The sequence below is a fragment of the Scleropages formosus genome, chromosome 9 (genome assembly GCF_900964775.1).
Source record: "Scleropages formosus chromosome 9, fSclFor1.1, whole genome shotgun sequence".
Lineage (NCBI taxonomy): Eukaryota > Metazoa > Chordata > Actinopteri > Osteoglossiformes > Osteoglossidae > Scleropages > Scleropages formosus.
The window spans coordinates 22,766,927-22,839,015 of NC_041814.1; the positions used below are offsets into that span (position 1 = coordinate 22,766,927).

General features: G+C 39.2%; 2 protein-coding genes across 3 annotated transcripts; one reads left to right on the forward strand and one right to left on the reverse strand.

Moving 5' to 3' along the window:
* Positions 1–13,393: 13,393 nt before the first annotated feature.
* Positions 13,394–20,572, reverse strand: fbxo15 (F-box protein 15). 2 transcript variants are annotated; one of them, XM_029255018.1, is made up of 11 exons: positions 20,542–20,572; positions 20,011–20,159; positions 19,442–19,540; positions 19,100–19,204; positions 17,956–18,192; positions 17,122–17,322; positions 16,892–17,021; positions 16,491–16,573; positions 15,541–15,686; positions 14,321–14,445; positions 13,394–13,783 (listed from the first exon to the last, which is right to left on the reverse strand). In XM_029255018.1, the coding sequence occupies exons 2-11, from the start codon at positions 20,124–20,126 to the stop codon at positions 13,514–13,516; spliced, it is 1,512 nt and encodes a 503-aa protein (XP_029110851.1). In that variant the 5' UTR covers positions 20,127–20,159; positions 20,542–20,572; the 3' UTR covers positions 13,394–13,513. The 2 variants fall into 2 exon arrangements, with proteins under 2 accessions (XP_029110851.1, XP_018609553.1); XM_018754037.2 differs by lacking the exon at positions 20,542–20,572 and adding an exon at positions 20,268–20,516.
* A 9,636-nt stretch (positions 20,573–30,208) lies between these two features.
* Positions 30,209–33,288, forward strand: LOC108935442 (cerebellin-1-like). The gene is made up of 3 exons (XM_018754028.2): positions 30,209–30,645; positions 31,828–31,947; positions 32,169–33,288. The coding sequence occupies exons 1-3, from the start codon at positions 30,247–30,249 to the stop codon at positions 32,364–32,366; spliced, it is 717 nt and encodes a 238-aa protein (XP_018609544.1). The 5' UTR covers positions 30,209–30,246; the 3' UTR covers positions 32,367–33,288.
* The last annotated feature ends 38,801 nt before the right edge of the window (positions 33,289–72,089 follow it).

Below are 72,089 nucleotides of genomic sequence, written 5' to 3' on the forward strand. Positions count from 1 at the left end.
ATTGTAATTACCTGTGAGGTTTATTGAGGCAATACTGTATTTGGATGATTTTGCATTTTTATTGAAAGTGATGCATCATCAGTAATAGGGGTGCGGTGGTGCAGCGGGTTTGGTTCGGGCCTGCTGTGTGGTGGGTGTGAGGTTCGATTCATGCTTAGGGTGCCCCGCAACGCACTGACATCCCGTCCTGGGTGTGTCCCCTCCTGGGTGTGTCCTCTCCCCCTCCAGCCTTGTGTCCTGTGTTGCTTGGTTAGGCTCCAGTTTGCCGCGACCCTGATCAGGACAAGCGGTTGCACACATTGTGTTTGTATCATCTCTAATGTAAATCCTGTTTTAAAAAAAGTTAAAGTTTTGTGTTTGCAAGATATGACAGCTTAAAAACTGTTTTTGGTACAATTATTTTTTTTACAGTGCTTTTATATTCCTTTTTTGTTTTACCTGTATATATATATCTCCTAAATTCATTCACAAAAATCTGTGTGCTTGAAAAAGACACTGCACTGATTATATGACCAACACAATAAACACACTCTGGGGGGGACTGACATCAAACCACAAGCACTCCGTGTCACACCTACATATGCTAAAATGTTGCTAAATCCTTGTATTGTTCACGGTATTTATACAGTAATTAGTGCTTAAATAAGGGACATAAGTACATGGAATAATGACCCATTTCAGATTATATAAACAGTCTGGAGATGGAGAACACATATCTCTGGAGTCCTTAATCCATTAATCCACAGTGCTGTCCAAAACGTCCCAATGAGGTCTGACCTCAGTTGACTGGATTTAGCCGCAGTTGACTGGATTTAAGCCATTACACAATAATATTTAAGATTACACATAAGAGGTTAATACTGAAAATTACATCTAGTTTGGGTCTCAGAGAGTTCAAATGAAACACACACACACACACTTTCTGAACCGCTTGTCCCATACGGGGTCACAGGGAGCCGGAGTCTAACCCAGCAACACAGGGCGAAAGGCTGGAGGGGGAGGGGACACACACCCAGGATGGGACGCCAGTCTATCACAAGGCACCCCAAGTAGGACTCGAACCCCAGACCCACCGGAGAGCAGGACCCGGTCCAACCCACTGTGCCACCGCGCCCCCCTCAAATGAAATAGAACTGGTAAAATAAAATTTCTTTTCTTTTTAATGAGAATTTTTTTTTTTCCACAAATAGAAATTATTATTGCTTAGAAACTAAAGCTGCTGCTTCTTTAAAATCTAACAGATGCAGGTACGTTGAAATATTGAATAAGATACTATTTACATTTTCTAAGCATCCTTTACATTTATCCAATAACAGTTAACCTTACAGGAATGAATGATTTATAATTTTGCTTGCAATTAAATAATCAGGAAATCGCTAGGTACGAATTCATTAAATAAACTGTGTTAATACCAGTGGAAAATTTATTTAAAAGTTTTTTCGGGTGCATTTCTAGGATTTTGTCCTATAGAGAAGACAAAATGAACAGATAAGTATTGGGGGGTTATATGGGCATAAACAGAGTGTAAATAATCTATCTCCCCTAGATACATGTGAAAAAAGTAGAGTCATGCAATTAATTTACACCAGATTAACTAAATATTTGAGTTGAAAAATTTATGAACTGTAACTTTACAGGGTTTTAAGGTGTGTGCCCTAATGGACCAGTTCTCATTTAGCTGATGGAAGCATCAATGGCATTTGAAATGAAAGGAAATGGAAGGAAATTATGGCTCAGTTTGATGGATGGTGTTACGCTGATGCTCCGGTTCACTCTTAGTGCTCATGAAACAGGACATCAGCTGGGGTCTTGGCATTACAATGAGTTCTTGGAAACTTTGGAGGCCTTTTTTTCTTTGGTATTGATCACAAAACAAGAGTTTCTTTGCCCGATTCAACCGTTGTGCTTCTGGTATAACCTCAGTAGTGGTTAGATCTGACATATTGCACTGAAAACATCAGGATTTGAAACCCACCTTGCGCTAGTACTGTAGTGTAAGGTACTCATCTTTACATTTACATTTATATATTTATCAGATGCTTTTCTCCAAAGCAACTTCCAATGAACTCTATGTAGTGTTATGAGCCCACACACCTTATTCACCGCGGTGACTTACACTGCTAGATACACTACTTATAATGGGTCACTCATCCATACATCAGGGGAACACTCTCTCTCTGTCACTTACATCATTATGTATGAACCTGAACAGCATATCTTTGGACTGTGGGAGGAAACCAAAGCACCCAGAGGAAACCCACACAGATATGGGGAGAACATGCAAACTCCATACAGACCGCCACCTACCACCCAGACGCTGAGACAGCAGAGCTCTAATTCTTTTGTTAAAAATTACTCTGCTGAATAAGTAAATAAAGCATTGTAAGTAAAAAATAAAAATTTAAAATTTAAATTAAATTAAAATTAAAATTGTAAGTCACTTTGGAAGAGAGCATCGGCAAATCAATAAATACTTCGTAAAATCCATGTACGGGGGGTGCGGTGGTGCAGTGGGTTTGACCGGGTCCTGCTCTCCGGTGGGTCTGGGGTTCACTTAGGATGCCTTGCAATGGACTGGCGTCCCATCCTGGGTGTGTCCCCTTCCCCTCCAGCCGGCTCCGGCTCCCCATGACCCCGTATGGGACAAGCGGTTTCAGATGGTGTTTGTGTGTAAAATCCATGTCTTGGAAAAAAAGTTATAACTCAACATCAAGCTTCTCTCCTTCAGTGACCAATACTTTTCCACACCAGAAGCACTTCTAGGGTTTAGAGTAACCACTAAAATAATTCAAAACAATTCACTCAACACATAGCAATGAGCTGAGGTCATTAGTAGGTTTTTGGAAAGGGGATGTAAGAAATGTGTATAAAGAAATATTAAGTGTGGTTCTTGTGAACATTTAATTAACGTATTGGGACTATCGACTCGGTGATGATGACGTTGACGTGATACAAATGTATCTAATGTGACATTTCTATTCAGAAGCAGACTGCTCTTCTTAACGTACGTCCCCACAAATGGGAGCAGCGCGAAGACTGCGCCTCCAAACGCGACTGTTGCCCCCGTTCGCTCCCCGTCTGCACGCAGATCAATAGAGTGAGCCTAAGGCACAAATCCTCCCACCAGAGCAATCGCCTCAGAAGTGTGAGCTGGTGGTGCCTGTTTCTACTGTAAGGTTTTATTTCCTCTCAGAAAGAGCTGAAGGCTGCAGCCAATATTCTTAAAGCGTGCTTACTGCAATCTGCTGAAATTAAAAAGGAGCAAAAAAAAATGTTAAAAGCATAAGAGAACAAGCAAAGTCAATTAGCAAGGAAAAACAAGCAAACAGGGAAATGACAGGGGAATTATTTAGGTAATGGACTGATACGAGGGCCCGGTAAACTGGAGATATGAAATGAGGCATAAGAGGTAGGGAAGCGAAGAGCTTGGAAAACGCAGATGCGTTGCTCGCTGTTCACCATCGGCGTGAGAGAGGAGCTGGGAAAGTCAAATAAGGAAAACAAACAAAAAAGACGGCGCGGCTGAAATTTTAAGTTTGAGCGGATTCGGAGCGGGGAGCCACTCGGATAGGTGACTTTGAGGAGGAAGGATATGCACTGCAGCGTCTCCTCCTGCTCAGACCCCAATGGTCGGTGGAGATGCCAAGGTACAGATGGCAGGTGCTGGTGGAGATGGCCACGCCGAGAACCCACTGCAAACAAAACACGTTCAAATGCGAAACGCTTTTGCTAGATGTTTTAGGGACATTTGGGTGTTTTGGCATTGTGTGCTGCAGGCTGTGCCCTCAGGCGGAGGCATGGATAGCTACTAATGGGACATCAGTTGAAGATGAAGCAGATCCCAGGGCGTCTGCCGGGTGGCAGAATGCGGCTGCTGTCACGGTCGCTGTCAGATGGGACCATTAAGCTGATGCCTGAAGGGGAACGACGACGACGTGACACGCCGAGCGTCTGAGGACAACCTAGGCAGGTTAATTACGCGTACCGATTCGTTCAGCCCCTCGGCTTGAGTACTTTGACAACAAGCCTCCGCATGGCGCGTTTCACTCTCTGCAATACTTACACATCCTGGAAATAAGTAGAAGCCAAGGGCGTTGCAAAAACACAGTTTAGTATGGAAATAGAAAGGGCTACTTTTCATCCAGTGAAAAGCAGTCAGCAGCGCACTGCCGGCTACGCTCCGCAGGTGACACGTTTTGAAGAATTACATTTTCTCGGAATGAATTGGTTTGGGGTTTGATTTAGGAGAACGAGTCTGGTTAGTGGACACCGGTGATTGTTAGAAGACAACCCCTTAAGGTGAGGGATGCTGCCGTCACAGATACTCACAGGAAGGGAGATAAGAACACAGCCAAGTGATATCTGCACTGGAAATGCACAACTGTGTTCCTACCGCTCGCAAAGCATAGTCTTTCTGAGAAGTAAATGTAAACAAAACTTTTTTCCGGAATTTTCTGAAAGAAAGCACCCTACCAGCAGCGCCACTGGTGTTTCCTTTATACCAATTAATTTTTATGTTAAAAGAAGAAAAAAGTTTTGTTTTCCTCATACCCAAAGGTTTATGGTGGTACAATTATTTTATTTTTGGTTAATATAGATGTTGGCCAATCCTTTTTTTTGGGGGGGGGTGGGGGCATGTGGTTGCTAATGTGCACCCGCACATCTTGTAGAACAGAAAATATTGAGGCTGCGATTCGAGCTATGCTGCACTGCCACACTCAATGGTATAATGAGATTTGTGCCCAGCGAATTGCATCCGAGCCCAACTGAAGTTCAAAGTGGGACGACAGAGCAGCGCTCGCATTGTGCATAATCAGCTCCGCACAATAATGTAGCCCCGTAGGGTCCCAGAGCGGCCGGGCCCTTCCAAAACCTCAGAGCCGAGCTCTTCCAGCAGCACGGCTGGTGCTCCTCACTTGAAAAGCTCACAGAGAAACAGCCTGGACATGTGCCCCCCAGCGAAGGTTCAAACCCAGGCCAGATGGGATGAACCTCATATCTCATCCAAATTGTAGGTCACCAAGCTCTCCATTTAACTGTTTTTCTAACCCGCCACACACACTTTAAAAATTTTACTATTACAGCCTCTCTGGATATGAATGTGGTTCTATGAGATTTACACTGAGGAATACAGATAACAAATGATGAAATGCATGTCCGTAATGCAAGTCCACGATCAAAGTCTTCGAGTTGTTTAGTTTCCATCTGGTAAGGTTCATTAGTGGGTTGCAGCTTCATGCAATTATAATAATTTCTGTTATGCATTTCCTTCTATGCAGGACAAACAAGTATGAGACAGAAATACTGAGACATTTCTGTCTGATTTTTCTTAATGTTACTATAGGACTGCATCAGTGTCATATATGATTAATTTCAAGGATCCCCCTCCCAAGCTGAATTCGCCACCTAACGAAAAAATGTAACCATATGGGATTTGAAGAAAATCACTGCTGAGAACTTATTTTAATTTCACTGGAAAGTCAGTCAATAACTGAAAAAAATGGTTGCCCAAAATAAATCGTTGAAAAAAATAAAAAAATCAATTTCCTAGAAAGTTCTGCATTCAAAAAGATCAAAAAAATCAGTGTAGCAGCACTCTCTTCATTCTCTTAACAGTCTTGTCTTACAAAGGCAACTTTTTTACAGCGCAGAAAGGGGTTCTGCATGGTTCTCCATGGTTCTCCACCAAGCCATTGATCGTAAAGCTCTTTACCACAGGGACCAATTGGGTCCTCATTGGGAGATTATGACCTTTGCATAACACCTGACTCGGTTTAATCCAAAATTGCATTTAAACACTGCTACTGTTCTCCATTACAACTATTTAATTCTGTATTACTTCTGTAGATGTACAGTGTAACGAGAATATAAAACAAGGAATGTCAGTTAATAACAAAAATTAATGGCTCTAGCTGCAGACATCATCTTTATTCTGTATTTTCTTTCCACAGACATGGATCTAGCTGCAGCAACGTACTTTGCCATTTCTGTGAATGAGTTTGGGGGGGGAATAATAATAATAATAAATTATATATATATTATATATATTTTAAAAATACATGCACACAGACAGAAGGGTAAATCAAATGTATGCAATTGTAATGTTAAATATGTAGTGTATAAAAAAAGGTTAAAATTATTATTGCAGATACTTCTTGAATTACCCTTCTGTGTATTATATGTGCTTACTTTGTGTGCTCTATACTTGCTCCTAAAGTTAGCATTTTACACTACAGGATTGTGATCCAGTCCATACATAGTTCAGTCTTGATCTCATGCTGTTTTGTTTTGATTGAAAAAGGCTGGAAAATACTAGAAGCACTATTAGCAGTTTGCACTGAGACCTCAGAGATGTCACCAATAACGACCCATGGTGGGAGGGGAAGAAAAAAAAAAATCTTTTCAATAAGTGCAACATCCATGTCCTTTCACAGTTGCTGCCCATTAGAATTGTTTTAATGAGTTCTTCCGAAGTGATTGTAACATATCGTAATGATCTATTAAAAAATAACTATCAAGCTCTAAACTCTCACATCTCTAAACTGTGCCACCTGCTGTATTGCAGAATGAGTGTTACTCATTATTATTTAGCTGCAGTGGTCATTAGCTTTGGACCTTAACCCTAGCAAGGCAATTAGCATGCAGTAATAGTGAAAAGTATTGGAGTCACAATAAAAAAAAAAAAAAAAAAAGAACCACAGCAAGACCTGCCTCTTTTTTTTCTTATTTGCTTGCAACTGATCCAAGTCAGTTATTACCTAGAAAAGATACCGGGGAAGGAAGGCTTTGGGCTCTAGTCCCGCACGTGATTCTGCTACAGTTACATGATTGATAGTCCAACATTACAACAGGCACAAAGAAGCCATTAAAAATTGCAAAGACTGACAGCAATTTTCCACTCAGATATATGACCGATATAAACGAGCCTCTTATGGAAAAATCATTGAACGTAATTAAACACTTAATACTTCAGAGGACATTTTGTCAGTCACACAGAGCGCTGATTTTTTTTTTTAAGTATTATTTAAATGTAGAAATGATTGTGGGCATATGATGAAGTCAAAGAAAATAGAACACATCTTGGGAATGCTACATATTCATTGATGAGCTGAAAACAAGTAGGTGGTTTTTGACCAATAAGCAGGCAACACCAAATAACTGACGGAGAACAGTTTAACAGCTATTGTTTCAGTCACCGAGGAAGTCATTAACATCTAAAATAGAAGTAATTTTCATGCAGAATGGCTCTATGGAGTGAACGCAGGACAGTCTGAATTAATTTTGAAACGTCTGAATTCATACCTCGGAGGGCGCAGCTTTGGAGCGACTTTCCTCACCAGAAGGTGCCTGATACAAATGGTATCATTGTTCTCTATTTAACCTCAATTAGACAGTAAAAAAGACATTTGCATTTAATTAATCTACCTGTTTGGATTTGCTGTGAAGCTGTGCGATTAGTCCCAAGTGCTTTTTCTGCAAAAGAGGAAGACCGACAACTGAAATGTTTCATTAATCGTTATTATTTTTTAGAAAATTACATTTTAGGCTTTGATTAATTTTTTTTTTTTTATTTTAAATAGCACAATGAAGTTTTTGACCATAACATATCAACACATAGAATGCCTTGATAGTGATTTAGTTCAGTTCTACATACACTGAACCAAAAGGGGATGGAATTACAGAATTAAGACACAGCATGTGGTAAACGTGCACATTCTATGTAAATTCTATATATTCCTGCAGAGAAAAGATAAAATGATCCACTGTGTTATACTAATTATGTTTATGGAAATTACATTCTGAAGAACATTTTGGTTTTGACATCAAATCCTTCATTTTCCTACATAGTCTGGAAATAGAACTGAAAAGGTACAATGGAAAGAAGCGACATTTACGCAAATTTAACATTTTATGCATATTTAAATCTATTTATCCAAAACTATTATTTCTGGGATGGGGGGGGTGGGGGTGTTCCTCCAGCCCTGTGCCCTGTGTTGCTCCGGTTCGCCATGACCCCACTTGGGACAAAGCAGTTTCAGCCAATGTGTGTATCATTTGCAAAGACAGTTGAAGCTCCAGACTCCGCTGTGACTGCGGTTGGAGTAAAATGCAAGTGTTCCACAACCACATGGTCTCCATGCGTCTGAGACCATGAAGGTCACACTACGGTGACAGCTAAGGGTTTCCATAAACAAATGTGCAATCCAACGGAACGGGAAGGCCATCATAGTGCCATGGCAGGCCTTTCCAAGATCAGGAAGATTCACTTTCAAAGAGCAAATGACACCAGAAAAAATGTCAGGCTACAACAGTGGAAAATTAAGTCATGAACCAATATATCGCTTAATGTCATACAAGACGAAATCCTGATCCCTGAACTGCGTTTCTGACCCAGTTTCCCGTAATCAGGTTCTAAACCCCAAGATATTCGTGCTGAACCTTTTCAGCTTCTTCTATAAATTACTCATAAGTGAATATGCGTTATACACACAAATGTTTTCCACCTGGAAAATTGAGGTAAGAGTTTCATGCTCCACTGATGTGATGTCTTGTCATCTCCAGTGGGAACTAGGATGTTTTTTTGTAATAAAAGTGGAGAATACAGACATTTAAGGGATCAGGTACCTTTTCGTGTAAAGCAAAGCTGTTGTTTGGTGGTTATTACTACTACGATGAGCGACATGGTGGTGCTGTGGGCAGTGCTGGTGCCTTGCGGCTCCTGGGCTATAATTTTAGAGCAGGGTTCAAATTTGGCTCAGTCTGTGTGGAGTTTGCACATTTTCAACATTTGTGTGGGTTTCCTCCTGGTGTTCTGGTTTGTTGGGTCAACATGCATTAAGAGAAAGTGCTTTTTGTACTGTAATGTAAACAGTGGTATTAGTGGAGTAAGTGACCATACTTTGAGAATCGAATGTCTGAAGCATATGTATCTGTCCTTTGGTGAAATACACGACTTCTTTGGGAAAAGTCTCTGATATATTGAGAATTTTTTTAAAAAAAAAAACAACCCATTTTAAAAAAGCAGACTCCCTTAGTTACCACTTACACCATAAGTGGTAATACACCATAGGCTAATTTGAAGAACAGACAACACTCAGAATAATAATGAAGCAAACCGCATTAAGCTCCATATCAACAAGTAACTGGCTTAGCATCAGGTAATTTCTAAAAGCTAATGCTGCATCAAAATCAAAATAATGAGAGTCAGGATCTAGAGCAATATCAAGAAAGCTCAAAGGGCACAACTGATCGGTAATAGGTCAAAATCTCCAGTACTCAGTTCCCTCATTGCTCAAGAGCACCTAGCAAGAAAACAACTGTTAAAAGGTAAGGCAAAAACAACCGAACACAGAGCTCTGAAAATAGAAATCAGAAATTGCTCACCAGTCAGTCAGTTACCGCTAGAATGGAAAACACTGTCACGGTTTCAACCAAATCACCATCCATCCTCTACAACTTGCCACTCCAGTCACCGTTACGAAGGCTATACGACCAAAGTTACTCCAACACGTCTAGGCAGTCTAAAGGCATCACAAGAGTTGGTCACTGGTGGAAATTTTTTTCTAAATCCATAAAGAAACGTGAGCCGAGCATAGAAAGAACACATTCATAGACGGAATTGCAGCTGGACTCGAACCCAGAGCCCTAGAGCAATACAACAACACTGCTACCAAATGCGTCACCATATCACTTTAAATACCGAACTTGATACATAAAGACTCATGGCTAACCATAAATGCAGCCGTTAACAATGCTTAGCCATGACTTCACACAATTATCCACCCAATTTAATATTTTAAGGAATCCTAGTGAATCAGTATAGCAACCTGAAATGGTCTTTCTACAACAAGGACCACAGTCATCACTATAGCAAAGAACAGCAACAGGATTACACAAGGAAGTTTGGATTTCATTATCAATTAAATGCAGTGTGAGATGCTGCTGTGGCGCAAAGAATTTTGCTTGAGACATGGAGCCATCTGCTGGAGGGACTTTTCTCTTGGTCCATGGATGCAAGTTGCATGTGGTTTCAAAGACAATCTATCACAATTTAAAAGCTACATTGATTGTGGGGCTTTGTGTTGAAATTTATACCCCATTATTAAAATTGTGTATTCCACTCTGTCATTTCCTCTTCTTCATAGCCTTAATCAGGTCTGAGCTTCTATCTGGATTAATGATGACAGTGTCTGAAAACAGAAATAAGAAGATAATGATAATTAGTGGCACAGATGGGTAAACACAGGAGAGATTGGATGGCTTCGCCAAATAAAAGGCTAATGTAGCTCTTATGGCATTTTTGATTTGATCAAGTACGTCCTTTTCAGACAGAACAGCCACAGGAGTGGATTTTGCACGCCCTGTGTCTTAATGGTGCTGGTGATGTTTTCCATTAACTGTCACACATTGCAAGCATCTGCACAGCCTGTTGTCTTTTGTCAAATTTTCATAAAGGCTCCCTGCATTCACTTTTGGGGAGTACAATTGTAACAGTAACAAAAATATTTAACAGATTAATTCCTTCCATGTTTTAATTATTTTTTTCTATTATTCCATGGTATAAAAGAACCCTGTAGGATGGGCTCATTTCCATTGCTCCCAATATTAAAAAAAAAAAAAACACACCCCCCCCCCAATTCCTTAATTGAAATCTTCCCCCAGACTGGGCCACAGCAGCATATTTGAAAGAAAAATTACCTGAATTATGATTCAGTAGTTTACCTCAAGGTGGCTTACTGTGTTTGTACACTAAGCTAATCAGTTATTTACTCATTCATACAGCAGGGCAATTTTTACTGCTATTTGAGATGCTTTAGCATCATTGGGAGTGGATGCTGGGCCCTTGGAGTGTAAGGTGATGGCTCTAGCCACTAGACTAACTGCTGACCTAATTTTTATTTATTTCTTTAAATAAAAATGGAAGCGAGTATAACGGTCAATGGAACTTTGCAATCGAGCAGCTAAATGATCTGGAAAAGCTCCTATTTCAGAGTGCCCTTGAGGTCAGAGTTCCTTATTAAATGGGGGGGGGGGGGAAAAAAATAAACATTTTAGGAACCCCGGAGGCCATCTACTGCAATGAACGAGCAGCCGACTGGTGAAGGTCATCATGGTGGTGTACACGTTTAACCACTTGCATTGAGGGAGCCGCGTCCCGCGGGGAGCTCCGATGACAAACTGCATCCCGGCCATGGTGAAACGGTCAAGGAACCGTGCCAATAAAAACGACCCGCTGTAACAGCAAAGATGGTGTCTAGAGAATTTAACCTTCAGGCTCTCCTGCGTTGCACAGCTACAGCTTCTATCATGTCACTTGTGACAGGAACTGTATCACAGGATAAAAATTCATGTTGAACCAACAGCGTTGATATAGATGCAAACACATACACACCAAAAAGCAAGGATTTTCAAGATCAGACTGACTTTGGAGAGTAAATAGCTTGCAAGATGAGGGACACTGACAGTTTCCCCATCTATAGCTGGCAAACCAGAGAAAAACTTCATGTCTCAAACAGAAAGTATTGTCATTAATCACATTCCAGACTTGCGTTTCATTATTCTCTAATAGTTAGTCATTCTTGTTTTTACAATGAGGCCTTAAAAATAAATCTGCAGCACTGATACATAAGCACTCTTCAGCCAACAAACCAAATCTTAAATGTGACTGCTTAACCAGCAACACAGGACATTTTCAGCTGGTGATCTTTCAAGATACTCCAGACATAATCTAAATAAAGCAATTCACCATCAAAAGAACCAAACTCTTACAAAAGTCATGGGTCTCTATAGCATATGAGAATGAGGACTACATATACTGGACAGTTCTAATTTGTTGCACAGCTGATGCATTTATTAGAATGCATTTATATACCCAGGTACTTCAACTGGAGCAGTTCAGGGCAAGTGCTGTGCTCAAGGGTGCTGCGGCAGAAAGAAGGCGTGAGCTTTGGGGACCCACAGATTACAAGCCCATATCCTTAACCGCTCCTCCTCCTTATCATAGGGTAAGTGTGCGCCCTCCAAATAAGCGCAATTTGAAGCAAGAGTAATTATTTTGGACAAGTAGAGGAGATGCTAGAAATGCCTGAGAGATCTTAGAATGAATGTGTACACCATCATAAGTCAAAAGCTAAAACAGCCAATTAAGTGAAGTAGTGATACTTGCAGAGTCAGTAATTAACTGCCCACATGTTTTGCATAAAAAGGCAAAGACCTACTTTTATAAATGTTTACACTGCAAAACAAGAACTTAATGAACAAAGCCTGACAAATGATGCATATTTTGAACCATGGAGCCATTTGTCATTTTAAACTGCAAAATTCATACTATAAACAAGATCCTCGTATCAGCAGAGCGCACGACACACATTAGACCGGCACTTTCGCTTGTTTGTGATGGTAAATTTTCCCCCTCACTGATCATACAGTTCATCCATTATTAATAACCACTTGTCCAATTTAGGGTCATTGGGTTCAGGAGTCTATCCAGGAAACATAGGGTGTGATACAGGTTATACCTTGGACAGAATACCAATCTGTCACAAGGCAATTCAGAGTCAATTTGCCTGAAACATATCTGGACTGTGTGAGGAAATGAGAGCACCTGTAGGAAACCCACACAAACAGGAAGAACATGTATACTCCACAGACTAAGATGATTCAACCCACAGCCCAGGAGCTGAGACCCCAGCACTATCCACTACACCACTGTGCCACTCTGACCATATAAACCTTGTAATAATTTTTGCTTTATTAAATGTTCTGCCCCTTAGGGTTACTGTTATTAGGAGTGATAATACAATGCTGCATAGCACAAAAACACTGCTGATGTCACAGAACTGTTGTGTGGTTGGGGGGGGTTAAAAAAAAAAAAAAAAGCTGATTTATACTCAATGGTTTTGAAGGGCTCTCAGTGCAAAGATGTTAACAAAGCAGTATTTTCTAGAATGCTGTGTACAGGAAAAGCAGGATGTGGCATTTGTAGAAGAGCACTTGACACAACTTCACACTGAAAATATGTAATTTAATTTTCCTTTCAATCACAACCCATCACACTGATGTTGTTCAGTGCTTGCTGTTGCAATATGCATTAGTTTCGCAGTGATGGCTAAAGAACAAATGCCAAATACTAACACACAACACTATCCCCCAACACAACACCCATGTACTTCATAAACTACACAAGGTAACAGCAATGCAAAGGAAGTAATCTACAAACTAAGTTTACTTTAATACATCAGTATCAGAACCAATGAAATCTTAAATCCAAAAAAAATAAGAAAAATGGATGAACTTCCATATGCGTCTGTCTAGACACATGGCATATGCCTCAGTTTGTACATTTAACAAAAATTTAAATGTAAAGACAAACCATGCTAGAATCACACCTGGCTTTCCAATTAAGTTTAAAAAAAAATATATGAAACCCCATAGGTACATATATTTACAGCAACATGTGCTATAACAATGCTAAAATAAAACATCTGCATCCCAGAATCCAAGAGCCTGGCTTTCAGTATGATCTTCTGAAGTGATTATTGACTTTAGCTGTTGTAAGGTAAACTGCAAGGTTAATTATAAAGAACTGATTGTGCTCCTTCAACCACACAAAGTTCATTTTGACCTTTCCCTCTGCGTCCTGGTACCGGGTGTAGTAGTGATCCCCATCGTAGTCGTACGACACCCATTCTGGTCTGCACACGGTCATGGACACAGGTGAGCTCACGCACCAGAACGGAGTCTGAGCATCATCCAGAAGGGTCAGACTCATCATGAATGTGTTCTGTGAAACATGCATAAAGCAATATTATCAGACAGTGCAACAGTTAAGGTTTTTTTTTTTTCTTTTTTAAATAATTTTACAAAACCCCCCACGTTTTTGTGGTTTTTCCCAGATGCATTTCAGTCAGTTTGGCAATTAAAGATTCAATTTCAAAATCAATGAGTAGTAAAGATTTAAAAGGCCTTTACAATACATTTACACAAATATCACTGCATTTTAAACGTATGTCAAATTTAAACCAATCGTCTAGCTGACACCTCTGTCCAAGCAGACATATTTGCATGTCAGGCTCCATAAAAAGTTAAACTAGGTTTCTTTATTGGAGTGATTCTGGGCAAGTGCCTGTCTCAAAGGCAGGAGTAGGAATCTGAGCACTGGTTCCAACTATGACAGCGCATATTGTCTCCATAACATACGACAATGCACAGAAAACATCATTCCACACAGACAATTTTGAAAGAGGGAACTTATTCTTCCCAGGAATGGCCATTAAGCATGAAATGGAAGGGTGTGAAAGTGCAAAGGGAAACATGGTACCTCAACGCTCCCGTTCAAAAACTCAGAGCGCCACGGCAGGTGGAACTTGCCAGAGAGAGGAGAGTGCTGGGACAGTTTCTCCCTGCTGATGGCTGTCAGCTTGATGAACCCTTTTTGGATCTCATCTAGGTAAGACATTTCACAAACAAGGTGAAGTTACATCCACAGGTTAGTACCGTGTTACTTTATAGTCAATTCACAGGTTAAACCTCAAACGTAACTCTAATATGTACAACTGTGTGACATGCACATGCTAAAAGCAGTAAGTTTAAGGCATAAGTACACGACCACGATCATATTTACAAAATCTCTAGCGCCATCTACTGTTGCATCACTTTTGGATCTGACACGGTTCCATAAATTCTACACATTTGTCAAAAACCACCAGTATAACTGCATTTGCCATATACTCAGTGAGATGGCCCAACATCTGCTTATGAATCTGACAGTAAACTGGAGTTCAGAAGTCAATATAAAAGACAGGCAGTCATTAATAAAGCACTACGTGTTTCATAGCTGTGTGACATTTGGGACTCGTCTGTTCCGTGACCCAATCTGCAACACTACGTTCACGTCTAATTTCCCATGCTAGGTAACATCCTTCTGGCGATTACCCTAGTGCAGAGGTCTCGCCCCCCGGAGCATGAGAACTCCATTTCCCTCCTTTCATATTCATGAGGTTCATGCAGGAAGGTATGGGCACCTCTGTGGAGCAAAGAAACTATGGTGTTTTCAGCTGTTATCAGAAGGCTGGCTGGGATACTACATCTGCAAGATGTGCCCCTTTCCCCCCCTATGATTGGATTAGAAACGATAGATACTGTTCATGATGTTTGTATGTTGGATCTGCTCCACCTGAAGACCATCTGAAAGATGCCATAACAACAACCCCTTAAGTCCTTTCCATTTTAAGGTACTCACAATTAGGTAAGTATACATGCCCTTTCTCAAACATTTACACTGATGTTTCCACGTATTTGTAGTGTGCAACATTTATCATCAGGTCAGTTTGCCCCATTATCGATCCACTGAAAAATTCACACACTCCAAAACACGATCTGTCAATACAGCACCAGTACCACCTGCTCACCCCAATGGATTGTCAACAAGTCTTTTTTTCAAGTCCACAGGAACGAACAACGAATAAATCTGTTAGCTCAGCATGAAGCTGAACCGTGTACATTTGTAAAGAAACTCCGAGGCGCTGCGCCTCAGTTTACCTTTCTTGCACCTCAGCTGAGAGAAACGGCCTGACATGATGTTCTCCACTGTGTTGTGCAGTAAAATGTGCAACGTGTATCCATGGAGACCGTACTCTGGGTCCACATCATCAAAGACTGCCTTCTTCTCTGGCAGTGCATAGGGGCTAACAGGGATTTACAGGGGAAACAAGAGCTACATTCAGCCACTGTTATGGGAAACGTATGTGTGTGTGAGCATGTGCTAAACATGTTTTAATCTTGAAAGTTCAACATGTCAACTTTTCTTTCCAACAGTCCTATATGACCAAGGAAAGATTCACATCACTGCTGCAGGCGAAAGATGATATTCTGAGAGTAACATACCTCCACTTAATTTTCAAACATTTTGATTCTCAAAGTATAATAGCTCACCAGGAGGTGGAGTTGTCAGACCATCTCTGTTGTAACACAAACCCATCTAATAATTCCCAATTATGAACACACTTCAAATTTCATTAAAATTTTTTCCAGTCTATATAAATATAAAAATAGGTGCACACTTCAACACACACAAAAAAAAAAACCCCAAAGACCACTAGTTTTTCCCAACTTAGTTATTTACAGGTATTTTCATGCCTTAAAATATTTTCCATAGAATTAATTTTGTTAGCGCTATTGAAGAAACTATTAGCAGTCACATTAACATTATGGGACAATAGTTCCAAAAATATGATATACTGTCATGTAAGTTAAGGTCAGCAATTATATGTGCATATATTCATTTCATAATTTATAAACCATCCCCTCCCCATGGCCCAGCAAAATTGGCATCTGGTCCAGACCGCTTTGTTTTTTTTTTTTTTTTATGCCTTTGGCTGCAACCTCACCATCTGCTAAAGACTGTAAAAGCACAAAATTTTTTTTTTTTTTTTTTTTTTTTTTTTTTAAATAAAAATGCTAGCCTTTCACAGAGCAAAAATAAAGCATACCATAAGGATGACCCAAGGAGACTTCTTTCCACTAATTGCTGGAAGTGCAAGTTCACCATGATGAAGGCCATCGACCACTGGTCCTGAAGAATAATGCAAACATCTTCATAGAGCACTTACAGTAAAGTGTAAGTTAAGTAAAGATAGGAAAAATGTAGTAAAATTCACACAAACAGTAAATACTCTTCATCCAGTAACCACAGGTCCAAAAAGTACTATTTGCCGTTTGGTTCGCGATTGTGGATGTTACTGAACTCCTGTGCACAGTATGGGTACTGTACTCCCTAAAGAATCCTGACCACACTATGCGGTAAGACTAACTCGTGCAAGATGTGGCCATACTTATATTTTGATCAAGCAGAAACTGTCCACAAGCAAATGAACTCAGAATGGAACCAGACCTGCCATATTCCAATGACACATCCCGGGTCCAAGTACAATAGCTTTATGAAATTGTCAGAGCCAAGGAATCTCGCACTCTTCTGGATACTCTCCCCACTGAACTCTGCCATGAGGGATCTCCATCCAGGCCTGTGGAGAAAACACAAGGTACAGCTCCTTGCTCAACAGGAGAATGAATGAATATATATATAAAAAAAATACACATGAATGATGACAGTCTTTCACTTACTTGCTCACACCGGAGCAACCCAGTGGTGCCCTCATCACTCCATGCAACTTCAGTGAGGAAACACTGTACAGTATGGGCAGACTGCCACTGCTCCAGCACACGGTGACCGACGACCCAGAGAAGTAGGCACGGGACTGCTGAAGAGAGCTCTCTTTCCCCCCTTTCTCCGTTATTGTGATCTCCCACTTGACATGGAGACTCCTGAAATGCATTTAACTTTGTAATTCTCAGCAACTCCATCCCACCTGTAAATTGCCAACTCAGACCCTGCTGAAATACTGAAAAAACACAAATACAGCTTACAAATTTACTTTACACACTGGCAGTAGGAAGCTTGAATAGAATAAGCATAACTATTGATGAACACACATGGTACACTGGGTTTTCAACTTAAAATGGGTATCAGAAATATGTTCATAAATTATACCACATCACCAAAAAAACCTTAGCAATACAGAAGCCCCTTGATTTATTCCTGAGTTACGTTCACTTAAAAACTCAGATAAAGCTATAATTATGGATTTATTCAAATTTCAACCATTTGCAATACACAAGGTTCATCTGCAGTCTGTTGGAGGCTAAATTTAACAACTGATTTAACCCATGAACACTGCAACATCGGTCATCTTGTTACTGGTCACCGATAATCAAACACCAGGCATGAAGAGTTGAAATATGATAATCCCATCCTACATTTCTACTCCGTTTGGTTGCAGTTTACAGCCAACTAATGTCTTTATCCAGAAATCCCATCCAGGGTGTTCCCTGTGCCAAAAGCAGGTGGGGTGGGGGTATTGGTGGATGGAAGCAGTGGATAACAAATATGCATCTAACCTGAGCACTTGTTCCGTTAGTATAGGCAATCCTGTGTAAGGGCTGATGTCCTTCAGCTGTCTCTTCCACTTACTCTCATCATATCCAGACAGCTTTCTGAAATACAGCTTCTTCCAGTACCCTGTCGGCTTCTCTTGAATAGATGTAAAATTCATTCCTTCCACCACGGTATTCATCCGTTTAGACCTGAACCCTTTTCCTTGAAATTCACGTGCGTACATCCTGTACCACAGAGCACTGCAAGACAAGCAGTATGAGACTTCATAGCAATTCAAGACTCGTTATAGGTCTATTGACAGAGTTTAAATAAAAATGCATAGGTTACTGTAACCATACTGGCACTGCATACATAATATATTAAACTGACAATTAACATTTTACCAATACTGGCTAAGATTCAGCAACTTTTACACAAGTCAAGAAACGTTACCTAACCTAAAGTAACCTTAACATTATAAGTTGCTTTGGACAGAAGCATCAGCTAATTGAATAAATGTAAACGTTACAAATCACATGTGTTTAATTTTAGGCATAAAATGTGACAGCCATGTTATTCGAATTCTTTAATTCCCCCCTCTAGCATGACATGAAAACCATGCTTTTTCATAATTAATATAAATCCCTACTGCTTGGGATTGATAAATCACAGAAAAAACACCAATTTATCATGCAAGAGATTTAAGAAGAATTGCACAGCAGCCATTTTTTCTCTACAAATTTATCCAGCTAGGACACAGACATCCTGACACATTATTTAAACGCTCCATAAAACTTCCAGTAAACTTATCACATATGGTGGCGATGAACATGTACCTGGTGAGCAAGATTATGTGCAGATGCACCTGATCAATAATGCACTGGACTTGTTACTGTAACAGAACTACTTTTGCTTTCAGTGACAATGGATAAGTGCATGAAAGTACAAAAACTACAAATTAGGACTGCACCTTTAGCATGTGAGAACCAAGCAGCCGCGAAAACTACGAGCACTGAGGAAAAAGAACATCAATTCTATTCCCCGCTGATGCAATACAAGTCAAATTATTTATTTTTTAAAAAGTCTGGCATGACTGGGGCAAATGCCACTCATCTAAAAGCTCAGGGACGGTTCTACATACAGGCTGTGTTGCGAAGAAGAGCTTACTTATCATTTGCTAGTTCACTGAATTTCTTGCTGACATGGCCGATGCAGAAGATGGAGGCGGCATCCAAGTACGCCAGAATCTTCCGGAGTATTTCAGTTGGCATTCTGATAAATTAAATTTAATTAATATGAATTACAATATGATTTGTAGTTACAAGTACTCATCACCAGTGTTATTCCTAGATTAAAGCAAAACTTGCCAAGTAAACTGGAGAAAAATACCACAGTATTCAGATACTGTGCCAAAAAAAGTTCTGAGGTTAAAGTTTAAAAGTTCTGGTGATCCTGAATTTGATTCCTTATAATAAACACAAAATTAAAGCTGAGAATGCTCTAATTCACCTCTCAAACCAGTTTTCAGCAGACCTGGCGTCAGTTCTGCACGATAACGTTGAAGTGGAGAACGACCGTCTTTGTGACGTTTTCCTCCATGGGTCCCGCCTGAAGGAAGCAAACCCATTCGTTACTTCTGCCACACGTGTAAAACTGCAGCGACATACCTTCAGTTAAAAGTCAGACAACTCATTTTTAAATACAGCGGTAACGTAAATTTATTGAGATCCAGAGCAGAGAGTCTCATGTGTGGAGACCCCTCTTGAATGTTGGGACCAACTCAGCAATGTGATATGGAGATTATTGGAACCAGAACTGAGAGCCTTCAGACTTTTGATTTTGGACCTCTCTTATGCCCAACAAATGCACTAGGTGGGTAAGGAACTGGGAATATAACCATAAGGTCACAGACATCTATGAGGAAGTAATCTGATGTTCTACTCATAAAGCTAAGTGTGTTGGCGTCACATCAAGTCTACATATGGCTTATACAGAATCCAGAGCTTATAATGCATGTCATTCATTTAATCAACAAAACCCTTCACTGTGACATACATTTAACACATCTCATGTTCTACCTTTCAGTATTTCTGGCTTTCACGCACTGGCTGCTGGGATGCCGCTGAGGACGGCTGCTGCACGCGCATGTCACGGCCTTCACTCCCCACACGTGCTGCGCGTGACCTGTTGCCATGGCAACCTCACGTGCGACGAGCTTAGTTCGGCTCTGCGGGGATAAAGTGGAGGAGAAAACAGTTTTATTATATATATATAGAAAATATATTTTTTTCCAAAAAACATTCTGGACCATAACTATAAAAATTTTCCCCGGTACCGTAGTCTACGGCGTAGATCGTACTTCAAGTTGTATTTTGCACTGCAGCAGCATCTGATTTTCAAAACATTGCCTCAAGTAACCACCGTTGTCTAGGTAACATCAAACACAAATAACGCATACATTCCTCGTAAGCTGCCAAATTTCAGGTTTTCACAACAAACAAGTATGCTCGCAAAGCAACTCTTAAGTTTCACAAACCAAACCTAAGTTTCTCAGAAAGCGCAACTTTGTCAGGGGTGTTAACTTCACAGCCTACAGCCAGTTCACGCACCTATCGTACGTCAATTCGCGTCATACATACGTCATCACGGTCACCCAATAGAGCGGCGCCTGAGGTCAGTATTTATAAGAGGTTTTCACCGGCCTATCATTGGTAACTGGGCACGTACGTCATAAACGATCAAAAGTAATCAAGTAAAAATACGAAATACTGTATGTCGCGCCCATCGCCGCAAATATTTCTAATAAAACAAAAATACATGGAAATTCTTCGTTTTAAATATTTAAAAGTGAACAAAGTTTAAGTGACAAAAATAATTTAAAATATACGTTACTTATCATCATCATGGTGTGAAGATAAAGTAAATTGACATTTAATTACTTTTAAAATTCACATTTGATTTATGCATTAGCAGACACCTTTGGCTTTGTCCAAAGCGACGTACACGTCAGCAAACGTACAATTTATGCATTACATTAATAGAAAGAGACGTAGCTGCAGACATGTGACTCAAGTAAACCTAGTTTGTTAACCTACGACTTACTGCACCGGGGTTCATCGTAGGTGCATAAAATTTTACGTTGGTAAAATGTGTGCTACTGACCTCTGACATATAATGTAAGCTCCCCTGCTTTGGGCAAACATAACTGCTTGGGGAAAGTCTAAAAGTTGTTTATTATTGCCTTCTGACATTAACATTTACATTTATTTATTAGCGGACGCTTTTCTCCAAAGTGACTTCCAATGAACTCTATGTAGTCTTCTTACACGCACATTTTTGGATTAAGAATGAATCTGGAAGAAAGCATCTAATCCCGGGCTGTAAATTGATTGCCGTAGTGCTTTAAAAGAAGTCTTCTGTAGTGTATGAATATCACTGGGTTCACATTTATTCATTTGGCAGTTTTCTCCAAAGCAGCATACATCTCACCACATTACTGGTGTTCGAGCGGGAAATGTGTTTGATGTAAATAGTTGCATTATGGGAAAAATGTGAAATGTAAGTGTGCAACCACTGAGGGCACTTCTGGTGGAAATGATGGGGTGACCGTGTAGGGCTGTAGGAGAAGGAGAAAGTCTGGGGGTGCTAAAAACAGGCTGGGAAGGCTGAGCAGAATTGGAGGTTCTGGAGGAAACAGAATCCTTAGATGAGAGTATTATTTCCCTGTGTGCTGTTGTACATTCAGCTATTTGACATGAGCACTGCTTCTCTGTTGTTCTTCCAGACTCCCTGCGCTCCACCCCACAATACACTTTATGCCTCACCTCATTTACTTTTCTCCGAAGCAACTGTCATGTTAAGATTAGAGTTATTCACCCATTTATCCACCAGGTTAATTTTACCTGCACAACCTAGGGTAAGTACCTTGCTCAGGGGTACTATAGCCAGAGGTAGGGATCAAACCAGCAACTTCTGGAAGCAAAGGAAGCAGCTGTAGCCACTACACTACCACCTATTTACACACGTAACTCTTTAGTGAAAGTGGCCCAGTCAGTGGTGCTGAGCAGGGAACAGCTGCCCAGTATTGTGACCCCTCACTGGTCCTCAACTCAGGGCTCCAGCTATTCCTGCAGATAACAGCACCACATGACTTAATTTCTTCTTCTGCCAAGAGTATTTATTACGTTTACTGGATGGGGATGAAGAGGTACTTGAGGGTTCAGATGTCATCCAGCATACGCATATGTAACTTTCAAGCCAGAATTTTTACTGAGGCTTTTAAATTGAGAAAATATATCTTATGTCAGAGATATTTCAACAAACAGTTACATTTGTGACCGTGTTTTGTCTTCCCTCCCTTGTTTTTCCTGAGTTTCTTACAAAGGCAGGTGTAAATATATCCCGGGAGAACAATATAAAGCATTTTAAACTGCTTTTTTGTAGGATGCATTTTTATTAAGCAGGAGAAACATCAAAGATGATAGTCTTTTCAAGTTTTAAAACAATATAATTTATTTATTAGCAGACATTTTTACTTCCTTGTCTTTCTATTTCAGACATACATTAATTTGCATCTTATTAGTATTCTCTCTGGCAGGCAATTGCAGTAATTTAAGGAGATCACTGGGGGGATAGATGATATTAAAAAAAGGGTTAGTTAAAATGTAATTGTAAATACAGGTTTTATAGTGTAAAAATCTATAAATATGTATGATGTGTTTGCAGGCTAACAGAACATTATGTAATTCAATTAAAATGGACCATCCCTCTAATAGTTCATATTTTATCAGCTTTGATGAAATGGTTTGACACCTCAATAAAGCAGTCCCAATGAAATGAAATATTCAGTTCAGGGTGTCTTTCTGTGTTATCATCATCAGTTAACTAGGAATTACTTCAAACAGAGCACTTCTTTCCCTTTCCTGTCTAGGCTGAGCAGGATGGTGACCACATGGTCCCGTGAGTCTTGGAAAGCCTGGGACACAGCCTCTGAGCCATGGAATAATAGTAAATTGCAGTCTTAGCAGCCGATCCAGAGTGTGTGCCACTTGCGAGTGTCCTCATTTATCTCTCCTCCTTATCTCTCCTGTTAGCTTCTTATAGTGCCCCGTAAAAAGTTCATGATTTTACGGCCTACAAGATGGACAATGCATCAAAGCTCAAGGGCCAACAGAACCTGGTAATCCTCTACACCCTAGCAAGACCACTATGCACCACCACCTCTGGTTGTTTGGTGGACCCAGGCACAAGTGGTCCAAATTCAAGTCCAGAGGATCTTAGTTTTGGCTCCAATGTGTAGTATGAGCTTCCTCTTTCCTTCAGCACTGCTAAATCCTTTTCATAATTCAAGAAGGGTCTCACAACACATATCTTTCAAAGCCACTTCTCCCTTGATCTTTTAAAATCTCCACTAATTTTTGTCACATCATCTGTCACGAGCACCCGCTTGTTTCCTATTAGTCTCATTTCTATATGCAGCCAGTGATGTCATGTACACTAGGAGAAGTGGTGGTATCAGACAATGATAAATGGTGGTAACTTTCGACAATCACGTGTCTGCATCTAAAGCACCTGTCTGTTGTGAAATGTCCTTTTGTTTACTCCAAAATGTACGTCACTTTGGAGAAAAATGTATTCTAAATGAATAAATGTAAATGTAAACTTGCTGGAATCTCTAGTTTTCCCCTACCATCTGAAGACACAGTTACATCCAGACCAATGGGAGGAGTTCCAATCTGGATAACTGCAGGTTTTACTTTAGTCTGCAGAGGGTTGTATGAATGACAGGTGCCATGGGTCATACTGTAATTTTGGCAAGTTATTGAGTGCTGTGTCCTGCTGGAAGCGATAGCAATAGTTCATGGGGGAGGATGGGAGTAAGTTAACACAACTGGCACTCACTACTTGATTGCAGGGTCCCTGTTGTTTTCCACCAGCAAAGAGCATGTCACTAACAAAAGCAAGCTATTATTGTTGTGTGGTGGAGGATAAACAAACATAGACAACAGAGACCAACAGGCTCTCATCGCTACTCTGGAACACTTTCAAAATTACAAAGGGAAAAAAAATGTTAGGCAAACTGCTGCCATGGTGCAACAGTAATTACAGCGATGCTATGGGAGCAGGCCCCATTGATGCAGATCTACAAATGGGTTTTAATGACAGAGGTGAAGAAGTCACTGACTGATAGTTGCATGTTGCAGGAGGGTTCTGACTTCAGTATTTGCTGGTACAAAAATACATTTCATACCTTCATTTGATGGCCGCATGCTTGAGATTAAAATTATTCACTGGGGTTCAGTGATCTGTGTCATCGGTACAAATTTGATGCACCTCATCCGAATGCATTAACATATTTTTCTTCATAATTTTCAAACCTAACAGTAATTCTTCTGTTTCCACCCCATGTTTGACTCAAGGTTTTCATGTGTCATGTACAAATTCATATTATATAAGAAGTAATAATGTCACTATGTCAGTCTTTGACTAAAAGGATTTACAATGTCTGATTCAAAACTGGCTAAAACTTCATTTTTAGGTTTATTCTCCGTACTTTGAAATAGAAATGCAACAAATTACAGGATTTTTGGTATGTAAATATATATATGTAGCACACTTTGGTTACTTAATTACCGAACCTCAGCGCAGAAATGCGTTATGGTATATAAGTTCAAATAAACTTGATTTATATATGTATTTTACTGAAAAGTGTGAATGTGTGTGTATATATAGAGAGCGAGATCTATACAGTGTTTATTTATTTATTTATAGGTGTGCTGGTTTAACCATTCCTGTGGAAAATATTTAAAAAAATTCCAGATTCAAAACATATCTGCCAGTGTTTCTTATCAGTTACACACATCCCAACCTGACTGATGTTGTGTTGGAACAGATGCCTGCAAGACACAGCGATGGAGGAGAGCAGATCACATTCCCAGGAGCTACGTTGCTTCGCTAACTGTCAGAGTAAATAGCCATGGCATTCTCAATATTGCCTGTCATTTCACATGACTGCAAGAGCAGCTGCCTCTCCGGGCAGCACTAACCTCTGGTTTCATAACATCGAGGCTTCTGCACCTCCCCCACAACCCACACCCCTGCCCCACCCTGCCTCCATACACCCCCACCCCACCCAGCCTGACATTTGATGTCTTCTGTTGTCACAGCACATGTCCTTCTACAGGGCCCTGAGTCAAGCACTGCTTTGGGAAGCCCACTGTCAGCTTCTGCCTCAGTAGTCAGCATCGTCCAACTGTGGCACGTTTGTCAAATCAAGTGGCAACTGCTTCTGTCCTTGTCATCTTTAAGTATCCCGTGACCTCTGAAAGTCTCCGATTTGACTCCATATTAAATTGCACAGAGTTGTGCGGGTGACCTTATGATCCTAATTACTTATCTACTTAATTAATTTTCTTGCAGCAATCTGTATTTTTCACATCCATCCATCCGTCCATCCATTCATCCATCCATCCATCCATCCATCTCCTAATAACTAAATGCTGGGGTCCTTACGGTGGTGGTGAGAAGCTGATCCCAAAAAGTGTAATATATAAGGGGGAACCTGGAAAAAATGCTATACTGTCACAGAATAATGTTTGAGACCAAGCTGCATTGTGATTGGCCTTTATGTGGAAGCCTGTCTAATGCATCTATGATATAGAAAGAACTCCACAAATAAAGCACAGTGACTTGGAAAGAAACCATGAAATACGATGGACTTCTGGTATATTTTGGCATGTATGTGTGCGTGTTGGGGGTGAGGCGCAGGGATGGTGGTATTTATTGCTTCTTTATTCCAGCTGCACTTCTGAAGCCTTATATTGAATTGCACCATGAGATCAGGACAACAGATTCTATATGAAATCTAAAGAGACTTAACACAGAGATACAAGAAAAAAAAAAAGATGTTACATTTGAAAAAAAAATTCATTTTCAATTAACAGTAATTTGTAAATTCAGCAAAAAGGCAAATTGGCTTGAACAATATTGTTGAAATATGGGGCAAGCCAAAAAAATTTACAGATTTTTGTGATTACCCATTTTAGATGTTTCTAGATTTTTTTTTGATATTCACCAAAAATACATCCATGATCAATAAGTGCTTGCTCAGTGCAGGGCTGTGGTCATCTGGAGTTTATCCTCGATGCACAGCATGTGATGCAGCAGACACAATAGATGAGACTTCATCCACTCACTGTGTAATCCCCTGTGATACCCTCCACAAAAAGGTATTGTACAAATCATATTCCCATTATTCATATTGTTTCTAAAACTTAAAGTGCAAAAATTTTGATACCTAGTTAATAACTTCCAAATTGCCAAGTACCTAGAAACATCAGAAATCCAGGAGAGGGGACCACAGTTTTTGACAAAACATAAGTAATATGTTTTTGTTTTAATACCAAATTAACTTGAAAACTTGACCTTTTCTGCTATCAGTTTCACTTTGAAAGTAGTGACAAGCTGGCAGTTGTTAAGCATCACATCTCCTAGAATGAAACACGAAAGGTGTTGTGCCTTGGGTATCTGCCTTCAGCACCACAATCCAGTGTCCTTTTTTAGTATAAGCAGGTGTTGCATAGCTAATCCAACACAGAGCCCATCACTTGATGGCGGTATTCAGCTTTCCTCGTTCCTTCAGAACATGCTTGAATATTCAGCAATGGCTCAAAGGCATTTTGTTGTCACATCACACTACAGAGGTGGTGGGTGGTTCAATAGGCTTGCGTGTGCTCCTTGTGTTAGCGCAGGTTTTCTCCTGGTAATCCAGTCCCCTACAATGTTCCGAAAGCTTTCTCTTCTGATTAATGTAACCTCAGTGTGGGAAATCTGTGTATGAGTTACCTGGGCTGAACCAGAACACCAAATCAGTGTATCTTGCTTCACGCCTCATGCTTGTTGGGAATGACTCTGAATCACCATGACAGCCTGAATAGTTACTGAAAGTGAATGGATGGATGGATCCATAGCTCTCCTCGTTAGAGAAAATAATGCCATCAAGTGCACTCACTTAGCACCTTTCTTTAACCCTTTGTCCTTGTTAGGGTCATCGTGGTCCGGTGCCTGTCCCGGAACCACTGGGCAGAAAGCAAGGAGGGGTACACCCTAGATGGGATGCCAGTCCATCAGAGGGAAACACATGTACACATTAAGGCCATTTTAGCATTACTAATTTACCCGAAACAGATGGCTTTAGACTGTGGGAGGAAACCAGAGCACTTGCAGAAAATTCACACAGGGATAACATGCAAACTCCACACAAACTGAGCTGGATTCAAACCTATGCCCAAACAGGCCTGATGCTGTGAAGCAGCAACACTCCCTGCTGTGCCACCATGCCACCCCTCATTAAGTGCATGTGTCTTTTAATGCTGAAAGTAATAAAATTAGACACAAGGCAACAAACGGTTCTTTTTCCTTCTTTACAATCCAGTTTTGAAGCACCAGGATTTCTGCTTGCATGTCTAGTGTCCTCAAGTGTAAACAGTTTGAATATGTTTGTTGACTGTGATGAAAGCGTCTCGCTTTGATTTCTGCTCCACATTATGCTCCACTTGTCAAAGACACGGATGTGAGAAATCTGCTCTGAATTGCATCACTTGACTGGATGAGTAAATGACTTTCATACCAAGGACCCTCCTTGGTGTGGCCCGTGTTAGGGTTAAAACTTTTAAAATTAATGTTGCATGTTGATGTAGGCATAGCTCGTATGACTCCAACTTCAATGGGGACAGGAGTCAATGAAGTCCACACATTGCAGTGTCAACCCTACCATAATAATGGAGTTATAATATTCCATAGTGCGTGAATAATTTAATTTGCCTTGATAACTAACAGGTTTTGAATGTTGTGTCACATGTTTTCCTTGTGTTTCTTTTTTTTTTCATTTATAGAAATAAATATTGCACATAAGTAAAGCATAATTTATAAACACAAATTATCGGGAGTGTTATTGCAGAGAATATTTCTTCTGTAATAGTTGTTTTGTAATAATATTCATTAGCAGATAAACACAATTCCTGAAATTTACATCTGTGAACATACAGTACTATTTCACCCTATTTGTAACTTCTAATTTAAAAAATATATATATATATATATATATATATATATATTATATATATTGTTCTGATCATTTAAAATTGCATTACTGCTTATTTGCTCTTTGCATCATAAACAGTGTGATTAAATGAAACTAACTTCTTATTTAGTAATAACTAAAATCCCCCACCTGCTGTACAATATAATTTGTAATGTCTCTCGTTTCATTAGAATAACACATTAAAAAAATGTACCTGGGTTCCTACTTTCTCAGACTGCACAGGCTGTGAAACCAAGTGAGGTGTCTCTGGAAAGGTAACAAAATTTTTCCAATTAGCTCACAAAGAGTAGTGGGACTGACAGTTCATTTAATGGATTAAATGAAGGTTTAACAATTTAAATTGAAATTATTTTCACGTTGCTAGTGAGGCTTCAAAACCAAATGGAAATATTCCTGCTGACAATAATTACAGCCAAGGAAGAAAACTTGTCATGCAACCCACAGAGCCAAACAGGTATCTTCCGTATGACTAGTTTGTTTTAATTTACGTGTACCACATGCTTTTTTCCAAAGCACCTTGCACTTATTCACCCATTTATAGAACCTGGCAATTTTACTGGCCTGAGTTACGGTAAGTACTTTACTCAAGGGCGCTATAGCTGGGATTTGAACCTGCAATCTTTCTTTCTGAAGGCATCAACACTAACTGCTGTCATCTACTCCGGGCTTATATGTTTTTAAGTTCATGCAATAATGGAATATACTGCCAGATAATATAATTTGTATTCACATTTTTTATACGTTTAATTTTTAATGCATTCAAAGTTCAGTTTCTTACAATTTATGCAGTGCAACAAATGGATCAAATGAAAAAGGATCATCTAACAGTTACTCCTTGCAGAAGAAATTAAAAAATAAAGCTCTTGGTGTAACACTTGATATCCACTGGATGGAGCAAAAGTATTTCCCTTCAGTTGAGTCTAAACAAACCAAAATGAGTCTCATACATGGCCACTATGAGAAATTGAAATGCAGAATGCAAGTCTGTATGCAATTACATATATAATATAATAAACCCCCTTTTCTAAATTAAAGCAAGACCAGTCATCAACTTAGAATGCACACATTTGTTATGACAAACTTCTTTGTGACATACAATGTAAAAGAAGCAGCTTTGCCAGCCTGACATATTTAGCCATATGCAATTGTCCCCTAATTAAAATCACCACCATTGTTTCATTTTCTAAATAATGAAACCATGGTAAACCTTATATTCCCTGTGGCCCAGTAAATATCGTGTGTGTGTTTGTATATTCTTGGATTCACCTGGAAATATCAACACTCCCATTAAGTGTAGAAGGCTGGTAATTTGCTGCTGTAGTCAAGAGAGGCTGTCTTCTATTCCAGATCACAACTGTACTTTATTATAAAGGATGGGAGGGAGAGGGAAGAGGGGCGACTCATTCTCTCCACAGCCCACAGCTCACTTACTCCCAGCCTTGTACTGAGCAAGAGGAAGCCCAGAGCAGCACTATGGATTTAACAGGTTAGTGAGGCTTTCTTCTTCTTTTTCTTTCTATTTTTAGTCTGTTTATTTGAGTCAAGCGGGAGACTTTATTTAATTTGGTTCTGGATAACTGGGTGGGAGGTGGGCTGTATTTCACTGTGCTGATGTAGCTCTGGATTACTTCGAGGGTGTTAACCTGCTGACACGCCTGTAATATTTAACACACAGAAGCAAAAAATGATTAAACTGGTTCCCTTAGTTGCTCTCCAGTTGTTTTTAATATGGGAGAATAAATGATTATTCTCACAGCAGAGTCATTTTACAGCAGCTGTATGGATTTAAAAAAAAAAAAAAAAAATCAGATGCATGACAAGTAACTTTATATGTCACCTTGCTGACACGTTCTGAAGTTTTTTAAAATTATTCTTAAGAAATTTCAGTGTTTTTCGCGTGCTGATTTTGTATTCATTCATTTTATGCAGTCAAGTGAAATACACCTTAAAGCACACAACTTAATAATCAAGATGGTGATGTTGTGAAGAAGTGTGCGATGGCTTCTGTTGCCTACAGGCATTCTGAAATGTTTTCTCTCTTGATTTTTAAAGTAATGCTCGTGTTTTGTTTAATTATCAGGGAATTGCGCACGAGCAATCTGAAGACCACCCTTGTATCAGCTGAGACGCATGAGAGGAAGAGTGTGAAAGAGCGAGCGAGAGAGGGAGCGAGCAGGAGAGTGTGCGTGTGCGTGCGTGTCTGTGTGTGTGTATGTGTGTGAGAGAGAGAGGGGTTAGGTTGGAGCAGGTGATCGAGCCACAACAAACCTCCAAGGGGCTGATCGCTAAGAACAGTGCGTACAGGATTCCTGTCCCGATCATGGTGCCAGCAAGCATCCGCGGACCCTGTGCCACCATCCTGGCGCTGGCCCTTCTCCTGGGATGCTGCGTTACTTTTTCCCTGGGCCAGAATGACACGGAGCCTATCGTCCTGGAAGGAAAGTGCTTGGTGGTCTGTGACTCGAATCCCTCCTCGGACGGAGGGGTCACTTCCTCGCTTGGGATATCCGTCCGATCTGGCAGCGCAAAGGTGGCTTTCTCGGCGGTCAGGGGGACAAACCACGAGCCGTCGGAAATGAGCAACACATCCATGACCATCTACTTCGACCAGGTCAGGCATCCCGTTGGATATCTTGAACATTTTTTACACTTTTGGACATCGAACAAACGCCGCACTTTTCAACTCCGCTATTTAGGAGGTGTTTTCCTCGCGAAATGGTTGCCTGTTCTCCATGTGACACATATGTATGGATTTTAACATTTTCTTTTATAGATTTTATCATATCTGATATCGACATGGCCTCACTCGCTGTCCGAGTTCATCTAATCGATGTGAATCAGAAACATAATGATCAGCTTGCTTCGGTGAATTGTGATCCGTCTTGTTTGCGCAATTACGCATGATGATGTTGGGAAAAAGGCTTACGCGGGCAAGCCGGGGTCTCTGATACACTTTTAACATTCGCTGTCACCGAATATTACCGTAATGATACTAATTGCACAGAAGTGTGCGCGTTATTCTTCACGGTGACTAGTTTCTGTTTCTTTAAATCATGAGCTGTGTCCACGTGTAAAGATTTAGGCTACTCCCGTATTCCTAAAAAGAAAAACTGGGTCCTCGACTTTTCATTACCGAAATGTTGTCATACCTTCATTTACAGACGTGCAAGTTATAAGAAAATGTGCATTTTAAGTCTCTGCTTCCTTCCGCCAATTCCCAGGAGTTGCTAGTCACACCCAGATTTTTTTTTTGCGCTTTTACGCGCGGTCATTGAACGCCGTGTTGCTGACAGCAGATCCGAACTCGCCCAGCAATATCTGTCCTTTGTTACAAACACACACTGATCGTGAGCACTTGGTTTCTGGGAAGCTCATTAATCGGCCACTATTGCTGCATTTATTTAAAAAAATAATAATGAAGATGCCCAAAATCATGTTTTTAACTACGGTACTGTAGTGTTAATGGTAGACGGTGAGAGATGTGACTGCACAAAGTTTCAGCATATAACGATCAGAAAAAGTGAGCATTAAAAGTATTTCCCGCCGTTCTACTTATAAGTGTTGCTTTTCTTAGTGACAAACTGTCCGATTCTAACACAGTCTATTTTTAGTAGGAGGAAAATGGATACATTACCCTTACAAACTGCTGTGTAGATATAGACAGATGAGTGGACGAGCAGCACAACGCGTATTGAAACCCCACTTTACTTGCCATGAGTTATTTTTCAATTCCAAATCAGTAAGTCCGGATTACTGCAATGGTGTATTTTCACACTGTTATGTTTTTTCCTAGGTATTAGTTAATATTGGGAACCATTTCGACCTCAAAGCGAGTGTGTTCCAAGCGCCAAGGAGAGGGATTTACAGTTTCAGCTTTCATGTGGTTAAGGTCTACAACAGACAGACCATACAGGTGAGGGCAACACGCATACATGTTCAACACTGAATAAAAAGGAGCGAAACCCTTTTTTTTTTTTTTTCCTTCGTTTGTTCGTTTGTTGTTGCTTTAGTTACTAAGTTATCATTCATTGGATGTGAAGGTCCAGTACGAGAGTCGCTGTTAAGTTTGAAGCCCGTGATTCCCAGGAGGAGGGTTGCAGTGAATCACATGCGCCTGTTTTTATCACATCACAGGTGAACCTGATGCAGAATGAATACCCGGTGATATCAGCCTTCGCAGGGGATCAGGATGTCACCCGGGAGGCGGCGAGCAACGGAGTCCTGCTGCATGTGGAGCGAGAGGACAGAGTTTACCTGAAGCTGGAGAGAGGCAATCTCATGGGCGGATGGAAATACTCCACCTTCTCTGGCTTCCTAGTTTTCCCTTTATAATCTTTTTCTTTATTTTTTCCTCTTCTTCTTCTTCTTTTTTCTTCAAACGTTTTGGTTCCAAGTGACTCTTCCGCGGTTGAAGACAATGATGAGAAAAATTGCGCCATTTGAAGGAAAACTGTCCTCAAGACAGACAGATTACCACTCAGTTAAATATATGAATATATAAATATATATATTATATATACGGACGTTTCCTTTGGAGTTCACACTTCCAGCTCATTGATTGCAGTTATCTATAGGATAAAAATGAATTAATCAATCGGCCTGTGCAGTTTTACACGAGTGAAGTTCAATGTTCATTCTTTGGATTTCATTGTTTGGGGGAAACCATTGACTCTTATCTGCAGACTGTTCGGTGTGTTTTGGACAACTGAACAAACAGGGGTGTCCGAGCCGAAGAATTAAAGCCCTGAACTACGTGTCAATGCTTTATTTTGTGTTTGTATAGCCTTAAAGAAAATGATAATAATAATAATGATATTATTATTAATAATAATGGCTTCAGTCAAGTAATGTGTGTGGAATTCTGGACGCTCCTCTGTATCAAGAAGTGCTTTATTGCCAAAAGCATTTTTTTTTTTTTTTTTTTCTTTTTTGCACGAATGGAAGATCTTTAGTTTTGTACTGGTCCTGGTGTTTCTGGATGCTAAACACGTCGAAGAGATGTCAGTTAATAGCCGCCTATTGTTTTAAAAGACGATTGCAAAGAAAAGCCGTTCCCATTTCGGCCGGTGGACACACCGAGGAACTATTTTACTAAGCGATGATTAACCTGATTTACGAAATACATGATATTTACGGTTATTGGTCCGTTCCACATCTCCGATCTGCGTAGCTTTGACTCATTTATCTGTTCAGTGACGTTGCTCACGGTTGTATCTTGTGAAAAAGAACTACAGAGAAATCCCAATATAATTATCCGCCAAAATAATAAAAAAATATTGTATTGATATGGTTATTTACTTACATTTGTTTTTTCGCAACACCATTTACATTGCCAAAGGAAGAAACTTTAAAAGGCTGTACCTTTTGCTGCTATTCTCAGAAATATCAGTTAACATGTGCTGGTATTTATCTGTGTCTACTCAATGTCACGGAATATATATATATATATATATTCAACATATATATTCAACCAATATGCATTTGCTGGGTAGCCATTCGTTCTCAAGTAGTTGTGGGGCTTGGCGTTGAAGCTGCCCATGGTGCTGAAGTTGACCATCAAAGCCCTGTTGTTATAGCGGGTATACCCAGCAATTTGTGATATGATGATCATAATTTCTGGGATGATGGCTCTTAGTAATAACTGACACGTATTTTATAAAAGTAAGTGTAAAATCTGTAAGCGTGAAAAAGACACGGTGGTGGGTTGCATCTCAAACGAAGCTACGTGTTCTCATTCCTGAGCATTATTTTCAGAAAGGGTGCTGTGAGCCGGAGTGGTACGGACAAGTAATGTTGGACATGACAGACAACAGGGCAACAAGCTTCTCTGGGCCTTCTTCATAGATGTGAACATAAGTGAATGCACAACACACACGCGCGCACATGCACACACAAACATAAAAGAGGGAAGACACAGAATCTGAAACAGGCCATTTGTACTGGTAACGTAAATTTTTTTTTTCCCAAATTTATTTGAATGATGCTATTAACTCAATTCAGATGTCATGAAATGTATTACTGTTTCAGACACAAATAGAATCTCAACATGTAATTGTACAATTAAAAACCACATTTCACAAGTATTACACACATTCTTATGATGATGTGCTGGCAAGACCATCCAGGAGAAATAAATAAAGATAAAAAGACATAAAACAAACATATATGTTGTGGAACACCCAAGGTTTTTGCCTGCATTTTAAAGAGCCACCTTGGAGGGTCAAAAAATGAATATTAATATCATAGCTTCACTTTTTTTCCAGGGACGAACCAGAGGTCTTGTAACATTTCTGTGGCAAGTGTTCTGTACAGGTTCCTATACTGAACATCTGTTTTCTTCAAGGTTGGCAGATCAAGGATCACAGTGCTACCTGGCATGTTCATGTACCTCTGGTACAGCAATACTTTGTTGCCACGCTTCGTTTTGCTGGTTAAACTGATTAATTGCCGCAGAGATGTGTTGTGCATTAAAAAAAAAAAAAAAAAAACGCTGTGTGTGGTATGAATGGATTACAGCACCTTTTTAGAAGAGAAGCATTTCCAAAACACCTTGAGTTTAAAAAAAAATGGGGATCTACAGTCATGACATGTTTGTGTGACATTATGTACAACTGTGCTGTAAAGACTGGAAAAGAGAGGGGAAAATGGGTGGCAAAGGCTTATTAAGAATCATAGAAAACGCTGAATCAGATGGAGGCGGATGTATTTTGGCAGTTATATTACCGATGTTTGGCACTCTCAGACTGCATTTATGTGTGACTATGGCTTTACATAGACAAAAAAGAAAAAAAATAATAAAGTTCAATAAGGAAAAATCCTGAACAAGGTCAGGCACACACTGATCTGTTGCATGTTTAGTAAAAATAATCCAAAATATTTCCCGCTGTAGCTTGAAATTCTGATTTCTGTTCAGATTACCACAATCTATTACAAATATGTAAATATTAACTTGATTTCAAAAAAAGTCCACAGTATATTCAATATTCTTGTATATTGTAAATCAGGATGCAGGTCTATAGTTCTAGAGCAATCCTGAGTAATGGCCATTGTTTTCCACAAGTGAGGGTAAAGACAGTGAAATACTACTGAAAATATTTGCAGTAGCTGAATTAGGAAATTTGTCAGCTCAGCAAAAATTGGTATTATTTTTAATTAAAACAATATTTAATTCTATGTGGTGTACATCACATGTAGGTTGTTGAACCTATTCAAAAGAAGTTTCTATTAACCATTTTTTAAAGGATATTTTTTTAAAGAAAAGGGTGACGTAATTTGATTAACAAAAAAAGGCCTGGAAAAATTTTAAATATTCAATATCAGAAACCGTAATTTGAAAATAAGTGTAAGAAGAGCATACACATTCTGTGACATGTCGCGTCTCAGATGTTGTCTATCAATACAACAGATAGCAAAGAACTGGTTTAGAGTCCCAAACCAGCAATATCATTTGATGAAATGTTGAGAGATACAGTAAGATGCAAAAAAGATAATGTAGGTGAGCAATTCTTTTTCAACGACATTAGGAATCTTTTCAGAAACTGCAAAGCATATTTACTGTAACATGGAACAATGTTTCCCATGTTCTTCATTACCTGAACTGCCGATGTGAAGCCTTAAAATATTTTACGAGTTGGACAGAATAAACAGTAACAAAGGTCGATATTAGCTCTATAGTTGTAAACAATTACAGTAATACAGCACATGTTATGAAAAGGAGTTTAATATTCACCGAATATCTGCATGTCAATTTTTGCTTGCAGTATGTGGGAAAAGAATACTTTTCATGGCCAATCAAAATTGAGAATTTTAAAAAAGAGTTAATTAATCAAAGTCTAAGGGGGTGCGGTGGCGCAGTGGGTTGGACCACAGTCCTGCTGTCCGGTGGGTCTGGGGTTCGAGTCCTGCTTGGGGTGCCTTGCGACGGACTGGCGTCCCGTCCTGGGTGTGTCCCCTCCCCCTCCGGCCTTGCGCCCTGTGCTGCCAGGTAGGCTCCGGTTCCCCGTGACCCCGTATGGGACAGGCGGTTCTGAAAATGTGTGTGTGTGTGTGTAATCAAAGTCTTTATACTAATACAAAATGATATGTATTGTTGATAATGTCTACCATTCTTATCTAACATTGTAAATCACTTTGGACAAATCTGTCAGACAACCAAAAATTAATAATCATGGTTGTTATACTGATAGCAATAACAGTGGTATCCGCAATAGTAATACAACTATTAGTATGCAGATAGTGTAAAATAAGTTATGTTGTCCACTAGGAATATTGTGAAGCAACAACAGAGGTCAACAGTTTGATTGACACAACTTCAGTACAGTACCATGTGTTACACCAACTGGCAAAACACTGGCTAAACTTAATGGTAAATATTGTTCTAAAAGGTTGCACTAGAAATTATGATTTTTGGTTACAAATTAAAACAAAAACAATTTTCTCTGTTAATGCAATGTGACAGTCTACACTGGGTTCAGACCTAAAGAAACACAGCAGCAGGACACCTACTAAGTTGAACCTACCACCTTTAGGCGGAAAGGTGATCTGTTGTAATCGCTGCACCACATGATGTCTGCCAAGCTCATAAATTGATAAAGTATGTAAAATGCCTTGACCCACAGTCGTTTGTCTCTTTAAGGCTTACGTCACAATCGCAACCCTGTAGCAGATGCACAACATGTACAGTGTAGTGAAGATGCTACAGTTTCTACTCAACCCCTGTGGCATTTTGTAAAAATCTGAGAAGCAAGTCAACGCAACTAAAATATTATTACTGAACATTTTCAGATCTTACATAAAACAAAGAGCTTCAAGTTACTCCAGCATTGCAAGAACATTATTTGTTTGATGTGCCATTATTACTCGCATTATTTACTGAAATACCTCCACTGCAGGGTTCACCCTGGTCACTGTGATGTACTAGCAAAAACATGAACAGCAGTGGATACAACAACCTCTGTGCAGTTATACCATAAAACTCCATTATTAGAGGTGCGTTTCCTCAAACGTACAATAAATCCCAGTTAACTAAGACACTTTTATTGATAAACAGATGTCAGTGTTGTACAAGAAGCGGGTGTTATAAAAATGGTAATAAAAATGGTAGAAGAAGTAAAGATGTGCATAAAAGCAGCTTGAATATTATGAAATATATTTGCCTAAAGTCATTTTTTGAAAAGTTCAGCCTGATGTTCAATATCCATAATAAAAAATATATATATCATAAATCCATAATTTTTGTGCTTCCATGAACTCATCAAAAAACTTCGTATTACAAAGAAAGGAAGAACTTTGGCTAATTATTAAGACCATGCTACAAAATCCAATATAAAATGATCAACAAAGTTTTTCGTGTTGTATGCTCAGTATGTAACAAAGAGCCAGGTTAATTTCAGAAGAACGGGAAGTCGGTGTCCGTTTGGCCAATCATAACACCATTTTCATGACTGTCTGAACAAGGTTCTGGGTTGCTGTATACATGCATATTTATACAAAGCTGTTATGCAAATTAGCCTGTTCAGAGAAAATCACTCCACAACACATTCTTTTAAAAAGGTTTAATGTTGATTATGAAACAAAAATGAGATTATACCAGGTTTTATTTTTTTTTTTTTTAAAAAAAAACCACCTTGAAAATCCAATCTGCACGGCCTATGCCTGAATCCCTTCTGACTAAGTACTTTTGATAGCTTTAGCTCATAGGAATATTGGCAACTGACTAATAACCTTTCACATGAATATTGACAATATGTCTTACTTACACACTTGAATGTCCCATTGTTTTGATGTGTGTTAAAGGTTAATGCTAATCCACACAAGATCCCAGGTTTACTTTTGCCAGTATTATTGGAAATGTGGTCAAATACCTCAAATCAACCACATGAAATAGTGCAAAGTTAAAATGGTAAATTTTTTTGTTATCATTTACACAGACTTGATCATAAGTTTGATGGGCTGTTGGAATTGCAGTTAGGGAATGTTTAGCTCTGCAGGGTGCTTATTTAGAAGTTCCATAAAACCTGGTTAGGACAGTGACAAAGACTTTCACTTTCATCTTTTGAGGCTTCAAAATACTAAGAAGGGTAGGGGAAACGTGGAAACAATTGAAATTGTAATCAATAACACTCAAGATAAATTGTTCTGGAGACTAACTGTGTTAAACTGGACAGGGAGGATATATTAGATTTGGCGAAAATACAGCTACCTCTGTCTAAGTATTATTGCCATTATGCTTTAATTAAAATGTCGCTCATTTATACTGTTCAAGATTTTTTAAGAGAGCTAGACTAATTACTTTACTTAAGGACATTACATCAGAGATCATCCATGGGACTTGAACTGAAAGCCTTCTGCTTATAAGTCTGCAAATATGATCATTACACCACCCACCGTTCAGTAGTACATAGTGATGTTGTTAGTCAGCTCAATGTACACATTTTAATCACTGCATGCTGTTTATTGAGGTCAGTTCCACTTCATTAACTTCCTGTGAACTGGAAATGCATCTCTATTTCCCTAAGATACACGTCAGTTTCTCTCACTCAATAGGGATATAAGGGCTGTGAGCCAAATTTGCACATTGTAAAAGTCTTTCCAAATCCTTGACAGGTATAATTTTTCAAACCCAATCACAGGGACTAATTGTGTATGCATACATCTTTTAGCAAATTCTTATTGATTGAATGAGTGAGTGAGTGAGCGACAGAATAAATTTTATCGTAGTGTGTTTTTTATTTCTTTCTGAGATTATTCTTGGAGCAAGTTGAATGCAGATTAAAACATTTTTTTAAATAAATTAATTTGTTCCCCTTTATCTACTATGCAATTTTAAAGATATTTATGGTCAGCAGAGTCACTGTTTGATCCAGGGATGGCTCTAGGCACAGCCAAAATTGTCAAAGGCCAAGGGCCCTGAGAGCACCAGGGGGTTCCGAATCGTATCAGTGTTCTGCAAAAAATTTTGTGCACTGCAATGCACTGTAAGTTCTGATTATAGCCATACAACAAACACTGCAATTGCAAACCTTTTGGAAACTCATTCTAATTCATATTCTCATCAAGCTCATCTGAAGGAGTATTTTTTAGAAAACATGTGCTAATTTAAGGAAGAAAGCTGACAAAGCTGTTGAACCATGTCATTGTAAAAATCATTTTTATTCTTACACTTTTCTGCAAAGCAGCTTTCAACTACTTATCCATGCATGCAACTGAGAACTTTTTTTTTTAACTGGGACAATAGAGGGTAAGTACCTTGCTCAAGGGTAGCCCAGCTAGCAGTGAAATTTGAACCTGCAACCTTCAGGTCCAAAAGCAGCAGTGCTAACCACCACACTACCAGCTACCTCTGGTACTAGCCAGCCATGGCAAATATTATTATACCCTAAAATCCTGTATTGAAATACAAAGTCAATGTTATTCATGATTATTAATAGACGAGCAGACCACGTTCACAATCTTTCATGAAACTGAAACCTTATGGTGCATACCTTTCAAAGCAGAGAGGGATGAAATCAAGTCATAGTCGAAGTAGAATTTAATTTTTTGGGAATTGTTTTCTGATTTCTGTAACTAATTCTAATGCCACTTTAGTTCCACAGCAAAGTTATGAGTGAAAATTAAGTACATCCTATATATACATATATATGTTATTTAGAAATCCTCTTTTGCTACCGATTGCATCTTGATTTACCTGCATTAACTACTAATGCAATATTCAATACTTCCTCATTATTGTCATGATGCTGGTTATTATTATTATTATTATTATTATTATTATTATTATTATTATTATTATTTAGCAAATTAAGCAGCTTGGAATGAATATTGAGTACTACTTAACTGGCTCCTTTTCATTCAAGGTGACTTACAGTGCATGATACACTACTTACAGTATTTTAAAAAAGTGCATTTTTAAAAACACAAAGGAAAGATCATATTCTTGGGAATTATAATTATGAAAAAACCATAGGTTTTATGCTGGTAGCCAGTTGTGTACTTAACCATATTTTGATAAAATATGAGCACCTTACACACTTTATCTTTGCAACATACATGGAACTATTGACATTGCTGAAATATTTACTCAAAGTTGTTTAGTGTATCTGACCTATTTATAAACGTAAACACAAATATAAATGCGTATATAACCCAGTTATGATTAGGTACAGCTGTAGCCAGGAGAGAAGCTTAAACAAAAAACTTTCAGCTTACAAATCCTTTCTCTACACTATCAGCTATACTCTACAGGATCTATAGCTATAAGATGTATGTTTACATGAAACTGCAAACCATTGCAATCACACACACATTTTCTGAACCGCTTGTCCCAGATGGGGTTGCGGGGAACCAGAGCCTACCCGGCAACACAGGGCATAGGGCCGGGGGGGGACACACCCAGGACGGGACACCAGTCCGCCACAAGGCACCCCCAGTGGGACTCAAACCCCAGATGCACCAGAGAGCAGGACCCAGTCCAACCCACCGCACCCCCTTATTGGGATCACGTTTTTTCTAAAAAAATAGCATAACTTCAGCTGTAATGCGAATGAAGCTACATGTTCAGAGTTTTCTAAGTCACTTGTAGAGGTAGTAAATTTGAAATGTCATTCTGTTTCTCATAAATATATTTATTTATGTATTACATAAACGTATGCAAAAAAATATATTGCTATTGAGTATTAACTGTGCAGCATATATGGTGCAGAAAAAAATACTCAATTTTGCCCTCCATAAAACAGCCTCAGTGGACTTTTCTGCAGCTGCTGAGTTATCCCCTAGGTGTTCTAGACAAAGTAGGGCTGAGAATTTTACAAGTTTTTTTTTTTTTTTCTTAAATATTCTCATCGATAGGGTGCTGCTGGTCTCATTGCCTTCTCGTAATCAAAGATGAGCTACAGTGAGTGCAACTTTAAAACATATTTACTGCATTATAGCCTGCTATAACCTGATAAGAAGGTCTGGAAGGGCCTCGTTTCAACATGTGGCCCGAGAATACCAGAAAGCCAGGGCCATGATACAATTAATTAACAGTTTATTCAATCCTTGGGTTAGCTGGCATTAAAAAAAAAAAAATAAAATAAAAAGATTGTCTACGGTTAAGTTTAAGACAAATTTTATGTACTTTGAATACAAACCTATTTTAATATTTGCAGCTTTAACACAATTACTACTCCTGCGCCTAGTGAGCCATCCTGCATATTATACGAAACAAAGCAAGCAAGTGTACATGCATATGTCTTTTGATATAATATGTAGACTCTGTTTAAATCCCATGGTAAATAAATTTCAATGAGATGTGTGTCGCTTTGGAGAAAGCATCTGCTAAATGAATAAATGTAAATGCAAGTCCCTGGAGCTCCTGAAATCAATGTGACATAATGAGTCCCTTTTGTCTCTCAGTGCTGCTGAGTCCCTCACAGCATTCAAGATGCATCTCAGATCTTGTCTCTTTTGAATCAGTTTTTCTCCTGAATCGCTACATAAATTTGCATCACGCTGTCTGTCTTGATCATCAATATATTTCCCATGTGACTCACTTTATTAGAGGTAGCTACTTCAGTAATGTGTGCCAGAAAAACAGCAATATCTGGAGCGAGAGCTGCGCATAGATAATTAAGTATCTGTATCTAAAGGTCTTTGTCTGTTTTGGGATGAACTTTTATACACAGTGAACTTTGTGACATCTTTTAAGAAATCCATCCAACCAATTTCAATAACCATTTATCCTGAGCAGGATCACAGACAACATGAGGCTATATCGGAAGCACTGGATGCAAGGTTGAGGGCTGGGTGTACACCCTGGATGGGACTATGGGTTAATTGTAGGGAATCTTTTAAAAAATCTGTCTCCTAAACTGCAAATGTGAAAGAAAGAATCTGCAGCTCTGCTGTATAGCTAGCACTACACACAAACATGGTATGCTGTTTCAGATAATGATATGTTAAATGAAATTACAGTTAAAAGCCCACATAAATTTTTATTCTAAGTAAAGTCTCTTGCAAGTTATTGAAATAGTAATGTAATGTAAATATATGTAACAGAAATGGTTGGCCAAGTAATATTAATTTTCCTCAAAGTTTCAGTCATGGGTTAGGAGTTAAACCTGAAGAAGCTTTAATTTTTTTTTTTCATGCAAATAGTAAATTAACTGAGAATATCAGAATATATGCCTTATTTAGGAGACCGTAAGCACTAAATGAATTCCTATAGTCAAAAAAGATAGTCCCTATATAATGAGCAATACTCAATACTATAATACTCAGTGAGATCTCAGTTCTACAGTAAATTAAATGAAAAAAGGAAATACCAAGCACATTAATATCATCATAAAAGAAATAACATAAATTGCAAGCAAGCGAGATGTATCTGAGCCAGCAGAAATACTACAGTGAAATCAAAATCAAATAACCTTTCTAGAAACAGCAAACACCTTTGAGACATTTTCACTGAAGAACTTCAGACAACAGAGAAGCAGCTATTTATTAGTTTTAGAAAAAAGGAAAAGTGTTACTCTGTGACAAACTCTTACTTGAAAACTGGGCTGTAACCAGCATGCTACCTGCTGCCAGAGAACATATAGGGATAGCATGGTTTATTCACTGGTACAAGCTACATGTTGTGACTCAGAATGAAGGGAAAGAATTGCAGCACCAGGGACAGCTCTGGTAACGCTGTCCCATTCAGCACCGGCAACTGTCCCCATCTCTCAAACTGGGGATCATTCCCCTGGGGAAAAGGGGGAGCTCGGACAGGCGGTTGGAGTCCATTGCTTTTCATTTGAAGGTCTTCTGTCTTCTCCTCTCCTTCCTCAAGAATGCAACAACTGTGCCCGCGAAGGAAGTGGCAGCAGCCGGACCTTGGATGAGAGAGAGTCAGACTAGGGCCTACCCACCTGGTGAGACAGATTCTGCTTCGGGTGGCTGCCAGAGGCCAAGTGTTGTGCTGGAAGCCAACAGGGAAGGACCGTGTGCAATACTTAGCTTGTTGTGTCTTCTGTCTCTTTTGGTAAATCCCAGGAGCTCCTGAGTTTGTTGTCATTATCTTAACAATTGTTACAATGAAGGACTAGGTTTCTTGGAGGCCCTGGACAGGAATACACCTGTCTTCTTTTTTTGTCATGCCGCTATCCTCCCAATACCCATCTCACAAAGTGCTATTAAGAATGTATATTTCAAAACAAACTTCTATGTATACACTGAAGATTTTCAGGTGAGACCTGCTGATTTGTTTTTACGTCTGGGGAAAAGACACATGTCACTTGGAGAATATTTAATAATAAAGTCAAATAATCTTATGAACTGCAGTTAAAAACTGTACAGCAAAAAGCTAGATATCCCATAACTCAAGAGACTAGCATGTATATTTCAGAACTGATCATTATGAACTACTCAACAAAATTGTATCTTTGGCAAAGAATCCCATGTAAAATGAAAAAGGTCTGTTATTTGCCCATGGCATATTTCCCCGAGTGCTCTTATGAGTTTTTCTGTGGTTGAAAAATTTAAATACTTGATCTTATGTGTGACCGTAACGCTTTTTGACAGCAAAAATTATGCACTGAAAACTCTCTTGACAAACAGCTGCTGTGTTTTTCTTCAGTGTTTGCTAATTTTCATTTTGCTGGGTGTAAATGGAGACTTATACACTGAGATTTATTATTATTTATTATTATTATTATTATTATTATTATTATTATTATTATTATTATTATTATTAGTCAGAAACATATACTAATAACAAGCCATCCCACATTCAGTAGTGTATACATGCAAAAGAGCACTTAAAATATTCTGTGTTTGTACACTTATATGAGTACATGCACAGGTACAGTGGTTTGCAATAGCCTTTAATATATTAGACTTTCATAGGGGTGGCTGAAGTCGGAGTCATTGGTAACATACACAGTAAAATTGTATCATTGTGTGTATGTGTGTTTTGCTGTAACCACAGCAGATCACTTATATGTGAATTTTACAATATTTCTTTGAAAAGGAGTTTAAAACATTTTGTTATGTGTAGGTAAGCAAACTGTAATAATAACAGAGGTACAGGATTCTTATGAAGAAAACATTATAGCATTAAGAAGATCATAGTTCAGCAGAAAGCAGAAAAAAATGGCAATTATGAAAATACATGTCATGGCTGGTTTCGGAAGGAAGTGGCGGACCCAACTGCGGAGTGGAATTTGTGGTTTATTCAGGAAATCTGAGAGATGTGGTCACAGAACAGGCAATGGGTCTTCGAGGCGCAAACGTCGTAACAAGGACAATCCGAAAGGCAAGGTTGGTAAACAGGCAAGAGGTCGTAGATCATAAGGAGGTACAAGGATGAAGGATCAGGGTCACGGGACAGGGAAAGGACTCAGGGATCGGGGAGGAGGAGAGCACTAGTCAGGAAGTCGCAAGCAACAAGGCTGAACAAGGTTTCGTGTCAGTTCCTGGTCTGACGCTGCCTTTTATGCCTCAGTCTGCATCGCGCCCCAGGTGTCCCGCGTTGGCTCGGCGGCATGGGCGTGACAATACAGTTGTTCTGGGAAATGGGTTTGGGAAATGTCCCATTTCTCTCATTCCTGGTCATAAAGTAAGCTGCTTAGTTATTTACCCTTTAATAAAAGTATTTTTTGAATGGGGCAATTCAGGGTAAAAACTTTCCTGAAAGGTTCTACAGTGAGAGTGAGAACTGAAACTCAGTCCTTTAATTGGAAAGAGATAGCGTTGACAGCTACACTACTTGCTGCCCCAGGATTTACCATAAACAAAACATTTGCTTCCATGCAACATTTTCTCATAGCTTTTAGGGAGCAGTGAATCACTGGAATGCAGAGGCCAAGGTCTGGAATGCTCGGGAAACGTAATGCTCTGAAGTGTTCTGTAACATTCAGTACAACATATATAATATGCATTGTCTTCATTGAGCAAAGGACAAGCAATTGTAAATGCACAATGGTGAGCATCAGTTTTCTCAGCTTCGCATCTGCAACTGAGAGCATAGTGATCCTTATTATAGCCATGTTTCTCTGCACTGGCAACACAGTCAGCAGGTTTACAGACAGTTACTGAAAATTTCTTTTGTATCTGTGGTCCCATGGTTCTCGCTTTAATTCTACTATCTATGGCCAAAGAAAAACTCTGGTTTAACTTGAGCCACAGACAAAATTGTCTTTCAGCAGCAGCACTGGGTAATTCTTCACAAAAATCACTGTCTGGGCAATCACTTATTTGTAAATAATGTTCTTCTGAAACATCACTGATCTCATTACATTCAACAGTTGAACCACCACTATCAACATTTTCTATCCAGTCTGCAATGATTTTTGCAGCTTCATCAGCAGAAAGCCTCACAGGAAGTCATCATATCAGTCACATGGCCATATTTTCAAAAGGAAGTGACATCACACATACACACAGACTGAAACCACTTGTGCCAAGAGGGGGTCATGGCAAACTGGAGCCTAACCCGGCAACACAGGGCATAAGGTTGGGGGGGGGTGGGGACCCACCCAGGATGGGGTGCCCGTCCGTCACAAGGCACCCCAAGCGGGACTTGAACCCCATACCCACCAGAAAGCAAGACCCAGTCAAACCTGCTGTGCTACCACACCTCCTGGAAGTGACATCAATAAATGCAAAAAACAGTTCGGGGACAAATACCTGAAAGCACAATGGTCAGTTATGAAGGTTTTAAAAAATGCCAGTGGGCTATGAAATGCACCCATCATTAGCCATCAAGTTAAGCATAATGTTCAGTCTAAGCATAAGCCTCAAATCCTGTTTCCCTCTGTAAAGTACAATTTGACAGTATTTGGTTGTTCGACTTGTCTTTCATATTTTCAGTCCTACCTATTCCTTGCTTCACTTGAATGAATAATCCCAGATATAGTTATCTAAGTGTACAATATGGTGCTGATGTGCACCCAGACCATGTTGGCTTTCATGAAAATGTGAAAACATGCGTTACTATTTATCCGACGCTTTTCTCCAAAACCGGAGCAATTTCAGGGTAAGTATCTTTCTCAAGAGTACTACAGCAAGAGGTGAGATTGAAACATGTGACCTTGGGGACCAGAGGCAGCAGTTCTAACCACTACACTACCAGCAGTCCACAGCCAGATGGCTTGTGCAGATGGAAACAGTGCAAACAATATCCCAACTAGCGAAAATCTTTTTGATCCAGTAAAGGAACGAAATAGCCAAAAGTTATAGCTGGTTAGGTGTACTGCTGGTTCTGTCTGGTTCATACAGCACATTCTAGAACTCACACTCTATTTCTACTTTCATCACTATACTTAAAAATGGTTAATCTTGGCTACCTCAGCCTTTTTTCCCCAAACATTGAGGCCATGTATAGGCATTTTGCTAGTCACAGCTTTTTAGATCATTAAACATGGTTTACATTTGTGACATCGAAAATAGGGAGGTTGTAGAACTGGGTAACAGAGAGAGAAAACCTGGGACTGACCCACATAAAACCATGTGCAATCTTATGGACAAACTCTGCACTGGAATTGAATCAGACACACTCGGTCTGCTGAGCAAAGATCAATACTGGGCTGTGGTGAAATAGTAATAATAATAACAATAATAAAACAAATAAATAATAAATAGAATAAAAAATAAAGTGCTGTGGGAACCAGCAGAACTCCAGCACAGAAATGAGCTGAAATGTTGTGTCACTTCCTCCCGTTCCACCTGCAACGCCAGGCATACCGAATCCCTGGGAGTTTTTACTGAAACCTAATCTCAGAGAAAAATTGTAAACTATTTACACTGTGAAGCAATAAAACATGATTATTTATGTGTAACTATGTCATGGCCAGAGGCTGCAACTCACATAATCTTTTTTAGATTTATGGGAAAAAAAAATATTTATGATGCATACATTTGATCTGTTGTTTTAAGAAATCAAATATGATAGATGTTTTTTTTTCCTTCTTCTTTTTTTTTTTTGGTTTTTCAGCACTAGTCAGTGGAGCATGTACTTGTTACACCCCTCTCCTTGAAATTGCATGAGTTGAGTTTGAACCCCTGTTCCTGCTGCAGTAGCCTTCAATGACACACTAGCACTGAATTGCTAAAGTGAAAATTACCTTGTTGTATAAATGTATGAATCATAGTATACAGATTAGTAGACAAACTTACCAATGCAAGTTGTTTTGCGGAAAAATGTCAAATCAGTAAATAAAGGTAAGCTGAATAAATGTTTTTAAAAAGCTGTTGAAAATGTAAACGGTTTATGTTTGATTTGCTGAATAGCCAGAAATAGTCCTGTTGTTTACCAGCATCCACTGCATCACGTGCCGTTGTAAAGCAAGGCGCTGCTCCCGGCATGAGCTCCTCCAGTGGAAGGACCCCCTCTAGAAGGTTGAAAGCTGACAGCGCTTGGATACGCTCAGCTACCTTATCTGAGTAAGGAGCTCCTTACAGGTGTAACAAACACACATAGTTCAATGAGCACAACATCCACTACAATCCATGACATAACATTATCAATCAAAGTACTTTATAAAGACATGCAAAACTCGATAGACAACCACCCCTCCTCCCATGCCATAGTCAAAGAGGCTTCCACCACGCAGAAACCCTTCACCTCCCCCTCCCATTCATCACCACCGCAACCTAGAAATTCATTTGTGAAGCAAATGGAAATCCATTTTCATTTTCAATTATTCCTGCCAGTTTGCTATGCTCTCACACGGTGTAAAACATAATTTGCATGGAGAGCACAACATACCCTTGCACAGATAATTTCTGACGAGAAGTATAAACACAGCTTTTCTCAAAAGACAATGTTATTAGTGTCCCCTGTTGATTTGTAAATGACTGTTTTAACAATAAACCATTACTGTTTTTAATGATATATTTTATTGTGCGTCTCCTTAATAGGTCAGAGATTTCATGCTAATGAGTCTAACGTAGGTGTAAACTGAGATGCTGAAGCAGGATCATAATAGGTAAAGGCAAAAATAGGACCCTTTTTATGATAAGCGTGTATGTGTGTAAAAGATACTGCACTGCAAACCCCAATAAAGTTAAGATAAACTTTAACCATTTGGGATAAAGGAAGTACAGTGCTAAGGTGCCCAAGAACAGGCAGATGATACACGTACGTTATGGTCCATTTGGCTAATCAAAGTCTTTCCATACATATTGCCCCAGATAGAATGAGCTTCCCATCTGGTTTGACAATCTGTTTTGATAAAAATCAGTTAGGTGTTTTTTTTCTCTCTCTCTCTCTCCTTTCATTGCCTTTGCTCTCATCTCGGTGTATGCTTGATGTTCCAGAGTTATCTCCTCTGAAGCAGGATGAAGCTTAGGAGCAATCACAGTCAGAGACATAAACAGATCTAGGGTGTCTCCTGGGAGATTGGCCCAAAAAATGAATAATTCTCTAAAATAATTTCAGATAATGAGGGCTATTAGAGTTCAGCCCAGCCAACGATATACTTTTATCTCCCAGTTTACAGGTGCCAGGTGTATGACTCAGCCATAAACTCTATGCCTATGTAACGGGAGTGTTGGTCACACCTATACAGAACTTCTCATATCGAAACATTCAACATTTTTGAACCTGCTCCACCCTTAAATGCCATGAAGTCATTGTGAATAACCACAGGTTGTTGATTAGTTTAAAGTTAAATAATATGTTCCCGAAAATGCATAAAAAGAACTAGAGGACACTAATTACTCTCATTTGTAGTATAATCTGGAATTTATTTTGACACTGAAAAGATTAAAATTGACTCATTACTGGTATTGTATTTAGATATATAGGGAAAATTATTAACATTAATAAAAAAATGACCTATGTAATCGTATTTTGTTCAGTTATTTAGGTTATTCGAGAAGGGAGTTGGGTCTTTTTATTGGCAGGTGTTTAAGAGATGGATGAAATGGAATTTATTAGTGTAACAACTAGTGTTAGGTATCGGGGGTGCAAAATATTAGCAATGGTACTTAACATAGTCATACAGGAATATTTGGAGGGATATAGTAAGCTTGCTTCAAAATTGCATGCTTGACATCCCCACCCCATGGAATTTCCCTTGTGTTATATCTCACTATTTTTTGCACACTCTTAAAATTTTCAGATTCTTCATTTCAGAAATTCAGGTAAGAATATTTCATATTCATTTAGAACCGAAAAATGTGTCAATTTGAGATACTTGTTGCAGCACTTCTACATTTTCACGAGTGCAGCCTGCTCTTGTGTTAAGGCTAATATTTATTCAACTTGTTTATCAACAAAGTGTGAGGTGTCAGTGGGAAGTGAAGAAGAAAAGTCGAGTGCTTCTCTAAGGAATAACCCTGCCTGTTTCCAAGGAAAGCTGTCAGCCTCTGCTACACTATGTTCTGACTTGCATGAATTTAACTAACTGTTACTACCTGCAGCTTTTTGGGGAGAAGAAAAAAATCTCCAGCATGTGAATGCACTTTGTATCCGGTTTTACTCGTTCCTTTACATTGCAAAGTTTAACAATGTTTATGACTGCAGAAATGTTGTGGGTATTTCCCAGAGACCTTCACCATCTTGTCTCCTTCTCCGTCTTACACTTTCAAGACAGCTCCATCTTCTTTAAACCTCTATCCCTGCTTCCATTTTGAATGCGTCCTTTATTTTCTTTGACGCTGAAGTTGAGCTGTTCCGAAAGTGAAGACGGTGCGGAAAGTTAGGAAAGCTGATGTAAAGCAAGGGCTGAAATAAAATCTCACTATGCTGTTACCAAGTCATGCCTGTTTGGACTCTAGGAGAGTCTCCAGTTTGGTGTCTTTGGTTATTGGAGAGTCTGCTGTCCTTTACAAAGTCAGCCAACCAAGCAGCCAACCAACTATTTATCTACTAATTTGCCCGTTTGTTTGATATTTTTCATATTTTAGGCGAGACCAACAAACAAATCACAGGACGCAAACAAATACTTTAAAAAAAGATGAAAACGTTTATATAATCACTACCAGCAATCTGTTAGTAGTGTGTCAGTTTAATTTATTTTATTTTTTTGAAAGTATACATCCCGAGTGATCGATCACTCATGTAATTTAATCATGTGAGTGAAACAAAAAAAAAAGAGCCTCATCTCTTCTCTCATTAGCCTCAGGCATCAAATATTTTATTGCTATTACCATTCTTTTTAATATGGAATTTAATCCTCCACCCCTTCTCAGTTGGCTCTTTTCAACTAACAACTCTCCCTGGTGGTTCAAATCAGTAGAATATAAGAAGGGGCAAACAGCCCAAATTGGCTTGCAGGAGTGCTAAAATCAATCTAAACTGAAAATTGCAAAATAGGAAGCCTCAGGATATTTGGGAAGAACAGACTAAGGCTGTTTTGAGTAATATGAATCTGAAATGTCATGGCATCAATTACTAAATGATTGAAGACAACTGAGCCAAAGAGGCTTAAAAATAGTAATGAAAATTATTTTTTTTTAAATTGCATTTATGTTGACAGACTTGGATTCTCTTTATTAGTCATTTATATGGAGAGTCTAAGGAGATTTCTCCATTTATTATCTTTAGCTGTGCTGTTTTTAATTGTAAATGAACACTTTTAACTTGAATTTAATTGGGTTTGTTCACCATTTGTTTTCTTGGCCTTCCTTCCTGATCTGAACATTTGGCAAAGATTTAGTCCAGTGAGAAATACACCGTAAGTGCTGTTGAAATGCACATTGCAGATTCCATGTGTTTCTGAAGTAATGCAATTTCAAAAAGCCTGCAATATGTTGAGGAAAAAAAAAATGAAAGACTCCAGACTTACAAACATATTTTGCCTTGGATCCAAAAAACATATTCTCTGTATATAAGGCAATGCTATTGAAATCAATGTTGAAATCATTGACACACATAATCTGGCTATTAACAACAGCAATCGTGGAGAAAACAGTGTTGGATACCTGTCCTGCATGAAATTGTTCCAAGTGCAAACTGAACATCTCAATTTAACAAATTGATTCAATTTCAAATCTTATTGTCTGGTTTCTGCTTAATTGGTGCAGCAGGTAATGTAGTGGATACAGTAGTTGCTTCTGGACTCGAAAGTTGCGGGTTTGAATTGCATGCCCTGCTGTAATACTTTTAAGCAAGTAAGTTACCCTGAACTGGGTAGAAACTACCTACCTGTGCAAACAGGTGAATCATTGTCAGCAGCCGTACACCGTTTTGCAGAGAAGCATCAGCTAAATAAATAAATGTTATGGGTTAAATTGGGACGCCCGATCTAAATCAAGCATAGTTTTCATTTAAGTCTCCATTTAAGTATATTAGAAAAGAAAATTTGGAGAAGCTGAACATTCTTAACATTGTGTTGTCATAAATGTGGAAAAACATGGCTGTTCAAAACATTCAACATTTAACAATTGGCACCCTATAAACTATTGGCAGGAAGGCTCAATGACTGCACTATGCCAACTGACAGCTAGAGGAATTGGCCACAAATGTAACATATGCATTATTTTCAGTGTAAGACACATCTGTGCTGCCTCATAATGGCCTTCACTGCCTTGTGATGCACTCATCCATCTGCTTTCTTCTGTAACTTCTTATCTAATTAGGGTCACAATGTTTTGAAGGTAAACCTTGGAATGCTATGGTGGTAGGAGGTGTACATCCTGTGTAGAGTACCAGCCCATCCTAAAGCATTCACACATCGCCACATGCATTCACACGCTCCTGAACCATGGGGGAAATGAGAGTTATCAGTTCACCTGAGCAGCACGTGTTTGAATGTTGGAGGAATTTAGATCACTGAGAAGAAATCCATATGGAATGTATGTGAACTGCTCGCACAGATTTGTGAGAAGGTGAAAGCATTATGGGCGGAGTCACCATGCTGTCGTATGATGAACTACAATAAAATTATTTCTTTACAAATAGCTATCCTGCACTCTTTTTTTATCTCCTTTCTAGATATTCTGTGTGATTCTAATCCATCCACCTTGAACATGATGCTGGTCCATTGCAGAGTATATGATATATAAAGCATTATTATTATTATTATTATTAGTATTATTATATGTGTTTCCATTATTGGTGTTATTAAGTCAGTCCATCTGGATGGTGGTTGTCCTTTTCTTTAGGAAACAATACTTGTGTGGTCTGCCAGTTGGTGTTAGGCATGGTCTGCTGTAGCTTTTGTTTTCAGATATTGGCAGAGTGTGTTGTTGGTTTTACCGTTGTCCAGAAAATTGTATTACATGAGGCTTTTAAGAACATCTGCAACTGGCACTGGATCACAGAACATCTGATGAATGTGCTGAGAGTGTCTGTCAATTTGCTCATAACTGTTTTAGTCCACCTTGTATTGGTAAGAACAATAATCCATCAGCTAGTTACTGTATGCTCAGTTTCAGCAACTGGTGCACTATTAACAAATAACTAAATACACACAAAGTCGGAAAGTCAGACAGACAGGAAGGCAGACAGACAGATAGATAGATAGATAGATAGATAGATAGATAGATAGATAGATAGATAGATAGAAATTCCTTTTAAGCCATTCATTGGTACAAGTACCTGAAAACCCACCTTTTCCAGATCCACTTCGCCCAAGATCTCTCGAGCTCATTCATGGTGTGACTGTTCACGCATCGTAACTCCAGAAGCATCCCCAGATACAACCTTTATTCAGCCATTACTCTGGTATTGTACTGCTCATTTGTATATCTTATAATATTTAATTAAAAAAAAAAAATTGCTGTGGGTATCAGGATTTGTCTATCCTGTGTCTTATGCGCCTACTTGAACGATGAACCTCGGTGCAGCAAGTGGTAGGGAACAACCTAGGTTTGCTTGAGGCTTTCATGTCTGCAGCTAAGGCTCCTACCCTTAATGTAATGCATAAATTGTACTTTTGCTGAGATGTACGTCGCTTTGGACAAAAGCGTTTGCTAAATGAATAAATGTAAATGTAAATGTAAGTATGTTTCTGATAGTTGTAAATAAACAGTTTGAGAAACCTTTCACTTTGACTAATGAGGAAGTAAATTTGAACAAAACTATTTGAGTCTGCTGCTTCTGTGCCTTCAAAACTGCAGATCTTGGAAGTACTACCTCAGAGTTTTACATTCAGGTGCTCTTTCTAACTTAGTTAACCTGTGTAATAGGCCGTGGCAGATTTTATTCTTTCAAAAGAAAGCCTCATCATTAGTTGAGTTCAGACTGCCTTGCATGCCTGTGGGGGAGAAATGACACTTCATCATAGCCCTTAGGGCTACCTTCAATTTCAAATATGCAAATAAAAATGTGCTCCCAGAACCTGAATATAATAAAAACATACCGTTGCTAACATTTTTCCATATATATTTAAAACTTTCATTTTCTCTCCTCTTTGGGTGACTTGTTACCAACCATCGCATAATTTGTTTTACATAAGTGTTTAGGTAACAAAGTGTTGTGAGCATTATTCAAGTGAAACACAGTATTTGTGGATGTGGCTGTGGTGTCTTAAAAACAGCGATGGAGGCACAACAACAGCAGTTGATTCATACATTCTACATCTGGGTCAAGGCTGGATAAACCATCTGAAGTCACTGTTGGCTGGTCAATCTTACCCAAACGACAGAGCACAGAAGAACACATAAATTATCATTTGAGTCCTTTGACATGTGGTCCTTTTAAAATGAAGATGCATGAATTTTGAAATTTCTGATTTTCTTTTCAGCCTTTTCTATTGCTGCCATAACAAGAAAACACTACACTACACTTTGTTATTGCAGTAATAAACAGACTTACGTATGTGGCTAACGGACCACTATTCATCAAACCATCGTTCAGATGAAAAAAGGCAAGTTGAGCTTTTACTTGCCTATAACAATACAATTGTTATTGAACAAAAATACAACAGAAATCAATAACTGGAGTGTTTACATACAACTTATTACCCATTGACATGGTTATAAAAATTAAAAAAAAAAAAAAAAAAAAAGACTAGGCACAATTACACAAGAGTAAAATGCACACACAGAAGAAAGGTAATTGAAGCCATTCAGCAGCTATTCACGCGGGAGTCTTTGTCATTGCTAATTGGCCTAGCAGGCCACCAGTGAAGTGGAACAACACTTTTTCTGCGCACAACATGTCTGGCTTACGAGCAGGCAGCTCCGCAGCCGTCGCTCCCGAACCGCGTCGTCTTGGGAAGCATTTAACCCGCAGTCTTAGGCGAGGAGACTGCGTGCTGCAGCTAAGGATGGCACGCATTCATTCTTGCACGAAATGCAGATCAGCAGATTAGAACATCGAGCCTCGGAGACTGTCTGAACCTCGAGGTATTCTCTCAGAGCTAATAAATAAACATAGCTACCAGGATCGGCCCCCAGCGTTGCTCTTGAAATCTGTGCACCAGCAAAAATTTCAAATGTCTCAACTGTATAGCAAGGGTGGCCTCCGTATACTGTACACCAAGGCGAACTCTATTGTATATACATATTAATAAGAAAAGCCTGCTCTAAAAAAATCGAGCAGTAATCTGCGGTTAAGAGCAGCATTCAAAACGCTAAACTCGTTACGAGGCAACAAACTAGAAAAATTAACGAATATCTGCTTTTAAAGGCTATTCACGCAATGACAGTTTTTAACCTTTGGGACACATCTGTGTTCCGGTGATCTCATTCTGCCATTGACTTGATGTGCATTAAGTGTTCATTAGCCATATTGAAGTAAATGTCTTGCAATATCATGGCAAGCGTGCATTCTGTAATTGCAGCCTTTGCAAGTGTCGATGTAAATAAAAGAAAGCAGAAAATCGCACATTTATCACATTGCTCGCTGCTGACATGACATTGTGAAGAGGTCCATATGTTAGGTTTGTGTTTAAAGTGGATACCTTTTCGGTAAATATACCATTTAAAATAGGTATGGCGTGGTGTCTTCTCCAGTTATCTCTCGTCTCATTAATATGCACTTAAATTCCCTTTGTACTCCGAAGTGCTCATTAAAGAATGCAGGGGCTTCTGATGTCTATAGTTTTACATAATTAGAGCCCAAGAGAACTTTTGTACAAAAGTTCCTAGTTTGTTTTATTCAACATTAAAGGAACAATTTGTTTTATTTCTCTGGGGTTTAACCTTGCTGACAACAGTGTAAGGGGAGTGCAATAATTTAATACCGAAGTTAAAATGTGTAAAACATTAAGGCATGTGACTTTTGACCTATAATAGTCATCCATAGACTGTTTGATCCTTTCAAAAGATTTTTTTGAACACTGTTGGGTGTAAAAATTACTGTGTCAGATGTTTCATTAGATACATAACAAAATTTAATATTTGCCCATAAGGCATGCTTGGAACAAAGTGGCAAATAATATCTGCCTAAACCTTTCACTATTAACCAAAAAATATGGTACTCATAACTTCGATCACTTTTCCCAGCACAGCTCCCTGGAATATCTGTGTGTGTGTGTGTTTCATGAATTAATCAGGAAGTAACACAACGCTTAAAAGCGTTCAGTTAAGTCAGTACAGCCTTATTTTGTTTGTCACTATTACACACTTGCAACATAATGTCACAAGAAAAGTGATATATGTTCTCAATGATTAATACCTATGCTGAGTTACACACACAGTTTCTGAACCGCTTGTCCCAGATGGGGTTGCGGGGAACCGGAGCCAACCCGGTAACACAGGGCATAAGGCCGGAGAGGGAGGGGACACACCCAGGATAGGACGCCAGTCCATCGCAAGGCACCCCAAGCAGGACTCGAACCCCAGACCCACCAGAGAGCAGGACCGGGTCCAACCCACTGCGCCACCACGCCCCCTGCTGAGTTATACATTTATGAATATTAAAATGTATTGTTAATTTTCAGGCACACTATTCCTAGAAGGCAAAATATTATTTTCTCACTTGATTTGCAATTACAGCACATATGACAAACCTTTCTTTTTCTGAATGAGACTCAAAAAAATGTATTTATATTGTACCAATGATATGTTGTACACGAATCAACTTTCAAGAACTGAAAGACTAATAAGTCTAGATGTGTTCATGTACAGTCATCCACTGAGACACTCCCATTCAGGTCACGAGAATTTGACTTTACAAAAAGTTTAAAGACCTCTGCTTTGGCGTATCGGACATTTCTTTGCCCTTACAAGGCGAACTCTGCCTCTTGACAGCTGAGAAGTGTGAGAAATTTACATTTGTTCATTTTGCAGAGTGACTTACAAAGTGACTTACAATGATTACTCAGTAATATTTATCTGAGATCTTTTTCCAAGGTGACTTACAGTACTTGGTACTACAGTAAACTCCCTTTAGTCACACTTTTACATAGCAGAGCCATTTAACACAGACAGAGAGAGAGAAAGCGAGAGAGCACAGTATGTGCACAATATCCTAGTCATGTCTTTGGACTGTAAGAGGAAATCCACTCAAGTACAGGAAGATGAAAAGGATTTATTCTGTGTGTGTTGGGGGGGGGGTAGATTTTTAAAATTTCTATCTATAAGTATTTGCAATATATTTTATTAATGTGTTTCAGCTTTTACCTTTCATTAACTATTGTGTATGTTTATTCTTGCATATCGTACAAGGTGTATGTGGTGACGTGGTGAGATACGGTTGTTGGCTTTATGCTTGATGTTAGCAGCAGAGCAATTCTGAGTATACACACACACACAAACACACACACGCTTTATTATGCAATATAGTCACCAATGAACATAAAACACAAAATCAGGGCACCCAGCGGACGTGCACACTTTGTTAAGTGTACAGTACATAACAGCTATGAAAGAGCTGAAAGAAAAAGCACAAGTAGACAGCTATACAGTACTAGAGAGTAAATAATGGTTGAAAACTTAGATGTAATTGTAACCATTTCATTGGGATCTGGTGATATTTTCACACAAATGGGTGTTACTTTTGGGCTCAGGAGCACATAAAAGAACGAAACTAACGGTAATCACGTCTTTGAGTTATGACAGTTTGGGTTATGAAGGGTTTTTAATGAATGCATTATTTACCTAAGGTGTGGAAAAAAATGGTTGTAAATCATTCGCTATTGCTAGTTTTAGAATGATCAAATTAATTAAACAGTCTTTGTGATGCAAGCACAGCTCTATTTCCTTACTCAGATGTAATGTAACCAACATTGACAAAAAAGAGTTGCTAGATTTTATGAAACAAGCACAATTTCAAGCATGTTTACTGTATTTTCTTCTGAGAAAAGTAAACTATAATATTTACAAAATTTTCGCATTACCTCTGGCAGCTATACGGAAATACAAACTTTTGCTGATTTCTACATTACATTGTACGTTTTAATAGACTTCTGGGTATTTTGAAAGTATATTATATATATTTTGTTAGCATATTTATACAACTCTAATTGAGTTACTGAACTTTAGTGTACATTTTCAAGGATAAAAGTTAATGTTTTCCGTTTTAGATTGACCTTCAGAAGTTGAAGTCTTCCTTTTGGTTCAATGTGGTTTGACTGATGTCGTTCATTTCATCAACTCTAAAATCGCAAAAAAAGAGGAGTTAAGAGCTCAGCTGGAACAAAAAACCAACAAAGAGAGGGTTCACCAATCACTCGATTGAAAACCTATTCCCTGTAAGTACAAATCATTAATATATACACAAATAGTTAAAAAATAAAAGTTAACTGGATGCTACTTTGTAGGTGAGTAATTGTAAGTTTTTTGGGATCTGCGGGTATAATTTGGAGTCTGAAATCACTTTGTCATAGTCTAACTTTTTCTTGAATCTCTGAAAATGTGCCAACATTCAGTTGATCCACTTGTATCGAGGACCTTTCATATGCATGCGCACATTACAGTGGGCCCCCCTGGCTTCCATATCCTTTCGTACTCTGTGCGGAGAGCTTCCCTGCTGCTGGAGCATCCAGTGTGAAGATTTTGGCAGACTTAACCCCAGGGAGCGCCTCACTTCCCAGGCCAACATCACAGTCTGTTCCCCCAGCGCCTTTTCGGTGGCAGCCGATGCGTTCTCCTCGCTGCCTGTCTGCTCCTCCTCGCTTGAAGGGCCCTAACCCGTGCCCGGGGGCCGTGCAGCAGCGGTGTCTCCTTGTGAAGCGGCACCTCCAGCCGCGTTGCCCTGTGCGTCCGTCTCGTTTTCCGTGCACGGTTCAAGACCGCGTTGTCCTCAAAACCCATTTTATTTCCCTGAAAGTCCGCCTTGTTGTGGAGCCTAAAAGAAACGGAGGTGTCTTGAATTTTGAGCTGAATGATCCACAAGGGAAACAATAAATTGCAAATGACTTGCACAGCTGCTCTTTTTTATAGTACCTCTGAAATTCAAACACTGAATATCATTACAGGAACTTTTTAATAGTCTTTCACCCCTCTGTTATTAATTTTTACCATCAGCCTTTGGTTATTACAAAATTAACGGTGGCGCAGCAGTAAAATTTAACATAATCATGCTTGTCAGAATTTGGCGGCTTCAGAAAATGTGCATTAATCTGGAATCAGCATGAAGTTTAATGATCATAAAGCTTGTTTATCTGCAGCAACTCGCAGCACTTTGGGTTTGTCAAGGTCAAATATTTTTCACAAGATGATGGAAGTGACGGTGCCAGTGGGAAGTGCTAGAACTTTGGCAAACTGAAAATTAACTGGTTTTGGGAGTAGAAAGGATGTTTTTGGGATGCATTTAGGGATGTCTACATTTTCCCCATTAAAAAGACAGGGGTTACCATGGAAATGTGCCAGAATGTCAGGGGATAGCATGGCTCTGTTCAGGGAGATCTGCCAAGAACTTTCCTCAAACACGGAGACTGGTGTCCAGGGCTCAAGGCCAGGTACAAAAGTGCATATGGGAAGATTTTCCAAATGTATTCATAGTATCTCAAATTTTCACTTTTATATGAAAATCACTAATTTTAGGAGTTTGGGAAGCTATGTATAAATATGGTGTATAAATAAATCGTTGTTATCTGCTGTATGCAAACATTAGTAGGTCTGATTACATTTAATAACGTTTAAATATTAAACAACCGTCAGATCAACTTTATATCGCATAAAATTTTTTCAAAACATTGGTCTGCAAAAATGGAATGAGTCACGCAGAAAACCGGTGAGAAATATTTATATAATAAATGAATATTTTTGCTCCTCTTTAGTAGCCTTCATTTCAGAAGACTCATGTGTCTCCCAAACAATAAATTAAATATATTACAGGTTTAATTCTTTGTTTTTTACGCCAAAAACTAGTGAATTAATTAGCTGAGCTACTTATTCAATGCACCCTGTAGCGTTGTCAGACTAGCCGTTCGGTGGGAGCTGCATTAGGAAACTGCAGAGCACCGTGTGGTAGGAACCTGCATCCAAGGCCCCGCTGTGTCACGTTACACGTCTATCGCAAGAACGCCCAGGGAACATGAATTGGCCCCTATTCCCGTGGGTTTTCTCACCTGCATTGCTCACAGCAACAGCAACGGTCTGTGAGATCCTTCAGGGCTGTGCCATGCGCAAGGATCTCTTCCAAGCGTGTTTCTTCACCTGATGAAGCCTCCAGCCTGCAGAGCGAAAAGAAGCTGCTGGCTCACAGAATACATATCAGAGGAGGTGTGGGCCTCTGTTACTCCTCCCAGGTTTGAACCGGTGGTGCTTAAGACACAACAACTGGGTACCTGGCTTTGAATAAATGGTGGGGAAAAAAGTAAATAATGGTCTGTGGGAAGTAGTGGATTACCACAATTTCACATTAAATGGCACTCTGCTGGCAGAAAATCTGTGACACACCGACTTCAAAAAAAGAAAAAAAAAAAACATCAGGAGTTTAAAATTACAAAACTTGCTCCTCTAGGTGCTCGAGGGAGCATGGCTAAAGACAGAAATCATTATGATGGGTATTCTAAGTATCTGCTGTCTGTGGTGTAATGTGTCATACTAATGGCCGTTCTGTTTCCAACAAATATTATGCTAATTGTCTGTCAGATAAAAGTAGTGGAAACTTTTTTCAAACACGCAAGGTCAAAATTGTTCATTTCAATTAATCTGCAGTGGATAGATTATAAAATATTATATTTTGATTCAGGGGGCATGGTGGCGCACTGAGTTTTGCTTGGTCCTGCTCTCTGGTGGGTTTGGGGTTCAAATCCTGCTTGGGGTGCCTTGTGGTGGACTGGCGTCCCATCCTGGGTATGTCCCCTCCCCCTCCAGCCTTGGACTATATGTGTGTATTTTGATTCATATTATGTATTGTTTTGTCAGACATTACCAGTTACGTGGATTCACACACACACACACACACACACACACACACACACACACTGGCTGACATTGGTTGTCCCAAGTTGGGTCGCGGCAAACCGGAGCCTAACCCAGCAACACAGGGCACAAGGATGGAAGAGGAGGGGACACACCCAGGACGGGATGCCAGGCCACAGCAAGGCACCCCAAACAGGACCTGAAACCCCAGACCCGTCATGCCACCGCGCCCGCCCATGTGGAATTACTAAATGCTAAAGCTCTGCCCCCCTTATATGACTTTACATTCACGTACTGTCAGCTACTGTTTCAAAGATGCAACAACAGCAAATCACAAATCTATTCATAATGTCTCCTGGACACTGCTGTATAAAGTTCTACACTGGTTTGAACCCTTCCAATGACAAGAAGTCGCATGACACCAAGAAACAGCTACAAGAGAAACTTGACCGTGTTACTTTAAGGGGAAACTGTGACCGCAAACATGACGGGGGCTAAAAATAACCCATCCTCACGGGAATTCTGTTAAGTAACTCATTCATGGATTTTAATATTAAAAACACAATTTAACCTCAGCCTAAATGTGCATGAGCCAGAGGAGTGACACATCTGCTCACGGTTGCCATCCATTTGCAAATAAGGCAAAGCAATTTATTAGATCTATTTCCCGTGACCCAAGATGAGTATCTCGATACGCACTTTCCTTGAATTGCAAAATGCAGAAATCAAGAAATGCATGGGCCTTCCACCTGCTACACAAAATTTTGCTTCACAGTGTCACGAAATGCTTTAGTTTTGAGAAATATTCTGCAAAGCATACAGCCAAACTCCCAGCATTATTAATTCAAACGTATGGAATAATTTGCCATATTATATTAGATTATTTTTTCAGCACTTGTGCTTTCTTTGTCATAATACCCCCACATCCGCCCCAATTTTCCCCAGGTTCATCGCTCTGCTTTCTGATAATTCCCCTGTATTAACTGGCTGCAGTTATTACCCTTTATATGAGATGTTGAAAGCAGTTTATGAGATTCTGGTCCCAGTGGATAATGTGATGGAGTTGAAGCGGGCTGTCATCCAAAACTTTATAATAGCGTCAGTTGGGAAATACACAGTGGCATGGATTATTGATAGAGTCGTATCTCCGGTTCTGCTGACAAATTTGAGGCCTCCGTTGCAGGGCACCTAATCTTAAAAAATATCTCTGCTAATACGTCCCTTTTGTGTGTTCTCTCCGGTTTATTCTGTGCATTTCCTTGCCTTAGCTTGTGATTTATAGTCTCACTTTGACCTAAATGACAGTGCAAAGATTGATAAGCACAAGTGGCACCCACATGTTCCTAAACAATTTACTGCACTTTGAGTAAAGCCTGGCACTGTCAGAAAAGAGCCATAAAGTACTGCAGCTGTTGTATGATGGAGCTAATATAATGGCAGTAGAAAGGCTGGTACTTATCATGCATCGAGGAAACTGGATGACTTGCACACTTATGCATCTTAGTTAAAAGATGAGCACGCTTTTACTAAAACATGTTTGTTTGACTTCATTGGGGTAGGGTTAAACATTAATTGTTATAATGGAACCTGTGTACAAGCTCTGATTATTCATTTGTTGATGACTGACTTCCTGCAGATTATTGTTTTCAAACTCCTATGGAAACAAAAAATACTGTGTTTGTTCTATTAATCATATTCCTTGTCTGAGCTCTGATTTTTCAAGACCTCACATCCATAGGGTGGATATGAATAAATACATTTATAAGCCTTCTAATCGTATTTCCGATCAAATATTTACCAGCCCAATATGAGTATTTCGCTCTTTGTTCATTATCAATTATTGCACATCGGTCCGTCATAGAGTTACAATATATGTCCAAATTCCACTTGCTTTTTCATGCTGACAAATGTGTTACACGTCCCATTATTTAAAGTCCCAAGTAAATTACAATCTTCAGTAAAGACTGGGGTAAAAGGTAACTAGAAGGCGACAGCTAAAGGGTACTAAATTCAAGATTAAACAAAAATCTATTATTGATCAACAGGAAGATTTGTAAACTTTCTCTTGTGGTTTTTAAAAGCATGCTCACTCTGTTTCTGATATTCCAGCTCTGCATGCAGAAGTTAAATAGGAAAAAAAAAAAAAAGGTTCTAAAAACCAGACTGCTCACATGCCCAGGAGAAAATAGACACTTTGCAAACAGCAGCACATCCTGTGGTCGGTGGGGGACTTCCTTGGGGACACACCTCCAGGGACTTTGTTCCTGCTTCATGCTTTATGCTTCCGGGACGGGCTTCCGTGACTCATTCCCGCATGGCAAAGTTTTCAAAAACATCTCTGTGGTAGAAGAGGACAAATCTAAGAAGTTCGACTCGGTAATGGGGGCGGGAGGAGGAAGGCCGGGAATCATCATAAAATGGGTAGTATTATAACCATCCCTGGAAAAGCTTCTGCGGCAGACAGGAAAGAGCATGGAGTCCCCCGTCGGGTACTAAACTTTCTGCTGGTGCCTCTGAAGAAATTTAGAACTCAGCATAAAATCTTTTTCAAACAGCTGTTGCCAAGAAAAGTATAAAATCATGATCTATCTAGTAGCACATAAAAGCTATATTCACAATATTTACATTTATAATAATAATAATAATAACAACTACACAATAAATACACTGTCTTTATCAAGATAATTACAATGAATAATTACAGTAAAAATTACACAGTTGTTTAAATAGGTCAATAATTGTAAGTAGCTTTGTAAATAAACCTAACATTAAAAGTTGCTTTGGATAAAAGCATCAGATATATGCAGCGGGTTTGACTGGGTCCTGCTCTCCAGTGGGTCTGGGGTTCGAGTCCTGCTTGGGGTCCCCTGTAATGGCCTGACATCCCATCTTGGGTGTGTCACCTCCCCCTCCAGCCTTCCATCCTTTTATTACTACTACTACTGAGAGTAATAATAAGTACTAGTGCTACATAGGTGGCATTTCTATCCAATGCAACTTATAGCTTTGTCATTTACTCAACTGCATATTTTATAGGAATGAAGAAGTTTAATACCTTGTTCAGTGCTATATTCGGACCCCTCACCGGAAGGCTTTACTCAGCAAATTCTGGTAATTCTACATCAAATTTAAACTGACTGATTGATTTTTTAGCAAAAATTCCCAAGTGCGACTCTTTCCCTTCTCATACTCTTACAGGTTCCACCAACTTTTACGCTCCCAATTAATTCAGGGGTTTTATTTTGCAAGTCTCATTATTTCATTTTTCTCTTCTGTGTAGCACAACATATTGGTATTCATGAAAAAGAGGATTTAAAGCCATTGCTATTTGCAACCATTATTTAAAACTGTCACATTTTAGCAGTGATGTAAAATACCTACAGTTTTTTTTCCTTACAGACCTTTCTACCTTTTAACCCCTTTGAGCTAAAGAAAGAGTCGAAGTAGCTGAGTGAGTTCATCTTGCTGGCAGACACTGTTGGTCTTGGCCACAGAGGATTCCACGTTCATACCTGGTCAGTCATGTTCACCTTGTTGCATGCAGGTTGTGTACAAAAGACATCTGACAGTATTTTTATTTATTTATTTATTTTTTAAATTTAATCAGGCACGTCTGCGGGCTAGGGGCGCAGTGGCACGGTGGTTTTTGGCTGGGTCCTGCTCTCTGCCACGTTCTGGGGTTCAAGTCCTGCTTGGGGTGCCTTGCAATGGATTGGCGTCCCGCCCAGGGTGTGTCCCCTCCCCCTCTAGCCTTTTGTCCTGTGTTGTCAGGTTAGACTCCGGTTTGCCGCGACCCCGCTTGGGACAAATGGTTTCAGACTGTGTGTATGAGTTTGGTGAGGAAGCGAATGATTCAGAGTTCGAGGACACAGAGGAAGTCCTGCAGATGGAGTGGGACTAAGAGACATGTAGTGAACAGAATGGAAGGGTTGGCAGAGCGAGGGGGTAGAAGACAGAGACAGGTGTTTGTATGTGGGCAGGGAGGCCACTGTCCCCATGTACAGGCTGTTAGTAGGGAAGATCCGTCTATCAGTGGATTGTGCTGCTGTGCACAACACAGTGCGTCACTGGGGACTTTGCGTACCCTTGGACTTGTGTTTTTCCTCAGATATGTGTCAGACTTTGTTCACAGCTACCATTGAGCTCCATCCGCTTTTCCGAAGGAACTTTTTAATCTATTTTTAATAAGGCTTTCTCATTTCTTTGTTTGACGTCACGTCGCGTTGCACCGTGAACGAAACGCCGACCTATCATATTTTACATTTTATGGCATTTCTGAAAAGGATCGCTGCAGTGTTATTGAAATACTGCACCTTGGTTACAGTAGTGCAGACCTGCAGAAAGGTGACAGAGAATGCTTCAGAGTCACTCCAGCTTCAGGGGTCTCCTTCCTTCCTTTCTTGGGCTTATTGGAGGTACCCTGTCAGTAGCTAAGGACACACGGACCCAGGACAAACACATCGCATCACCACATTGTCACTGTGCTGCAGCGGTGGAGCCGCTTTTGTAATCAGTACAGCTGTCAACAGATGGAGCTCATGCTGACATGCATTGTTTAAATGTGGCGGCTGAAACCGGCAGCAGGTCTTCAAAGGGACGCAACATGAGATGCCCTCAAAAGTTTCCATCCCTGCGGTGTCCCTGGTCAGTGCGGGTATAGGTGGTACAGAAGATCATGCCCAAACATTTCTTGACGACCTTCATCTCTCAGCTGCTAGCTGTCAGCCAAATGTCACCTTTAACCATGGACACTCACTCTAATGTGAAAGGCCTTAAGGTTTGGCAAATGTTCCATGTTATTATTATTATTATTATGGTATAATTATGTTGCTTAGCTGACGTTTGTATTTAGGGCAACTTGTAATTTTTCCCATTTTGCACAGTTGGATATTATACTGAAGCATTTAAGCACAGTTGCTCAGGAATTCTGAGACAGACCCTCTCACAGGACTTAAACCAGGAATGTTCTGGTCATAAGCTAAAGTCTGTCACCACTCTGATACCTGTTGCTCATAAATGAAAAGCTTATGGAAGCTGAGCTCTGCAAACTACCCTTAAATTTAATACAAACATAGCCACCTTGGAAAATGGGTGTCTTCTAAACATGTTTCCCAAAAGTGGTAAGGAGGGATTAGGGTAAATCTAGTGTCAACGAGCGTGTCGTTAATATATTTTGATTAATGCTTTATACGATTCCATCGCATTTTTTTGCCCATGTGCACAACCTCTGCGGTATCTGTGAGTATGAAAAGATGAGCTTGTTCATTGCCATCTTACCTTATCCCACAAGGGGCTGTAAATGGATATAAGAAAGCATATAAGAAATAACTGGAGAGAATATTAACTTGCATCTGTTGTAGAAGAATCTAAGCACACTGCTAATGTGCCCTGTGTTTACTTCTGATGTGGGGTTTCTGAATTAGTTTGCACTGGTACGTTTGTAAGCACCTGGGAAAATCACTAGATTTGTTTCCAACATTGTGGAATATGATTAGGACCAGTCTATTATTGCCATGGGCATAATTAAAAACTGTGTATACAGCATTATTTGATTGCAAATAGGAAATGATACTGAGGTGGTGGGGTGTGAGTTGTTAATTATTTAGTGAAACCAAGCCAAGCAAGGTATTCGCAGGGCTGTTTATTAATTTGCTTTAATAGATAAAATGCATTATTCTTGTGGGTTTGGGCCACAGGAAAGGTTGTGTGGGGGGGTATGCTGAGTGATCCCTGATACGCCAAAACAAAAGATAAGTACAGTATACATAGGTGTCTTAGGAATATTCCATTTTACTGCCCGTGCATGATAATTTGCCTCCAGTCATATTACCACCAGTATTACCGAGCTATTTATTTTTGGTAATATGCTTCCAATGTTTAAAGGCATTTCTTAAATCACGCAAAAAAATAACGTCAGGATGCAGTGTCTGTTATTTACTTGTGTGCACACATAAGGCCGTGTGTCCTTTTGTAAAATGCTGAAAAGGGACTACTTTAATTATAACCTTATATTGTAGGATGATATGTGGTGTGCCTTGCACCGTTTCTGTGTGAAGCAGGCTTGAGCGGCTGGCAAACAAGGTGCCGCACTCCCCCAGTGCTCTCCTGACATCTCACCATCTGGAGCCGATCTCTCCGACGAAGGACAACGTGCCAATATGAAGGTCCATTATTTCTGCTGTCGAATCTTCGGTGACAATCTTCTATGCTAATAAACTTTGGTAAAAGGAAAATAATTTTGGCCATATCGATTGGCAAACAGTGCACGTTGCATGTGTAGAACCAGCAAAATCATTGTAACGTTGTAAACAAGGCCATAGGAGGCATGGAATCAGCTGCCAACAGGTTAGAAAACCATGTGCTTCTTCTTGATGGCTTCATCCTGAAAGGTCTACATCGAACACGAGACAATGACTGTGCAATAAATCGTTCAGTCTGAAAAATGGGCCTTGAAGTGCCTGGAACTTCCGTGATACCGTTGAAATGGTCTACACCCCCCATGCAGCTCTACACATTTGCTAATGACAGGATGGATGAATATTTGCACGAGCCAATTTTACAGCAATTCAAACACAGATACTGTAATATCCTCTCGAGTCCCAGCCATCCATTTTTGTCCACTTTAGAGGACATATGTTTAGTGTGTCTTCCAAACAGTACGTGCTACGCTGCTGAGTTGTAATGCACCTTACGGATGACAGTCTATGCATTTAAATGACACGACATGTTTCAGGGTGGAGCTTGGAAACTTATTAGAAATGCTGAGAATACTTCCGAAACCCTTTTTTATATGTTTCAGAACGATAATGCTGGAGAACCAATTAAGGGGTTTTCTGAAGACATCTATTAAATATTATATCATGCTTAGAAAAACATTTTTTTCTAAAACATGCTAAGCAGTATAATTTTGAAAATTTTAACTTTCTATGCAGTTTCATATTATAGGCAAAATTAATCACTAGTTTAACTTCCTCAGTCAATATACCGTACCACTTGAAGCATAGTTCAAGCTCACTAAAATTCAAGATTTTCCTTCATAGCAATATTTTACTTTTATTAAAAGAAACAATGCTATGCAAAGGCAACATTGTTTTCCTTATAATATGCAAATAGATCTGTGTGCAGAAAACAATACTGTGTAGGAACAGCATTGTTTTCTCTACAATATGCAAATAGAGCTGTGCACAGAAAGGACTTTAGAAGTACAAGAACCAAGAATTCTTCACAGTTCATATAATTAATCTTGATCTTGCACTTACTTTCTCAGTAGCCTTTGTAGGGTATTTTTATAAAAATTGAAGTGATTCCTGATCGCGACCTCAAAGTTCACACATTGCAGAAATCATAAGTGCTGATTCTGTGTCTTTAATAAATCTGTGTCTTTGTTTTATTGACAATGTTGTAATGACAATTAACGATTTTTATACAATTGTTAATCTCTGTATGATGGGCATTTATTAATTTAATTAGCAGCAACATTATTTTAATTAGCAAACACATTTCCAATCCCTTGGATTCCAATACACTGTATATTTTTACAGTAACAGTCAGCAGCCCAAACAGTATATCCTCTCAGACACATCTTCCAGGGTCTCAGAGGGTAGTGTAATGTACTGTAGTTTTCTGTAGTGTGGTGTTAGGTTTGCAGTAGTTAACTTTTTGCTTAATTGGTGCTCTTCTGTTAGATTTCTGAAGATATAATAAACCTTTGAAATAAATCTCCACATGTATGACATAACTCAAATTCTTTTGCTTAACATGCAACCCAAAATTACTTGAATAATAAGTAAGTAAATAAGTAAATAAAAAAATAAATGTGAGTCCATTCGAAATTGTAATTAAGCCTGCTTATCTGACATATCACAAAACATACACAACTTCCTGTACTTTTCACACCTACTTCATATTTCATTGAAAATGACTGTGATGCAAAAGGAATAAAAAGATGAAGAAAGATAAATTAGTAAATATCTCCTCCAAATTGCACTACTTTTCAACTAAATGCAGTTTTGAACCAAATGGGGTAGTTGAATCAGATTTGGATTTATATGACTGTGCAAATTTGAGAGGGGGAAAAAAAAAAAAAGTTTGCTTTGCTTAGATTTTGCATTTTAAACACATTATGCCATAGATTTAGCTGTGCAGTTACAGTTTAATGTTACTTTTTCAATGTAATATTTTCAGATATTCTCATCTTTGAAAGTAAAAAAACCATATTTTAAAAAGCACATTACAAAATATGCACTTACTGAGCATATTATACATATTTTTCAATTGTTTGTCTTGTGCTTGAAATAACTATTCTAAAGAACAATGTTTCTACAGTGTGATTCTTTTATCTTTTTCCTCCCGTGACTGCGCAAGATAAATGCCAAAGAAACAGATGTGGTGAAACTGCACTCGGAACACATAGATCAGCCCACAACCCATCCATCCCTGCTGGTTGTGTGTACTGCTGCCTGCAAAATGATAAACAGAGGCAGTGAAACTGAGTACTGCCCTGCAATTTGTCAAAAAATACTACAATTTAATTATTATTATTTGTGTTATTTTGCAAGAACAGGTATAGCAAAATGGGGAAATGATAGTTAGACTAACTTCCACCACCTCTCCTATGTGTGCATGGGGCTGGAACAGAACAATCTGGAAAAGAGCACCTAGTACTTGTATGGGCACTTACATGACCAAGGTACTTCAGTTTAAAGCAATTATACTATGGGGAAAACAGTGAGGATTCACAAAAAGTATGGAAACATGACATGTGGACAAGTCTTGATGGTTTTCACATAGAAATTACCTTTTCCATTAGTATTTACAACACTATTGTCATTCAAAGCATCAGGATTTTATTTATTTGTAATGCTTTCGTTAAGCTTGGTGTTCGGAAAGGTGTTGCTAGTTACGTTAAGGAAGGTTGGGACTGGATCTGGGAAATCTTCTGATGCAGCTGATGACTCAGTGGTCTGAATTATTAACATATTAACATGAACTATTGTCAATGCACAAGAAATCTGTCCAAAAAAAAGAAGAAGGAAAAAAAAAAACCTCCAAAACCTAAAATATTGGCACAAAGTGTCGTGATCCAGCTTGATCAAGCTGTTAAATTAATTAGCTGAAGGGTACTTGTAATGCTGAAAACGTAAGGATTGGAACCTTTTAGGCAGTTCATATGTTTTTGTATGCTGCACCCTGGAACCCTGGAACCTAGAGATAGTACCCAAGTCTGAGTGAAAAGCAGATGCACAGCATGAGAGAAACAATGCTTTTCAAACAGCCACCTCAAAGTCTAGTTGCAGTCAACATCCTTAACTGATATATAGTTCAGACTCAATGTAAGACTTCCTGAACACCTTTTTTTTTCTAATGGGGTTAATGGAAGACATGGTGCATAGTATAGTGCTACTGAATTACAAATTATATAGCTATAATTAGTTATTTCAAAATGACACCTTCACATAAATATTTTGAAAATTTGCAGTTGCCTGTTGCATCTTTAAAATTGTCATTTTCAGGTACGGAACTTAATATTTCACAGTTTACAAAAACAAACACATTAAAAAAATACTTTCTGTCAGGTTTGCAGTATTTCATAATGTGCAGCATTGACATTAAGAACCATTTTTGTGTATTTAAAATGCAAGTTGTGAATAGCTGGTGCTAATAGGAATTCAGAGGCTGGGTGAGAGAAAGATAAATTCCCTAATCATAGGATGAAAGCCTGGTACATCTACAGGACTGGTATTTGTCAAGCTGTCAGATGTTTTCCGTGTGACTAGCAGGTGAAGGGAAGCATGCCGAGTGCACGCTTGTGCATAATAATAGACAGCGAGGCAGCAGAATTAAAACACAGAGGCAACAAAGATGAGCATATCCTCAAAGCGGAGTCATTTCTGAGTTTTATTTAGTCAGTGCCCTCAAATTGTGCCCCTAAACATGGTCATCTTGCTCAGACCTAGTGTTCATTCTTGCTTAAGTAAATCAGAAGTATGTTTTTTTCTTTTCTTCTTTCCCCGACTGCCACTGCATTTGGTTTGATTAAAGCTATGCCAAAGGCTAAAAGCTGTCCACATCCCTTTTTAAACCTGTTTTTATTTCTGACCTTTCCGTTTTAGCCAAGCTTTTTTGGTATGAAGACCTGACACAACGCGACATGTTGCCAGTTCAGTAAACATGTAAAGTGTTGTGAAGGAACATAAAGAAAATCACCTCAAATCAACTCTCAAGCAGCAAATATCTTCACACTTTCTTAGGTTTTTTTTTTTCCTCATTTTTTTTCGTTAAGGGTTTGATTGTTTGATATTTTTTTTTTTTTAAATTTTCCAAATCATCTTAATGTGATGAAATATTGACTAGCAGGAGTCTGCAGAATCATCTTAATCTGCAGCAACATTAAATAGTATGATACACTCTGACTTTCCTCCCTAGTGGTACAGATTAATACATATTAATGTCTCATCTAATCTATACCGTAGGCGTAGGGCCTCAGCTGTGATTCAATCAATGCAGTCCCACCCTCCATGCTGGTGTTTGTGGCTGCAGGCTTTAGTGTAAAAACTGGCTATTATTATTTGTATTAGATGTTTATAAAAGAAAGAGTTTTCATTCCTCTGACTGCTCATTTGAAATAATATTCTTTGAGGTGCTCTGAGTAAGTATGTTCCAATCCTCACCAACAAAAGAAAGATGGGAAATATTGGTCAACGGAGGCATGTTAGTAATAGATGTTAAGGAAATGCTGTCAGAAAAAGTTGGCAATCAATCGGGTCAGTCAAATGTTATACTTGACTGACTCGACAGAGCAGTGGGCTATGCTATCGTAATTGCTTCAGTATCATATACATGGAGCTGTAATTAAAGCCTGTGGTTGCTGGCTGTCAGAATATCTGTAACGCCACATAAATGCAAGAAGCTGGAATGTGTTTAGCTTTCGTTGCTCCGCCTAGTGGCAGTGCATTGTGATTTTCACTGGTCTCCTCCTTTTCATTATGTCAATCACACACTCCCCTCTTCCAAAACACTGAGAAAAAAATTACATCTGAAAACGTTTGGTATGTTTGGAACGCCTATACCTGGATGTCTGTGATCAATGTTGTGATCGATGTGCCCCATTGCTGTCTGAATGGTGGCAGTGTCCCAGGCCAAGAACATTCTGGATGCCAAAGGAGTTGCATTCTTTAAAAGTACAAGCAATCTCTTCAGATTTCCTACCTTGGCTGCTGAGCTCCTGAACTCCCCATCACTTCAGCTTTCTAAAGTAGGGCTGGCCTTCTTTTTATTATAGCACGTTTTTCACTCTTACTGCTTAACCCTTTTGCCAAAGCTGATTTTTGCCTTTTGACACAATATTCTTTTCATTTCCAGGAACTTTCTTTTCATTGACAATGTCTTGAGGGAAGGATAGTCTTGGCATAGCTCTCCGAAGGTCATTCTTTCAAGTGTGTGTTTTTTGTTTCCCTTTGTGTTGCATCAAGTTTTGCTTTAAGGCCATTTTTTGTGGGAATTAACTTCCCTTGTTTTAAAATTCATACTAGATGGTATACTTCCCTTTTAAGGCGTCGGCAATGGTTGATCATATGTAACATATTGAAATGAGGCTGAGTAACATTCAATAATAACTTGTCAAAAGCTCAGGAAACACAGTCCATGGACTGTGATAGCTTTGACATAACTGGACCCCCTGCAAGGTGGAATGGAGGTGTGGGGGGCAGGTTGATGTGCAGCCATCCCTGAGGGGTTGATGCTCGTTGCTCATCCTTCACATCATATGTGTCTCCAACATGGTTGTCTCACGGATGCTTCCTGAATCAGCAATCACATCAATCATTTAAACCAGATTCCCAAAAACGGCAGAGTGCGGACACAACTGCGGCTGCTCAGGTCCGCTCCTCT

Bases quoted from the DNA above. Each gene is read 5' to 3' on its own strand.
- fbxo15 (XM_029255018.1), bottom strand. From the start codon at position 20,126: ATGGCAACAGGTCACGCGCAGCACGTGTGGGGAGTGAAGGCCGTGACA. The intron at 19,541-20,010 runs GTAGAACATGAG...TGCTTCCTTCAG, and splicing joins AAAGCCAGAAATACTGAAAG to GCGGGACCCATGGAGGAAAA. The intron at 14,446-15,540 runs GTAAACTGAGGC...TGTCTTACCTAG, and splicing joins TCAGCTGAGGTGCAAGAAAG to ATGAGATCCAAAAAGGGTTC.
- LOC108935442 (XM_018754028.2), top strand. From the start codon at position 30,247: ATGTGTGTGAGAGAGAGAGGGGTTAGGTTGGAGCAGGTGATCGAGCCA. The intron at 30,646-31,827 runs GTCAGGCATCCC...GTTTTTTCCTAG, and splicing joins TGACCATCTACTTCGACCAG to GTATTAGTTAATATTGGGAA. The intron at 31,948-32,168 runs GTGAGGGCAACA...ATCACATCACAG, and splicing joins ACAACAGACAGACCATACAG to GTGAACCTGATGCAGAATGA.